Source organism: Bufo gargarizans, chromosome 4 (genome assembly GCF_014858855.1).
Source record: "Bufo gargarizans isolate SCDJY-AF-19 chromosome 4, ASM1485885v1, whole genome shotgun sequence".
NCBI classification, from domain to species: Eukaryota; Metazoa; Chordata; class Amphibia; order Anura; family Bufonidae; genus Bufo; species Bufo gargarizans.
In genome coordinates this window covers 30,715,498-30,787,586 of record NC_058083.1, presented here as the reverse complement: position 1 = coordinate 30,787,586, position 72,089 = coordinate 30,715,498, and the positions used below count along the sequence as shown (strand labels likewise).

The following is a 72,089-nucleotide window of genomic DNA, read 5'->3' as shown; positions in this document are numbered from 1 at the left end:
ATCCGAACAGCGCCGCCCCCTCCGCTACGTCACGTAATTTATTCACCCCACGATCCTTGCGTCCTCCTTTCATTCCCCAAAAATCTCGCGCAGCCGCAGTATCGCCGACTGCCTGCGCCTGTTCTATACTACGGCTCCTCAATAGTGTCACTGGGCATGCGCCGAGCCCAGTGACTTAATCAGAGCTCGGATGAAGCCAGTACGCTGGTGAAACATGTAGGAAGGGTTTGCTTACAGGTACCGTACCTTTTTTTAGGCAGGAAACCGCTATTCTATCTCTAGCACGGATAGAAGAATGTGTGTGTGTGTGGGCGACTCTAGTGTGCCCTCTCCCCCTTCTCTTTGCCCAGGCATAAGAACAGAGAAAGGGGAGACCCCAGCAGTGGAAGAAGTCTCTCTTCAGACATAGGCTCTGTGTATGTGTGATCTGAATGTACCTTCTCTCCCTCTCTCCTTCCCCTGTTTAGGGGTATAAGAAAGGAGTAAGGGGAGTTTTTAGGAGTGGATGAGGTCACGTAGGACTGCTGACAAAAGCGAGGAATCACAAAACCGAATGCTCCTCTGCTTCTTTGGAAGAATCTAATATCTATCCCACAGCCAGACCACACTGAGACCACTAGATCTGGGACGTATTGGGTAATCTGGATACCTAGAGATTCACCCTAAAACATTGGTGGATTAACCCTCCACCAGAATTTCATGTGCACTTTAAGCCAACACCTCAATCCAATATCCTATTAGATGATAGATGTGATCTTTACACTATAATAGAGGTATAGCAGTACCCCGATAGTTTTAATGGATCACACTTGTATTTACTTTCAGCATAAATAGTAAAAATTATGTTTTATCTCAGGGACAATTTTTTTGGGTGGGTTTTCAACCCTCTCATTCAGTTTTTGAAACAAAAATAAATTGTGAGTAAGTGTTAAATGGAGTAAAGTGAGTAGAAATCTATTATGTAATTTATTATTTTTTTCAGTGATTTTTCCTTACTCTGTACTAAATACTTGAAGCAGTGGCACCTTCTGGTGTGAATGCACTTCTATATTATCATGGGAGTTACATTTCTGTGCACTTTTTCTCAGCCTATCCCACAGGCGACCTTGATTAGGTGTACACCCATTCTAGATGACCCTGAGATGGAGAAGTAATGAGGAGCCCAATTGTTCTTCAACCTTCTCATGGACCCTGGACTTTTAAGAAGATCCTGTCTTGGTCTAGGGTCAACTCCACTATGGCTCATTATGCCAGTTTATACTCACTGGACAAGTAAATGTGCCAAGTGTGACACACTAAAGGGAGTTGTATGGGGAGGCAGGTATTTTCCTCCCAGTGTGTGCTACTGGACTGATTAGCGGCCAGGTGGGGTCAAACACCGGACTGAATTCATGTGCAGGTCCGGGTTTTGACAACACCTAGCTGCCATTAAAAGACAGCTAGGTTCAGCAGAAAGGATCTCTATATTAGGATCTGACGCTTGTGCTGGGCTTGAAGGTCTGAGACCAGTGTGAGGGGAAACAGGCCGCCTAAAGTCTGTTCATGGACTCTTTGAGGCAGAACTGCCAGCTGGGTGTAAACTATCACCAAAAGCAAAAGGTGACTTTTTGTGTTGAATGTGACTATTTGTTTATGAACTTTGCCAAGAGTGTGGATAAATACTGAACTGTTTGATGTAAGAACTGGTAGTGCATCCGCTTATCCTGACTACCAGAGCAAATCATCACAGTTGGTGGAGAATGCATGCAATCGCAGTGAGGCTGGCATAAAAGCCTAAATGTTTTTTTTTTCTGGGCACGTCCTGGATTAAACCAGCTAAATTTCAACCCATGTTACTCGGCAAAATGGAAGCTGTAATGAAGGCAAACTTGCAACAACGGGAGGCTAATAAACAGCAGCAAGAAACAAACCAGCTGCTGCTACAACACGTGATGGCTTTACAGACGGCAGGAGCATCTCCAAGCATTCAAGATGCCCAGAAAGCAGTTCGTACGGCGATCCCCCAGATATCTGGCGGTATTCAAGAAAGTAGCCATGAGGGAGAATCTACCCCGAGATCAGTGGGCTGAGGTCGTCGCTCCGTTCCTGGCATCCGAGTCCCAGCAGGTGTATTTTTACTTACCGGACGAGTAAGCGGGCGATTACCAGAAAGTCAAGGGTGAGATCCTGGCGAGGCTGAGGGTGAATGTGTTGGTCCGGGCCCAGAGGGTGCACCAGTGGGAGTTTAACCCTGACAGGAATATATTGGCAAAAGTCTCAGCTTTTAATATCTGCATTTATGACTAGCCAGTATAGTCAGTGGCATATCCGTTTGGTGCATTTCTTCTGTGATTTATGATTATATTTTCATCCGCACAATGCTCCATTTTGTGTAGGATGCCTTTGTGGTGCATGTGGACCGCGCCGACATCCTCCACCGTATGCAATTTTTTTTTTGCTGGGGATAGTCGTTTGCTGCGGTCCACATGCGGTGGGGCTGCTCCCCCAATGAAAAACACACCACAGTGTTAGGGGTTGAGCAGCTCCCCCAGATTTGCCACTATATTTCTGTGTTTTTGTCTTGTTTTATATGTAGTGTATGTGCCTTTACCTGGCATTCAAACACTCTCCTTTGCACCTGGTTGCCTCCATCACATGGTCTGATATGGGTGAGGCTCACAGTCTGGCTTTGTTCACATTGCACTAGTTGTCCTGCTATGCAGTTGTGTGGAAGCTTTGCTGTGAGCTGGATTTCATCACCTTCAGACCGTGTTCACACCATAGGTAGCGCAGTGGTAGGACCCCTTGCCATGCTGAGAACCGTGACGTGGTGCATGATTGGGCTCCGATATCTTCCTGACAGGAATATATTGGCAAAAGTCTCAGCTTTTAATATCTGCATTTATGACTAGCCAGTATAGTCAGTGGCATATCCGTTTGGTGCATTTTTTCTGTGGTCCATAATAACTTGCTCTATAAAAATATCACATGACCTAACCCCTCAGGTGAATACCGTAAAAAAAAAAAAAAACTTACATAAATAAAAAAATAGAATACATATTAGGTATCGCCGCATCTGTGACAACTTGATCTATAAAAATACCACATGATCTAACCTGTCAGATGAATGTTGTAAATAACAAAAAATAAAAACGGTGCCAAAACAGCTATTTCTTGTTACCTTGCCTCACAAACAGTGTAATATAGAGCAACAAAAAATCATACGTACCCTAAACTAGTACCAACAAAACTGCCACCCTATCCCGTAGTTTCTAAAATGGGGTCACTTTTTTGGAGTTTCTACTCTAGGGGTGCATCAGGGGGGCTTCAAATGGGACATGGTGTCAAAAAACCAGTCCAGCAAAATCTGCCTTCCAGAAACAGTATGGAATTATTTTCCTTCTGCGCCCTGCTGTGTGCCCGAACAGCGGTTTACGACCACATATGGGATGTTTCTGTAAACTACAGAATCAGAGCCATAAATATTGACTTTTGTTTGGCTGTTAACCCTTGCTCTGTAACTGGAAAAACATTATTAAAATGGAAAAATGTGCCAAAAAAGTGACATTTTGAAATTGTATCTCTATTTTCCATTAATTCTTGGGGAACACCTAAAGGGTTAACAAAGTTTTTAAAATCAGTTTTGAATACCTTGAGGGGTGTAGTTTCTAAAATGGGGTCACTTTTTTGGAGTTTCTACTCTAGGGCTGCATCAGGGGGGCTTCAAATGGGACACAACTGTTTTAAATACCTATTTTGGCCTCTCTGCTTCCATAAAACAACTCTTAGTGGAGTGAATGTCTGTTCAGCTTCTCTCTCTGGGGAATAATGATTCCAGCAGCTCCTGCTAGGGGAATTTCCCACACAAGCTGTGTGTGATGCTGACTGCAATTGGTCAAAACTCCTGCTGTGTGTGAGGCTGGTTGTGATTGGTCAAGACTCTTGCCCAGTAGCAACAGTTTAACTCTATGCTTTCTGTTGTTTATGCTGTGTCATTGAGCTTACCTTACATTATAGGCCTCATGCACACGACCGTTGTGTGCATCCGTGGCCGTTGTGCCGTTTTCCGTTTTTTTTCACGGACCCATTGACTTTCAATGGGTCCGTGGAAAAATCGGAAAATGCACCGTTTTGCAACCGGGACCGTGATCCGTGTATCCTGTCCGTCAAAAAAATAAGACCTGTCCTATTTTTTGGATGGACAACGGTTCACGGACCCATTCAAGTCAATGGGTCCGTGAAAGAACACGGATGCACACAAGATTGGCATCCGTGTCCGTGATCCGTGGTCGTAGGTTACTTTCATACAGACGGATCCGAAGATCCGTCTGCATAAAAGCTTTTTCATAGCTGAGTTTTCACTTCGTGAAAACTCAGATCCGACAGTATATTCTAACACAGAGGCGTTCCCATGGTGATGGGGACGCTTCTAGTTAGAATATACAACGAACTGTGTACATGACTGCCCCCTGCTGCCTGGCAGCACCCGATCTCTTACAGGGGGCCGTGAGGTGCTGCACCTGAAGGGGTTAATTGTGCTATCATAGCCCCCTGTAAGAGATCCGGGGCTGCCAGGCAGCAGGGGGCAGACCCCCCTCCCTCCCCAGTTTAAATGTCATTGGTGGCCAGTGCGCCCCCCCTCCCTCCCTCTATTGTAATGATAACATTGGTGGCACAGTGTGCGCCCCCCCTCCCTCCCTCTATTGTTTTAATACATTGGTGGCAGAGTGCGCCCCCCCCCCTTCCTCCCTCTATTCTTTTAATACATTGGTGGCAGTGTGCGGACCTACGGACCACGTTTTTGCGGACCGTGAAAAAAAAAACGGTCGTGTGCATGAGGCCTAAAATGAATCTTAAAGGCACATTATCTTTTTCTGCTTCTGTGGACACAAAATATAACTATTACATGACATCCAAACATGAAGTCACTGTAAATAACGCTGCTTTTGTCTTTAACACACAAACATAGCAACTGTATTAAGGTTATTAGCAGGTCTAGCTGTATAAACTGTGGCGATGTGAACTGTAAAATGCATGGAAATTTCCCGGAAGGGGGGTATATCTCTCCCAGGTTCCTCAACTGGCTGAGATGGGTGAAATCTAGAATGACGCTGGCTTCAGTAAATATAGTTGCTGGAGCTATTTTCTTTTTTCATTCCGGGATTTAACTTGGATTGGGATGGTAGGTTTTGGCAGTGGGACCTCCCAATCCACCCCCCAGTCTGGGGCAGGTTTTTGCCTAGCAGGAAAGTGATCGCAGGTGAAGCCTACCCTAATCAGGCTAGCATAAATCCACCCTCAGTGTGTCAGTCTAGTGGGGAGTGTCTGTGAACCTGGAGCAGAGGCTCTGTATGTGGTCTCAGTCTGGATGGCTGAGGGGTCACAAGGCTATGCGAAGCCTGATCTCTCCCCTGTGTGGTCTGACGCTTGATGAGCGGAACCTGCTAAGGCTTGGAGCCTGAGACCCTGACCCTAAGCGGTACTTAGAGGGGAGTCAGGGAAGCATATGTGTTTAGGTAGAGCCCAGACTGGCAAGGGTTTTTATTTTGGCTTTGTATGTTTTTCGTTAAGCCGTGTGCCACAATAAAGCACAGTTTGGCCCCTAAATCCTGGTGTCCATGAAGAAGTGTGTGGTTGCGACTCCAGTGAAAGATGAGCTACCCCTTACAAAACACACAAGCTATATTAGCAACCTAGGACAGGTCTTAGCTGGCTAGCTACAGTAATGAGTCCCACTGCTATGCTGGACCGTATTTTAGCTGATTTGTTCTGGAGGGAGTTGCCATACCCTCTTCAGCATTGGATTGACCAGGCGTCTCCTGTTAATGCCCGTGAGATAGTGGACCTGGTTGAACGATATGAGGCTACCAGGAAACTAAAGTGGGGCTCTTTCGAGAAGGGGGCAGTTAAACCCTAATAATCCCAACCCCAAACCCGGAGACTGGAGCTGAAAAAGCCTGCCCGGAAGGTACCCACTGTGGACCTGGCTCCGGTGATCTGTTGGTGGTGTCATGAGCCTGGTCGTGTAAGGGCCGACTGTCCCCATAGAGATGAGCCCATGGACACTAACTATAGCTACCGTCGGTCGCTATATGCCAGGTAGCTGTGTGAAACAGGTGTCAGGGAGTCTTTAGATAATAATCACCTGTGCCAGGTGGAAGTGGGAAACACTCCAGCTGTGGCTCTGCTGGACTTGGGGAGTCTTGTTACCCTGGTAAGGGCTACCCTGGTGCGACCCGCTGAGTTTACTGGCCGGAAAATCGAGTTAATGTGCATACATGGTGACTTAAAAGACTACCCTACCGCTCTGGTATCTTTAACCACGGTTGCCGGCAGGAGGAATCATGAAGTGGCCGCCGACAAAAATCTACACTATAAACTAATAATAGAAAGAGACATCCCGGACTTCCCGGAACTGTGGCCAGCTATGAGACTTACCGGTCCCCAGTCATGGATAACCCCAGGGGATTGGCCTTGCTCAAGTGGGAGGCCAGAACCCTAGGAATCCGAGGCCGAAGGGCCAGCAGTAGGGGTGACCGCCACATCGGTGGATGAGGGGGGAACAACCCCGTTGAATGTGATGGTTGGGGAGATGGAGGACCTGCCGCAGGGCCCTGAATTGGCAGACTTGAATATCTCCAGTCATAATTTCGGTACAGCACAACACAGGGACCCGACATTATCCCGAGCCTGGGAGAATGTGTTAATTATCGATGGAGAACCACAACAACCTGGGGCCGAGTCGATATTTCCGCGTTTTGTGGTTCTCCATGATTTGCTGTATCAGGTCAACCAACTACAGGGGGAGAATGTGGAACAGTTGGTGGTGCCCAAGGCTTATCGCAAACTGGTACTAGATCTAGCGCACCAATATGTTCTCGGGCGTCATCTGAGATTGCAGAAAACACAGGACTGTATACTACAGCTGTTTAACTGGCCCAGTGTGTTTAGAGAGGTGGAAGAGTTTTGTAAGTTTTGCCCGATCTGCCAGATAACTAGCCCCAGCCCCATTTACGTAGTCCCTTAGTACCTCTCCCGATCATCGAGGTCCCGTTTGAAAGAATCGCTATGGATCTCATAGGACCAGTACCAAAGTCCACTAGAGGGCACCAACACATTCTAGTCATCCTAGACTACGCTACCCGGTATCCGGAGGCGGTGCCACTGCGGCAAACATCAGCCAAACTCATAGCTAAAGAGTTAATGGAGATGTTTTCCCGCGTAGGACTACCCAAAGAGGTTTTGACGAACCAAGGTCATGTCCAAGGTCATGCACATAAAACCGTTACGGATGTCCATCGACCATCCACAAACGGACGGGCTGGTAGAAAGGTTTAACCTTTAAAAATATGTTAAAAAGAGTGGTGTCCAAAGGTGAAAGGGACTGGGACCTCCTCCGGCCCAATTTCATGATCGCAGTGCGAGAGGTGCCCCAGGCCTCTACTGAGTTCTCGGCCTTCGAACTGCTATATGGCAGACATCCTCGCGGGCTGTTGGATGTAGCCAAGGAGGCATGGGAACAACACCCAACTCCGTATAAAAGTGTTATTGAGTACGTGATCCAGATGTAAGAATGGATAGAGACCGTGTAGCCTCTGATTTGGGAACATATGGAGGCCGCTCAGCGGGCCCAAAGTCGAATCTATAACCGGCAGGCTCAAGTCCAGAGCTTTAACCCTAGTCATTGGGTCTTGGTTCTGGTACCAACAGTGGACAGTAAGTTCTTGGCTAGGTGGCAGGGGCCCTATGAGGTAATAGAGAAAATTAGAGATGTAAATTACAAGGTACACCAGCCAGGGCGGCGAAAGCCAAAGCAGGTCTACCATGTTAATCTACTGAAACCTTGGAAGGATAGGAAGACCTGCGCTGAGGACAGACCGCAGTCGGTTTGTCTAGGGGAAGAGGTTTTGGCCCCTCTGTCTGCTGCAGGGGAATCGGTTGCCACAATAAGAATTGCTGACAGCTTCTCCTCTAAACAGGCTCAGGAAGCCAGGGAGTTCATTAGTTGGAACACAGATGTGTTCTCGGAACTCCCTGGACGCACTTCCATAATCCAGCATGATATTGTGTCATGGAACCATGAACCAGACGTACAACAAGAGATAAGTGGAAATAAGAAGGCTTTATTGAAAATCAAGCTGTAAGCAAAAGTCCAAACGGATGGCTAAACCGAAGCAGGGTCTTGCGTAGACAGGGGTCAGGAACTAGAAGGGTAGTCAGACGAAGCCTGGATCAGGAACCAGCAGGGTAGTCAGACGAAGCCAGGATCAGGAACCAACAGGGTAGTCAGACGAAGCCAGGATCAGGAACCAACAGGGTAGTCAGACGAAGCCAGGATCAGGAACCAACGGGGTAGTCAGACGAGGCCAGGATCAGGAACCAGAAGCAGCAGCAGTCTTAGAAGCATGTGTACACAGGAGGACCAAGCAAGGAACTGAAGCCACAGACCTCCTATATGTATGAGCTAGGCATCCAGCTCCTCCCAGTGGGAAGGAGAAGCCGCAGGGTGGGAGGCTACAAGAAACCCAGAAACCAAGATGGCCGCCAGCACATGTCAAACGAAGGAGAACAGTAAGAAGGTAAGACCATGACAGTACCTCCCCCTCAAGGGCCCCTCCTCCGCGGAGTAAGGAACGGTTCCTGAGGGAAGCGTGCGTGGAAGGCTCGGAGCAAAGCAGGAGCATGGACATCTGCGGAGGGAACCCAGGAACGCTCCTCTGGACCATAACCACGCCAATGGACCAAAAACTGCAACCGGCCGCGGGCCAGGCGTGAGTCCAGGATATTGCTCACCTCATATTCCTCACGATTGCCCACTTGGACCGGACGGGGCCGAGGAACCGAGGAAGTGAAACGATTACACACCAATGGCTTCAACAGGGAGACATGAAACACGTTGGAGATCCGCATGCCAGGAGGAAGCGCAAGGGCATAGGCTACCGGGTTTACCCTGCGAAGCACTCGGAAGGGACCAACAAAGCGAGGCGCCAGCTTGGGAGTGGGCACTCGAAGGTTGAGGTTGCGGGTGGACAACCATACACGGTCTCCGACCTGGTAGGAAGGAGCGGGCGCTCGTCTGCGATCAGCCTGGAGTCTCTGGCGCTGCGCAGAGACCTCAAGGGACCTCTGGATCTGTACCCAAGAAGCACGTAGGACGGAAAGGTGATCCTCCACAGCCGGAATATCCTGGGGAGAGAATACCTCCGGTAACACGGCAGGTTGGAACCCATAATTGGCCATGAAGGAAGACGTCCCAGAGGAAGAGTTCACCGCCGTGTTCCTGGCAAACTCAGCCCAAGGCAGGAGGTCAACCCAATTGTCTTGGTGATCGGAGACATAGCAACGAAGGAATTGCTCCAAGGCCTGATTGGATCGTTCTGCGGCCCCATTGGACTGAGGGTGGTAGGCCGAGGAGAAAGAGAGATGAATCCCCAACTGGGAGCAAAAGGCGCGCCAGAACCTGGACACAAACTGACTCCCCCGATCCGACACAATCTCCTTGGGCAAACCGTGCAACCGGAAGACCTCCCTGGCGAAAATCGTGGCCAACTCTTGTGCAGAGGGTAACTTCTTGAGAGGAACACAGTGGCACATTTTGGAAAACCGATCCACAATCATGAGAATGACCGTATGGCCTCGGGATGCAGGGAGGTCCACAATGAAATCCATCCCCAGGTGTGACCATGGGCGCTCCCCGGTGGCTATGGGTTGCAAAAGGCCCAACGGAAGGTGCCGAGGGGACTTACTCTGGGCACAAACGGAGCATGCCGCTACATATGCGGCGATGTCGGAACGTAGAGAAGGCCACCAGAACAGACGTGAAACAGCCCAGGACAGCTGATTCTTTCCAGGATGCCCCGCGGCCTTGGAGTTATGGTAGGTTCGCAACAACCGAGTGCGCAACTCCTCAGGCACAAAACACCTGCCATTGGGTCTCCCAGAGGGAGCACCAGATTGAGCCGTCAAAATCTGCTCACCCAGGGGAGAGGTCAGGCTGGTGCGAATGGCGGCCAGGATCTGATTCGGAGGTATGACCGAAGTCGGAATCGACTCCTCCCCGGACAGCTCGGAGTACTGCCGTGATAAGGCATCCGCTCTGATGTTCTTGGAACCGGGTAGGTAGGAGACCACGTAATTAAAACGTGACAAGAACAGAGCCCATCTGGCCTGACGTGGTGTCAATCTCTTGGCCTCAGAAAGGTAGGTCAGATTCTTGTGGTCCGTCAGGAGGAGAACCGGAACCACCGAACCCTCGAGCAAGTGCCTCCATTCTTTAAGGGCCTGCACGATGGCCAATAACTCCCTGTCACCAATCTGATAGTTGCACTCCGCGGAAGACAGTTTCCGGGAGTAAAACCCACAGGGAAGCAGAGGACCCTCTGGTGTTCTACGCTGAGACAGAAGGGCGCCTACTCCCGTCTCAGAAGCGTCCACCTCGAGGACAAAGGGCAACCCAGGGTTGGGATGCGACAGAATCGGAGCCGACACAAAAGCGGACTTTAGAGCCTCAAAAGCTCGGATGGCCTCGAGCGGCCAGACCTGGAAACTACTGCCCTTCCTGGTCAGATCCGTGAGAGGCTTGGCTAGCATAGAAAAGTCCCTGATGAACTTCCGATAATAATTGGCGAAGCCCAAAAAGCGCTGCAGGGCACGGAGACCACTGGGCTGGGGCCACTGTAAGACAGCCGAAACCTTCTCAGGATCCATGGAGAACCCCTCAGCGGAAATGATGTAACCTAAGAAGGTTACCTGGGATCGGTGAAATTCGCATTTCTCAAGCTTACCGAACAGCCTGTTCTCTCGTAACCGTTGCAACACTCGTCTGACATCCATAATGTGGGCCTCCATGGATTCAGAATATACCAAGATGTCATCCAAATAGACCACCACACACTGCTGCAACAGGTCACGGAAAACATCGTTGATGAATTCCTGGAAGACTGCGGGCGCATTGCACAACCCAAAGGGCATAACCAAGGATTCATAATGACCGGTCCTGGTGTTAAACGCGGTCTTCCACTCATCGCCCGTCTTGATCCTTACCAGGTTATATGCCGCCCTCAGGTCGAGTTTGGTAAAGACCGTGGCCCCTTTGAGGCGATCGAACAGCTCGGAAATCAAGGGTATCGGGTAAGCGTTCTTGATCGTGATGCGATTGAGACCCCTGTAATCGATGCAAGGCCTCAACTCACCGCCCTACTTTTTCACAAAGAAAAATCCAGCCCCTGCAGGGGACGAGGATTTGCGAATGTGTCCGCGTGAAAGCGCCTCCCTCACGTACTCCTCCATGGCCTCATTCTCCGCTACCGACAGTGGATAGACTTTGCCACGAGGAGGAACGGCACCAGATTGTAACTCTATGGCACAATCGTATGGGCGGTGCGGAGGTAGGGCAACTGCGCGCACCTTATCGAATACATCCCGGTACTCTTCGTATTCAGGAGGCAACAGAGAGTCCGAGGAAGTACACAGCAACTTGACAGGCCCATGGATGCAACTAGCCCCACACTGCGGTGACCACGAGAGGATCTCGGCCGATCTCCAATCGAAAGTCGGATTATGCTTCTGGAGCCAGGGGTACCCCAAGACCACCGGGTAGTGTGGAGACGAAATCACCTGGAGACAGACCGACTCTCTGTGAACGGCACCAATGGCTATCCCCACTGGAAGGGTCTCATGAGTCACGTGTGGCGGCAGAAGGGGTCTGCCGTCTATCGCCTCAAGAGCCAGTGGGGAACCTCGAGGCTGCAGAGGAATGGAATTGGCGGCAGCGAACACACTATCAATGAACAAACCACCAGCACCAGAGTCCACCAACGCCTGGGTCGTCACCGAGCCCCCGACCCAGGAGAGGACAACAGTGATCAGTGGTTTGTCAACACGGGAAACCGGGGACGAGGAGACTCCACCCAAGATCTGCCCCCGACAGGATCTCAGGTGCGAGCGTTTCCCGGACGGTTCGGACATGCCAACCGAAAATGCCCACCGAGACCACAGTACATGCATCGGCCCTCGCGTCTCCGGAGTACCCTCTCCCCCTCGGACAGGCGAGCAAACCCCAGCTGCATGGGTTCACCCCCAGACAAGTCATCCCCAGGAGGCGTGGGAGGAGAGGGAGGCACGGGTGGGACAGCAAACGTAGGCGCCAATCTGTTAGAAGACCTCCGCAGGCTCTCCTTAAAGGAAGGCCTCTCCCTGAGTCTGGTGTCAATCAAAATCAGGAAAGAAATAAGAGACTCGAGCTCCACTGGTAGGTCCTTAGCTGCAACCTCATCCTTCAAGGCATCCGAGAGACCATGAGAGAAAGCAGCGACCAGAGCCTCATTATTCCAGCCCACCTCTGCTGCCAGGGTACGAAACTCAATGGCGTATTCAGCTACGGATCGTGAACCCTGTCTGATGGACATAAGGAGCTTCGCAGCAGAGGCAGCACGAGCCTGCACATCGAATACCTTCCGAAGTGAAGCAACAAAACCGGAAAACTCGGCAACCACCGGATTGTTGTTCTCCCATAAAGGGCTGGCCCAGGCCAAGGCCTTGTCCGAGAGCAGCGAGATCAAGAAGCCCACCTTTGATCTCTCAGTAGGAAAGGCATGTGGCAGCAACTCAAAATAAATGCCCACCTGGTTAAGGAAACCTCGGCACTGAGTTGGCTCTCCCCCAAAGCGCTGTGGAAGGGGGGCAGACCTGGTCATACCCCGAGACACCGCAGGCGCAGCAACAGGTGTCGGGGTAGACTCTTGCGCAACAACCGGAGCGGCAGTAGGAGCGGGCCCAGGAGCGACAACCGACCCATCGGCAACGGAAGCGAAATGAGCCGTGCGTTCAAGCAGGGTTTGCAACGCCACAGCGAACCGACCCAACAGGTGATCCTGCTGATCAAGTCTGGCAACCAGCGTAGGTAGCGAGGATGGCCCTGTACCGTCAAAATTCATGGCTTGGTCCTAATGTCATGGAACCATGAACCAGACGTACAACAAGAGATAAGTGGAAATAAGAAGGCTTTATTGAAAATCAAGCTGTGAGCAAAAGTCCAAACGGATGGCTAAACCGAAGCAGGGTCTTGCGTAGACAGGGGTCAGGAACTAGAAGGGTAGTCAGACAAAGCCTGGATCAGGAACCAGCAGGGTAGTCAGACGAAGCCAGGATCAGGAACCAACAGGGTAGTCAGACGAAGCCAGGATCAGGAACCAACAGGGTAGTCAGACGAAGCCAGGATCAGGAACCAACGGGGTAGTCAGACGAGGCCAGGATCAGGAACCAGAAGCAGCAGCAGTCTTAGAAGCATGTGTACACAGGAGGACCAAGCAAGGAACTGAAGCCACAGACCTCCTATATGTATGAGCTAGGCATCCAGCTCCTCCCAGTGGGAAGGAGAAGCCGCAGGGTGGGAGGCTACAAGAAACCCAGAAACCAAGATGGCCGCCAGCACATGTCAAACAAAGGAGAACAGTAAGAAGGTAAGACCATGACATATTGTCACCGAGCCCCAGGCAAAAGTCCACAAAAAGCCATCTAGGAGGAAGTGCAGCTAATGCTGAGGCTGGATGTCATTGATGAGTCTAAAAGTGAGTGGGCCAGCCCAATAGTTCTAATACCCAAGCCAGACGGGACATTACGGTTCTGTAATGATTTTCATAAATTAAATAAGATTTCTAAATTTGATGCGTATCCCATGTCCCGGGTAGATGAGCTTATCGAGCGGTTAGGACAGGCAAGGTATTTCTTGGTCTTGGACCTCATCAAAGGGTACTGGCAAGTGCCCTTAACAGAGGCTGCCAAATAAAAAACTGCCTTTATCACCCCTGAGGGGCTGTATCAGTAGAAGTTGTTACCCTTTGGCCTTCATGGCGCCCCTACGCCGATTAATGGAAATTGTACTTCGTCACCATCGTAGATACGCCTCGGCTTACCTGGATGATATTGTCATTCATAGTACCGACTGGGAGAGTCACCTGCCCAAGGTGCAGGCTGTAGTGGACTCCCTTCGGAAGGCTGGACTAACCGCTAACCCAAAAAAATGTGCGATAGGGTTAGAGGAGACTAAATACCTAGGATATGTCATTGGGCGCAGACTCGTCAAACCCCAATTGTACAAAATAGAGGCAATACGGAACTGGCCCCTACCTGTCACCACTAGGCAAGTAAAGTAATCCCTGGGAATGGTGGGCTATTACATGAGGTTTGTCCCCCACTTTGCTACTCTAGCCACACCTTTAACAGTACTCTTGAAGGGAAGAAAATCAGTGATGGTTCGCTGGGATGATCGGGCGGAAGAGGCTTTTTCCGCTTTAAAGTTGGCCCTGTGTGGGTCACCGGTTTTGTGCCGCCCAACTTCAAGAGGGAGAACTGCGCCTGGTCTCATTGCTCCAAGAGTAAAGCATATACCTACCAGAAGTGGTCAAATGGTCTCCATTGAAGTTCCTAACACAGCAAAAGCAATATAGAACATTGTGACTCAGTTGCTCAGTCCAGCCCACTTCCCTGATTATTGGATTTGAAGTGTCTGCCTTGTCTTTGGCTTATCCCTGAGTACGATTTTGCCTGATCCCTAAGTACTCCACACCAGTGTTTCTTGACCCCCATGAGTCAGCAATCACTTGAACAAAAACTACTACAAATGGTAGCAACCTGGTGGTTCACCTACAGCAGAGTCCAGATCCCTGTCAGTCGTCAGTCTGTGCACTAGTTTCATCATTAGGATGTCTTTCTCTCCATTTAAATTTTTTTGGTAGAAAAGAAAGATGGTAGATTTTCATGAACTGAACAAAATTACAGTCAGTAATCAGTATCCATTGCCTTTAATTCCTGATGTGTTCAATCAGCTGCTTGGTATTATTTTTTTTAAAACAGCCTATAATCTCATTTGCAATGTAGAAGGTGAGTAATGGAAAGCTGACTTTAACAGTCCAGATGGACATAATGAGTGACACTGCTGCGGTGTCGGAGAGCACCCCAATATTTTGTTAACAATATTTTCAGGAATTTTGTGGGGTGATTTTTTGCTGTATATCTGAGTGATATCTAGATGTTTTCTCCTGACCAATCTCTTAGGTTATGTACTTTCAGCAAAATATTTTTGGATGGAGCTACATAAAGTCCAATCCATCAAAGATTGAGTCCAACCACAAAACTTTAAAGGAGTAAACCTTATCTAATCTCCTACACAGCCTATTAGTGTACATGTCAAGTTTTTCTTAGGGCAGTATTACATTTAGCGATGTGGCTGACCAGTGTGGGGAGGGAACAGTTCCTTCCCAGCAAACGCCTGCCCACTAGCGGAGGAGACCGCTGCTATTACATGCAGTGATTTCCTCCACAGTATGAGGAGGAGCATTTATCATTATGTCATCATTCGTCCCCATACTGACTAGCTGTTTGCTGGCAGCAGATCATGATTAGACAGAACGACCTGCAGCCGGCAAACAATGATTTTTAAGTTTGCTTAAAAATCTGGATTACCCAATGAACAAGCATTTTCCCGTTCATCAGGTAATCGGTGGCTATAGTACACTGCCAGATAATCACTAATGGACGCTCGTTAGTGATGATCTGTCAGACAATCTGCCAGTGTAATACAGACCATAGTCTTCACTCCAATCTCCATGCTGCCGCTGTGCTCCATTGCTTACAACTCAAACTTCTAGGTTGTGGAAATACATGAGCTGCAGCCATAACACTTCTCAGTGCTGTGTGCTGCAAGATCACCCAGAAATGTAAGTGCCTATTACACCCTCATCTGGTCCAAAAACTCTTCCAGTTACACCCCCATCCCCTGTTGCCTCCACACAGATTCGATATGACAAGCAGTGGACTCCACCTAGCCTTTTTTTCGATTCAGAGCATCAACCAGACCAAAATCAAATGGATTTGAAATTGTGACCATTTGGGTGGGGATGCAGACAGAGGGCATCATGGGGGGCCGGTGATGTTAGAGGAAATAAAGTGTCCATGGCGGTGCAGTCACACCACTCTCCCGATCTCCAGAATAAGACAGAAAAAGTAGTACAAGTGCATTAGTAAGTTGAATGGCATGGCGGGGATCCTGCCATCGCTCATCCTCATATGGATTCCTGCTGCCCAGGAGCAATGATTGAGGTATCCGCAGATCATTGCACAGTATTTTGTTCATTCATCGGGTCATGAATTATTAGGAACAAGCCTTTGTACAAACATTTGTTCCTGTTAATCTGTCTAAAATCAGCCCATGTAAATCTAACATTACTATATATTCTGGTAGCTGAATTTGCGCTACATAATTATTATCAAGAATCAATTAAAACTTCATTCTTATTTTTGGTCCACATCTTTTAAAGACTTTGATTCTTCAAAGTTTGGATAGCCAAGAAAGACATTCCACTCAAGGTTCCTTATGCTAAATTAGGGTCAAAATATATTGGTGTATACAAGTGTATAGAAAAAAATTAATCTGTCTTTGACAACCTTCATCTTTCAGTATTGTCAATGTGTTCCATAAGCGTGTACTTAAGCCGAAATATGGCTGTGAGAATGCACCCTGAGATAGCTTACCTCCATTCATTAATATTGACAGATGATTCAATTTCATGAGTAGTCCTTTCTACTGCTTAGCAGATAACGAAAAACAGAATAATGTTCAGAAATTATTTTATTGATTTTATTGAGTTCTTAATATTAATAATATAATAGATAATTAATAAATAACAGTAATAACCTGCGTATTCTAAAGAATGATAATTACTTAGCTTTGCTTTTTTTTTTTTTATTTAACTACAAAAATTAGCTTAGATTTGATGTTCAGTTCTGGTTTCAGTAGAATAATGTAACATTTGGGAATGAAGATACAGCTCAGAAGTCCAGCACTGGAAGATGAGATGGCAAAAACTTCCACAGCCACCGTGTATTTCCCCTTGGTGCTGAGATAGGCCGGGATGAAGGAGATCCACACACTGCAGAACACCAGCATGCTGAAGGTGATGTACTGAGCCTCATTGAAGGTGTCTGGAAGTCTTCTGGCCAAGAATGCCACAATAAAACTCAACATAGCGAGGAATCCAATGTAGACAAAAACAATGTAGAAAGCAATGGAAGATCCTTCGTTGCACTGTAATATTATCTTATCAAAGGCAACCTGGGTATTATGCTCTGGAAACGGTGGTGAAATTATCAGCCACAAAACGCAGATAACAAACTCACCAAAAGAAGAAACTAACAACAGACTTGTTGCAAGGTTCTTCCAGAGCCATTTTCTTATGGTCCTGTCGGGTTTGGTGGCTCGAAAGGCTAAGACCACAGTGACTGTTTTGGCCAAAACTGAAGAAACAGCAACTGTAAAAATGTTCCCAAAAGCCACTTGTCGTAGGAGACAGGACAACTTTGATGGGCGTCCAATAAATAACAGAGGGCAGAGAAAGGATAACATAAGGGAGAGGAGAAGAATAAAGCTGAGGTTCCGGTTATTGGCTTTCACGATTGCTGTGTCTTTGTATTTGACAAATATTCCTAATATCACAGCTGTCAAGAAACAGAATAACAGAGAGATGACAATGAGAGATATCCCCAGTGCGTCTCCATGTGATAGGAACTCAGTTGCTCGTGGGATGCATGCAGTCCTTTCCTGGTTTGAAAATTTGTCTTTTGGACAGGTCATACATTTCTCCATATCTGAAAACCAATTAGTAAGTATGATATTAGTCAACTAGTCATATAAGAATCATCCATTTTTAGGTCAGCGGGTCAGTGTCCGCTTCTGTCCTGCTACTTACTATGACACTTAGTAAACTCTGCAAGCTACTGTCTCCATTGCTCCAGACTCTGTTCCCTGAGAGCGTGTTCGTTCTCACCTGTGGGCTCTTAAAGGGTCAGTGCATGCATCTGCAAATCCTTCCCTGGTATTTAAGGCAGCCTCCCCAAGGGTAGTGTGATTGGGCTTTGAGGTTGTCTAGTCTTTAGTCGCCAGCAAAGGTGTTCTCTATTTTCTGACTACCCATTTACCACACCTTGCCTGTCTACCGATTCTGCTCTTTGCAGTCTGCCCTGAGCTTGGACTTACTACCTGGACGATGCACGTACTCTGCCTGCCCTAACCTTGGACTGTGCTCAGACTACACGTTGCTTTATCTCTTGGTGCTTCTGCTATTATCTTGCATCATCCCTGCATTATCTCCAACCTGTGTTCCTGTGAGTTCTCCAGTGTTCCAGTACCTCTAGTTTTCAGTGTGAAGTTCTGTTTACATACTTCATCTGTATTGTCCGTGCTCCTACCCAGTAGCCAGCCTGTCTGCCTTGCCTGACTCTGGTAACCTCACTGCTTGTAAGCTTCTCCCTGTGTCTTCATGTTTTTCTTCAGTCTGGAGTCCAAGTTTCCGAAAACCTGTCTAAGTGCTTGTTCATGCATACCTGCGGTTTTGGTGCGTTTTACGCATCCTGAGCTCCCAAGCTACTGACCCCACCGGGACTATCCCAGGAGGTAAAGGCCTGGTTGTTTACCCGCAGGAAAAAGTCCCAATCCCTGTATTGGGGTTAAAAGGTGAATATCGAGAAAGCACCAGGATAACGCCTTTAGTGTAAGCCCTAAGTGAAACTGATTGACACAGTGGGTCTACATTTGCTGATCTGTGACACCCATAACATAAAACCACAGAAAGATGAACTGATGGCTAGACAATGGGATCAAAGCCTCTCCAAAATGACAGGTCTTCTGCAATGTTCCCAGTAAGCAATGGTTAGTACACACCAAAAGTGGTCAACAACGGGCAGGTAGTGTATTGATGATATGGTCATGGGTTACCAAGGCTTTTTATACAAATAAGGAAAAAGGCTAGCCCATCTGGTGCAGTCCTACATACAATCTATAGTACAACAAACTGTTGAAAACATCTGTGCTGGCTATGAAAAATATGTAAGGACACACGGGGCAGCATGCTGTGTAGACACAGACTGGTCATGGTACCCATGCTGACTCGGGTTCACTGATGAAAGTGCTTATGATGAGTACATGAGCATCAAAACTGCACCAGGGAGCAATGGAAAAAAGTAGTCTCATCTGATGTAATACATTCTTTTATATCATGTGAATGGCTAGCTACAGAAGTGGGCATCACTTACATGGGGAACACATGGTACAAAGATGCACTATGGAAAGAAGACAAGTCAGAGGAAGTAATCCCAGCAGAATATGTGTGGATGTGACATATGCCACCTACAGTATATAAACATTGTAAAGACCAAGTTTCCCACTTCAAGGCACCAGTGTCCCTAATCCTTCAGTAGGACAATGTCCCAACTACACTACAAAATTTGTCCAGAAATGAGGAATAGGACAAATAGCTCAAGCCTGGTTTTCACTTGGCCTCCAAATTTTCTAGAGCTCAATCTGATTGAACCTCTGTGGGTTGTGATTAAAAAAAAATTTAATTGAGGGAAAACTGGTCAGTTTTAGCACCGCTTTTCAACTGCACATCCATGGAAGTCAGCAGGTGGGCAGCTAAAAAGCAGTGGCAGCAAGAAGAAACTGGGAGCCTCTTGTCCAATTGGTAGGTCATGCTGATGGAGTCCTGACTCTTTTGCTTTGGCCCAGGCACTGCTTTACTTTATCGAGAGGACATGCAGATCGAGGGCATAGTGTACAGCAGCACCAACAATGTCCTAATGCTGAGCAGCATCAGGTCACAGTACAGCAACGGCAGGTGCTGAATGAGAGCTATAGGACGGTAATCATTAGGGTATGATTCGCATAAAAGTTCGTTTGAATACTGTACGGAGCGAGCGCTTCGTACAGTATTAGAATGTATTGGCTCAGATGAGCCAAAGTTATTACTTTGCGAAGTCTCGCGAGACTTCGGGTAATAACTTCATAAATTAATTTCTACTGTACAAAAACATTTCCCGAACTCTGGTTCGGTTCCAAGGTAACCACTTTTATGGGAATCGACTTCGCTTTGGATGTTTCATCCTGAGTCGATTCGCTCATCCCTAGTAAGCATATATACACTACTGGAAATGAAAAAAGAGCACCTGAGAGCTGAGATTGACAAAGTACAGTAAAAACTGCTAGTGGTGCTTGGTCAATTATTACACACTGTCACTGTGCGGTTCACTGTGACAGTTGTGGCAGTGCAGGCTGGCTGCAGGCTCTCCCACGTACTGGCTGCAGACAGTGTATGCCGGTTCCTTGGAGCTGCGTGCTGGTTGTGGTTTTGTGTGTGAACTGTGGCCAGTGTTTGTGTCTCCCCTCATCCATATCTCTGTGGTTCCTGCCACCGGTGACGTGAAAACTGGCTGCATGCGCTTTGTGTACTGGCTGTGGGTGTTCTCATGTATGCTGGTTCTGTGATGCGTGCTGGCTGCGGCCGAGTGTGTGAACTGACACTTGTGATTGCATGTTCTGTGCCTCTGGTTACTTCTGGTTCTGTTGGGGTTAACATTCCCTGGTCTGTGCCTGGGTGTGGTTTATCAGGTGTCCTCTTAAGCAGCTATTTGTACCTGTGAGCTGTGGGGCTTTTGGTCAGTCTATCTTGTGCCTTGCCGGGTGTAGCCCCTTGCTGCTGACACAGGGGGGTTTGCCATCTGCCCTTCTTTGTGGTGTCGCCTGGTAAAGCATTAATGTTGTTGGTGTTGATGTTTCCTTGTCCATGCCTTGTCTGATCTTCTGTTCTGTGTCTTGATGCACTCTGTTCCATGTTTAGTCTAGCATTGCTCTAACTGCGTCTGATAGCTTGGCAGTGTTAAACTGCTTCTGGTCCTGTCTGTTCTATGTCCAGCCTGGCATTGCTCAACTGCTTCTGATCCAGTCTGCTCCATATCTTGCATGCAGTGCCTTACTGCTTCTGTTCCTGTCCTGTGTATGTCCTGCCTTCATGAGAGAGCTCCTGGGTTCTCCGCAGGGAGGGTATCTAGTCTGTGTGCAGCTCTGCTTGTGACCGCCATGCTTCTGTTCCGCATGGGGCCCAGGCATCTGTTTGTTTGCTGGTTCCCATTTGTTGGCTGTTCCATGTCCTGTGTTTGCTTGGGTTCCGGTTCTGTTGTCTGTTCCACTGGTGCTTGCACCAGCATGGTTCTTTGCAGATAGGGGCCAAGTGTGCCCTCTGGGTTTTTCCTCTGGTCTGCTGGTGCACTCGGCTCTGTGGTAGTGCTACCACTATTGCCTAGCCTGCATTTGTTACTGTTATGTTCATTTATTACATGTGTAATAAAGTATTATTTTGGTCCCTGGTCTGTATACGCTGTGTTCTGTTTGCAAGACATTCCTCTTACACACAACCTACGTGGTGTCCCCTTTATTGTGGATTCTGCATCAGAGTATATGTTGAGGCAGGGTCACATTAATACTAGGTAGCATTGATTATACTTTGGAGATCTTTTCTAGTCTTATCAGCATCTAAAACCTTTTATATGACACCTCAATGACACGAAGACTACCTCCATAGTGAATCCTCTGGGTGGCAATGGATGGAGGTCAACATTTCTGGTTTGGAAACCGTGTGCAACAGTTGACCTACTGTAAGTATGATCCTTCTCCAAGCACAAATAAGAATGGTAAAGCTTTACCAGACTATCCTGTATGATAGTTGTAGGACAATTCTGTACCATGGTAGTAAAGTCGCCTCAATTGTCTTAGGGAAAGAAGCCAAAATTTCAAAACTTCTCCCACATGTTTGACTTTTTCAAATTGGCCTTTGGACAATGAATGATAAGCAGTAAAGAAATCCAGTTTGACCTAAAAAAAAAAAAAAAGTAGCAATTGCTAGAATATGGATGTAAACTGGACTCCCTGTCTGTGATGATATGCAAATAAAGATCACATGGGCAGAAGATATTCTTCATTAAAAGAGAGAACACTTGGATGTCAGAAGGGTGAATTAGAGGAGGAACAATAAGCATTTTATAGAAGTGGTCTACTAACCATATGATAGTACTGTTTAAGGAATTTGGCAAGTTAGTTATAAAAAGTCCATAGAGACGTGAAACCAAGGGGAATTTGGAACTGATAAAAGATGGAATAGTCCAGCAGGTTTTTTCTGTGTACCCTTGTTTAGTGCATAAATTAAGTAAGCTATTATAAAGTCTTTGATGTGATGAACCGAAGAGGCCACCAATAATGCTGAGAAACATAATCTAAGGTTTTGCATATTTCTGGTTATCCCTGGACAGAATTTGCTATTTATGGATAAAATTCCTTCCTGAATGAATGTTGCAAACTTGCACCAGACAGGCAAAATGTGACTGCATTGAATAGTATACTGACGTTTGCCAGCCATATAACAAGAGTCAAATCATCTCAACAGGGCATGGTACTGACATTCTTATCTACAGGGAAAAAATTAACATAAGAGACCAGTTGGGTGGTGTACCTGCACAGACTCACTCTATCCAATCAGTGCTGCCATTTTCAGACTGTGCAGGTACACATCTCCAACTGGTTATCATCCCTCTGTACCCTTACTGCAGACTGCTAGCAATTCATTCATAACTTCTAGTAGAAATAATAAAGGAACGGTACAACATAGAGCCATAAGAATAGATGCTTCAGAATTGTTATTACATAGAGAAGGTCCTCTTTAACACCAAGAACTGTACTCCTCAAGCCAAAGAGACCTTTATAGAATTAGAAAAGCCTTGTCCTCTGCCACAGCACTTTATCCTAACAATACTAAGTCATTCTTCCGGGAGGTTGAAGCTATTAAAACAGGCATGTGAAGAGAGGTGAAAGGTCCTCTTTAAGCTCCTTCTCAGAGTAATAATAGGTGCAACTACAGAAAAGAAGCGGGAAATAAACAGGCAATTGTTAGCAAATCAGAAGCATTAGATAGCCCATAGATCCTGAGGACGAGTCTAATCATGCACTGGAGACAGCTTCTCTGAGCTCATTTGCAGGTCCTAGTTTGAGATTACATTTCCTACAAATACTCAGTCAAGTCTTCTCAAAATGGCAATTCTCAAACTTAGCATTGCCATGATTTTCCCAGAGAAGCTTGTAAAACAAAATGGACAGCTACTTGGTGGGAATCTAAATCAAGAGATATGCCAGAATATCATCCAGGTATCCAAGTATGCCACCACACAAATATAAAGAACATCTTAGAATATGGTATTGATGTGATCCTGAAGGATGAATCTAGGATTACTAACTCTATTGTAAATTTTTAAGGTTGTCTTCCATTTATCGTCATCATGAATTTGGATTAAATTACATGCCCACTGAGGGCCAATTTGGTGAAGATCTTAACCATTTGAATCCTCTCTGAGGTCCAATTTGGTGTAAGTCTTAACAACTCGAATGTTATCAAAGATCTTGAAAATGAGAGGAAGTGGGTATTTAAAATTGATTTTATTTAACCTCCGGTCAGCAATACAATAATGCAGGGGCCCATCCTTTTTTCTCAACAAAGAATATGACTCTGAGGTTCCACTTGCTGTAAAGAGTCTTGGTCTCAGTTTTGGGGAGCGATAATAGGAAACATAAAGGAAGCAAAAATATTAGTTCATCCGGATGGCACACAGGTCTTATCCAGCAAGTTTATCTTAAATATAACCAGATCTTCTTTTCCAGAAGGAAGCTACAAGCACCTCATTACTTCATTTCAAATTGTTAGCCAAAGTGGTAATCTGAATGGTATACTGTCACAAAGTGGAGAAGGAGAACAAAGGGAATACTACAGATAATGCCCAAATTTTGATGGACTCAAGAAAGTGGACAAAACAGGATTGTTGCACTCTTGAAGCTGAAAAACCTAGGCCAGTTCTTTTCCGGACAGCAAAGACAAGATGAACACCACCTTTGCTTTGTCAGATGAAAACTGATGTGGCAAGACCTCAAAATGGATGGCACTTGGATTAATAAATCATCTGCAGAACTTTGGGTTGCCATCATAGCAAACAAGTAAAAGCAAGTGTGGCCAAGAACAACAGGAAGCTGTTATTGGTGAAAGCATTTTGGCAGAAGTAGAATGAGCTGCAGCAGCTGAAGCAGGAGGTGTACGCTCATCCAGATGAGGTGTGTTGTTCTGCAGAATCTGGAGTGGCTTATCATGGTGGCTCCACTAGACAGTTCTCAGGCAATGTCATAGACCTCAGGGTTGGGGGATCAGCAGAATCCATTCCAGTAGGTAAAAGTTATTTTCTATCCACAGAATATGGGATAAGTATCAGATCAGTGAGGGCCCTTCTGCTGGGACCCCCACGATCACGAGAACGGTGGCTCCGTACCCCCTGAAGGTCCCTGTGCAGCCGGCCATTTCAGGGGAGAAGCAGGAGGCCTGCAGGGGGTAAGGGCCCCCGTTCTTATGATCAGTGGGGGTCCTTGTGGATAGGGGATAACTTTTACCTACCGGAATACCCCTTTAAATAGCCATAGAATTCAGTGCTGAAAGAGTTAAAGAAAGTTTAGCTGCTGAACTGGATGTGGTCAGGCAACATGGAGTCAGTAAGCAGAGCTACTAGAGCTGAATTTGAATTATGCACTCATGTCATCAGCAATGGGTATGGCAGGTGAAGATCATGACACTCAGAGATTTGTGGACCCAGGCCTGGTGAAACTGGCCATTTTATTAACCTAAAGAAATCCACATGAAATGTAATTTGTGTGATTTTTTATTTTGTTTAAATATTATTGTAAAGTGAATTTGTTCCTGTTTTTTAGAGGAAATGATTGCTTCAGATGGGTGTCCTTGCTTTTTCATTCTACAGTAATAGACACATACCACTGCTATTGCAAATTACTAACCCGTGGCATTAGAGATCTGACCCTCCGGACAAGTGTCACAGCTGTAGCAGCATTTGTGTTGTCCTTTCATGGGAATTCGTTGATATCCGAGCAGGCAACTTTTACTGCATGTAGACTCGGGAGTCTGGAAAGATATATGATACATAAGAAGTGTAGGTAGTCACATAAGTCAGAAATTCAGATGTAGCAAAGACAAATATGTTCATGAGTAAAGTTTTATGCTGGAATTACAAATTCAGTTTTTGCTGCAAATTTGAAGCAAACACAGAAGTGAATGCCGAAGAAAGAAGTATCATCATTTCGATGTTAATTGTCCTTCTTTTGGGCTCAAAAACTGCCACAAAACCTGTATGTGTGATCCCAGTCTTAAAAATGTAAAGTGCAATCAATCCTGTGCAAGGAGAAAGAATAGGCAGTGCTATCTATACCTATATTAATTGCCAGGAGATCAATTCACATTACGACCTGTAACCGCAACATTTAAGGTGAAAAATGCGGAGACATGGAGGCAATGACAATTGTACTTCCATAAAGAGCAGGGAGAGATGGGGCAGTATTATCTGAGATTCTTCATTAGCAGAGGAGTCAGAGACAGAATCAATATTATCTGTATCTGAAAAAAGTATAGAAAGACTAGTGGTATTGCTTTCTGTACCAACATCGGAGGCTCCATGGAGTCAGTACTATATCTGTAAGCACATCATATTCAGAAAGATAAGGGCAGTATTATCTGCATCTGCAGGTGTAGCACACATCAAACAAAGATTCTGCATGGAGACAGTGCTATCAGTACCTACATCATTTACATGGAGACAGTGCTATCAGTACCCACAGTCCATCATTTACAAGGAGGCAGTGCTATCAGTACTCACATGATTTACAAGCACTATCTGTACCTACAGTACATCACTTACAAGGAGACAGCGCTATCAGTACTCACATGATTTATAAGAAGATACAAGGAGACAGTGCTATCAGTACTCACATGATTTACAAGAAAATAACAAGAAGATACAAGGAGGCAGTGCTATCAGTACCCACAGTCCATCATTTACAAGGAGGCAGTGCTATCAGTACTCACATGATTTACAAGCACTATCTGTACCTACAGTACATCACTTACAAGGAGACAGCGCTATCAGTACTCACGTGATTTACATTGTATGCATGGATTGTCACCGAGTGCATTGATTCTGCACCTCTAGCTCAGAATTGTTTATCTCAAGTGGTGCATGATATAAGATTAAGAGTGGGCTACTGTCATTAAAAATGTATCTCGTGTTTTATGTTGGAGAGTCTCCCTGCTCCATTGGTTCTGGGTTTACGGTGGTTAAGCAAGCACAATCCAACCATCGATTGGCAATGTAGACAGATTCTGGATTGGAGTGATTATTGCATCTACAATTGTCTGAATACATCTGTAAGATATTACCCTCTTTTATATCTGATTTTGCCAACGTGTTTTCTGAGAGTGGATGCCAGGATTTACCTCCACATCGGGAATATGATTGTCCTATCAATCTTATTCCCGGAGCTAAATTGCCTAAATCTAGGTTGTATGACCTTTCTGAACCTGAAAGACTGGCCATGAGAGAGTATATTACCGAGAGTTTGGCTAAAGGACACATAAGACCTTCCAAGTCTCCAGAGGTAGCAGGGTTCTTTTTTGTTAAAAAAAAAAAAAGGACAGAGGTCTTTGGCCATGTCTGGATTTCCGAGAACTCAATCAGATTACTGTCCGTGATCCCTACCCTCTTCCTTTCATTCATGATTTGTTTAACCAGGTTATTGGTGCCAAGGTGTTCTCCAAGTTGGACTTAAGGGGGGCATATAATGTGGTTTAGAGATGGCCTTGCGGTTCGCCCGGGGGTCATTTCACGGTGAACTTTACGAATTCGCAATTCGCCAAACATACTGAACATACAGTACAGACCAAAAGTTTGGACACACCTTCTCATTCAAAAAGTTTTCTTTATTTTCATGACTATGAAAATTGTAGACTCACACTGAAGGTATCAAAACTATGAATTAACACATGTGGAATTATATACATAACAAAAAAGTGTGAAACAACTGAAAATATGTCATATTCTAGGTTCTTCAAAGTAGCCACCTTTTGCTTTGATTACTGCTTTGCACACTCTTGGCATTCTTTTGATGAGCTTCAAGAGGTAGTCACCTGAAATGGTTTTCACTTCACAGGTGTGCCCTGTCAGGTTTAATAAGTGGGATTTATTGCCTTATAAATGGGGTTGGGACCATCAGTTGCGTTGTGGAGAAGTCAGATGGATACACAGCTGATAGTCCTACTGCGTCCACAAAATTGAGGTTTTCCATATACCTGCGTCCACGAAATTACTGCTTGAGGGTGATATACCAGCTTCAACTAACAACTGATTGAGGCCTGCCATATATCAGCTTCCACAAAATAGTGATAGAGGTTTTCCATATACCTGTGTCCACAAAATACAGATTGTGGGTTTTGATATACCTACTTCAACTAACAACTGATTGAGGCCTTCCATATATCAGCTTCCACAAAATAGTGGTAAAGTTTTTCCATATACCTGCATCCACAAAATTAGTGATGAGCGGTAGGGGTCATATTCGAATTCGCGATATTTTGCGAATATTTTGTAGAATATTCGCAAATTCGAATATTCGTTATATTGTACGATTTTTTTTACTCGAAAAATCGGCAAGGTAATGATTGTGTAATATGCTAATTTTCATAAATGCTAATTTTCATAATACAAATTTTTTATTGTGATTTTTTCAAGTTACAACTATTAGACAAAGAAGATTATAGCACTATATTAGCAAAATTGCTCTATATTCGTTTTTTTTCGAATATTCGCTATATTGCTATAACTTTGTAGCAATATAGCGAATATTCAAAAAAACAAACAAATATAGAGCAATTTTGCTAATATAGTGCTATAATCTTCTTTGTCTAATAGTTGTAATTTTTTTCTCATCTGAAGTTCAGATTGGAAAAAAATTACAACTATAAAAAAAAAGATTATAGCACTATATTAGCTAAATTTCTCTATATTCGTTTTTTTTTCTTCGAATATTCGCTATATTGCTATAACTTAGTTTTTTCGAATATTCGTAATATTCTAAAACAAGAATATATAGCAATATAGCGAATATTCGAAAAAAGCGAATATAGGCAATTTAGCTAATATAGTGCTATAATCTTCTTTTTTTTATAGTTGTAATTTTTTTCCAATATGAACTTCAGATGAGAAAAATATTACAACTATTAGACAAAGAAGATTATAGCACTATATTAGCTAAATTGCCTATATTCGCTTTTTTCGAATATTCGCTATATTGCTATATATTCTTGTTTTAGAATATTACGAATATTCGAAAAAACGAAGTTATAGCAATATAGCGAATATTCGAAGAAAAAAAAAACGAATATAGAGAAATTTAGCTAATATAGTGCTATAATCTTTTTTTTTATAGTTGTAATTTTTTTCCAATCTGAACTTCAGATGAGAAAAAAATTACAACTATTAGACAAAGAAGATTATACCACTATATTAGCTAAATTGCTCTATATTCTTTTTTTCGAATATTCGCTATATTGCTATATATTCTTGTTTTAGAATATTACGAATATTCGAAAAAACGAAGTTATAGCAATATAGAGAATATTCGAAAAAAAAATCGAATATAGAGCAATTTAGCTATTATAGTGCTATAATCTTCTTTGTCTAATAGTTGTACGTTGATTCGCAATAATAAAAATTGTATTTTGAAAATTCGCATTACGAAAATTCGCAAACAACACTACTCCTAAGGTCAAATATACTGCAGCCTTCTCATTGGCCCACAAGCTAGAAGCAGGGAGGGATCATGTGTACTGATTTAAAAAAAAAATCGAATATTCGAAATTACGAATATATATCACTATAGTCAAAATATTCGCAAATTTTCGAAGTACCTATATTCGCGATAAAAATTTGAATATTCGTGATCAACGCTACACAACATTACTGCTTGAGGGTGATATACCAGCTTCAAGAAACAAGAGGCCTGCCATATATCAGCTTCCACAAAATAGTGATAGAGGTTTTCCATATACCTGTGTCCACAAAATTACTGCTTGAGGGTGATATACCAGCTTCAACTAACAATTGATTGAGGCCTGCCATATATCAACTTCCACAAATACTGCTCTTCTTTAGGGACTTTGGTACAGGGTCATTTTGAAAATGACAGGCAGAGGAAGAGGCAGGCCATTCCGCAGAAGTGGTAGGGGTCGGGCAGGTCCACTAGGCCGGAGCCTAAGTGGGAAGTTGGAGAAGGTGCGTGCAATTATGTCAAAGGATGCACCATAGTTGGTTAAGTGACTCACTTAGCCTTCCGCTTCTGCACCCTCCTCATCCTCTCTAACTGCACCCTCCTCATCCTTTCTATCTGCACCCTCCTCACTCTCTGCTGTGTGCACCACCAAAGGCACCACCATAGCCCCTCCATTGGAATCAGAGGAATTATTTTCCCATCCATTCCCAGACCTTACCGATGCACAGCCATTCTTGGCATCGGATAAGGAAGAGGAGTTAGCAACAGCCGCCACCCAGCGGTCTGATGACAGTACCCAGATCAGCCCAAGGAGGGTGGTCCCCACTGTTGCTGCCTACTCCGAGATCTCTAATGTCAGCGGTGGTGAAGGTGATGATGATGACGTGTCGATGGATGTCACGTGGGTGCACACAAGAGAGGAAGAGGAGGGGAGTTCAGAGGGAGAGACGGAGCAGCAGATAGGGAGGAGAAGGAGGAGAAGCAAGCAGAATTTGCAGTGCACAGGAGGCAAAAAGCAAACTGCAAATGTATCTGGAGCGAGCCATCCACCATGCACGGTCACATCTTGCGCTCCCAGGACTCTGGCACATTTCTTTGCAGTGTGGGCTTTTTTTAATGTGTCAGCTGCTGACAATAGTGTTGCCATCTGCAGCCTGTGCTGTCAACGCATAAGTCGCGGTAAGCCCAACACTCACCTCTGGAAGACTGCCTTAAGAAGGCACATGGCCTCCCATCATGGAGCCCAGTGGGAGCAACACGGTCAAAACCCACAAAGCCACACTCCCGGCGCTCCACGTCCTGTCTCTTCTCCTCTCTCCTCCCATGTGTTCTCCACTCCACCTTCCACCTTGCTGTCGTTTCGGTCATCTGGCACAAGGCAGGCTTCCGTGGCCCAAATGTTCGAACACAAAAAATGATGACGCCGGATAATCCTCTTGCCCAACGACTGACCACTGGCTTGTCGGAACTGCTAGCCCGCCAACTACTGCCGTATAAATTTGTGGACTCGGACGCCTTTAGAAAATTTGTGGCCATTGGCAATGGAAGGTCCCCGAGAGGAAATATTTCTCCCAGAAGGGCATCCCTGAACTATATGGCCACATTCAGCGGCAAGTTAATATATCTCTGGCACACAGTGTCAGTGCAAAGATACATCTGACCACAGACACGTGATCTAGCAAACATGGGCAGGGAAGGTACATAACTTTTACTGCCCACTGGGTGAACCTTCTGATGGCCATCAACCATGTAACCCGTGGCACCCGTGTGGATTTGGTGTTACCGCCACGGATTGCATGCAGGCCTGCCTCTTCTTCTCCTCCTCCTACTCCATCTGTCGTCTCCTCCTTGGCTGACTTCTCCTTTGCCACTGCTACAGCCTCTTCCTCTGCACCCCCCAAGCTCCCCAGAACCTATTTGACATGCCAGGTGAGACATTGCCATGCTGTGGTGCGGCTGTTGTGCCTGGAAGCCAAGAGCCACACTGGTCCTGCACTGATTTCAGCTCTGCGGTCACAGGCCGATCAGTAGCTAACCCTGCTCAATTTCACAGTTGGTAAAGTGGTGTGCGACAATGGTGCCAATCTGCTAAGCGCGCTTAAACAGGGAAAAACGACACACGTGCCGTTCTTGGCTCAAGTCCTGAACTTAGTCGTGCAGCGATTCGTTGCCAAATATCCCGGGGTCCAGGACGTCTTGCGGAAGACCAGGAAAATCTCTGGCCATTTTAGAAGATCTTACACAGCCATGGCTCGCCTTGCTGACGTTCAGCGGTGACAACACTTGCCCGTCAGACGTCTGATTAGTGACTGCCTGATGCGCTGGAACTCCACCTTGTATAAACTTGATAGGCTGCTCCAGCAGAAACGTGCCGTTAACGACTACCTGTACGAACTCTGCGGCTGCTCATGCGCGACGCATGCAGACTTCTGCGCCCATTTGATGAGATCACCAAACTGGTCAGTCGCAGCCAGGGCGCCATCAGTGACATCGTACTTTACACCTTCTTTCTGGAGCGTACATTGCTTTGTGTCATTGATCAAGCCCTCGAGGAGCAGGAGCTGGAAAATGAGAAAGTCGCAATGCTGAATGAATTCCCAGTGGTGGCTAATCCATCTGAGACAAGTCAGCAGGAGTCTGAAGAGGAGTCAGAGGAGGATGGTGGCTGGGGAGGGAGGAGGAGGAGGAGCAAGAAGAGCAGGATTTAAACTTTTTGAGGATCCCTGGTGTTGTCCGTGGTTGGGGGGAGGAGACCGAGGACGACATTCTCCTGGGTGATGAGCAGGAACCAGGGCGCTGCACTGCTTCCAATTTAAAACAAATGGGGGCCTTCATGCTCCAGTGTTTAAAGAGGGACCCCTGTATAAAAAGCATAAAGGTCAAGGACCTGTACTGGGTGGCAACGTACTTAGACCCCGGGTACAAACACAAAATAGCAGACATGTTACCAGCATCACAAAGGGCTGTCAGAATGCAGCATTTCCAGGCCTTGATGCGAGAGATGCTGCATTCTGCTGTTGCGGGCCCTGGCAGAGGAATTTCCACCCACAGCGAAACAGGTGCGGGTACCAATCCTACCACGCCTGCAAAAAGAGGGCGGTTTGAAGATGTGTTGGTCACTTCGGATATGAGATCATTCTTGCAGCCAACCCATCAACAGCTGCCCTCCGGACCCAGCCTCAGGGAACGCCTAGACACATTGGGTTAACGGCCGATGTGGACACTCTGAGAAGTGAGGAACCCCTTAAATACTGGGTGTGCATGCTTGACCTGTGGCCAGAGCTGGCACAATTTGCCATGGAACTCTTGGTTTGCCCCTCGTCGAATGTCCTGTCCGAAAGGACGTTCAGCGCAGCAGGGGGGATCGTGACCGTTAAGCACACTCTCCTAGCTCACGACAGTGTGGACTACCTCAACACCTGTGATGACCACGTGTAATTGAATTTCCTCATGCCTTCCTATACATATCCACCACCCAGAACAAAGAATGGTCCTTGCCTTATGTATATACAGCAGCATAAATGCCTATTGGCTAATTTTTGGGGCCTGTACTGGCCAACAGTTCCATTGTTATCCTCTGACCACCTAATGTCCCTCCAGCCACAGAATCCAAAGTACTTTGCTTTCAGGTGAATGCCTATTGGCTAATTTTTGGGGCCTGTACTGGCCAAAAGTTAAATTATATCTAGCCACAAAATTACACCCCTGTCTCACTCCCCTGCCTCTCATTATTTTGGCGTATGAACCACATTCACTGTAAGGACCTTCTAATGTCACAGGGTCATGTGATTGTGCCCCACACCTCGTACTGTGCCCCTCACCCAGTACTGTGCCCCCTTATACCCTGCATTGTGTCCCCTTACCACACCCTGTGCAGTGTCCCTAGTCATTGCCTGTTCTGTGCCATCTTATACCCTTTTATCCAGTCACAGTATGGCGGTGTTATCCGGTCACTGTACAGAGGTGTTATCCGGTCAATGTATGACGGTGGTATTCAATAACTTCATGGCCATAACTGTATCCCTTTCCTTGCCCACGCCACCTTTTTTAGACCTGGCATGAGTGGGAAAAAGATGCAGATTGCGGTGCTAAGGACCTTTGCGCCACAATCTGTGTCAGAAATATACCTAATATAGACGTATTTCTATATAGTAAATGACTACCTAATTGTAATACTATTCTGGGGTAGAGCTAATATCTTTATAGTATAAAGATTCTAGTGTAATATACTGTGCCCTGTATTTCCCAGTAGAAAAATTATCCTTGGGAAACACAGTCCTTATCCCTGACCACCAGGACCAGGTAGCACTCTGTCAGTACATGGCGGCCTCCCCTCTCCACCACACTGCTCCGCTGTGTACTGGTGCTTATTTTGACACTAGGGATGGGTTCACATCCTATTTTTGCCATCCATTTAATGCATACCAAAAATGTATGTGTTAACAGATGTCGTACAGTGGCGTCCATTCACCATACAGTTCCAAAAATAATATTTTAACGTATGCATTTTTTTACATTTGAAACATCCCGGCCGATGTTCATCAATCACTAATCTGGTTAGGATCAAGGAAGGGGATGAATGGAAGATGGCTTTTAATACTCTTGAGGGGCACTTTGAGAACCAGGTCATGCCTTTCGGGTTGACCAATGCTCCTACAGTTTTCCAGCATTTAGTGAATGACATTTTTCATCACCTTCTAATTTATTCTCCAGACATGGAAACACATCAGGATCACGTTAGACAGGTGTTACAGATCCTAAAGGACAATAAATTGTATGCAAAATTAGTGAATTGTGTTTTTGATGAACACGAGGTGCAGTTTTGGGCTACCTGCTGTCATCTTCAGGTTTTGAATGGATCCAGAGAAAGTCTGCGAAAATCTGAAGGCTCTTATGCGTTTTTTTGGGTTCACCAACTATTACCGAAAATGTATTCAGAATTATTCGGCAACAGTCATTGCAAGCCTTTTCTGCTATTAAGGAATGCTTCTCTTCTTCCCCTATATTGGTGCAGCCAGATGTATCACAAACTTTCATTATGGAAGTGGACGCGTCCGAGGTGGGGGTAGGAGCAGTTTTATTGCAGGGCCCATCACCTGGTAAATGGCGTCCATGTGCTTTTTTCTCTAAAAAACTCCTCCACAGAGAGAAATTATGATGTAGGTAACAGAGTTACTGGACATTAAGTTGGGTTTTGAGGAGTGGCTTCATTGGTTGGAAGGGGCGATTCATCCGATCACGGTGTTAACAGATCACAAAAACCTGGCTTACCTGGAGTTGGCTAAACGACTGAATAGTGATGAGTGGCATAGGCAATATTCGTTTTCGAGATATTTCACAAATTGTTCGCTTAATATTTGCAATAAATTAGCAAATTCTAGAATTTGTGATCTCCAGTCATTATTTTCACGACTGCGCAAATCGGCACTAATGATGCACATATTTTTTGTGCAATACATGCAACTTCACAGTTTATCAGGTCTGAGTAGATATTACTGATTGGTGCACTAAGTATTGTTGTGACATCACAGCACTATGTCTGTAGCATGTATGTATGGACAGCAGAGAAACAGTAATTCCTATCACACTACCTAACACCCTGCACTGGAACCTATCAGCTACACTATATCACTATCTAACATACACTATCTCCCACTATCTGTATTATATATATGAGCTAACTATCTTTCAAATGTCATTGAATAAGGAATATGATCCAGATGAAAGCACAGAGCACAGTTTTGTCACTGCTCTCTCTCTCTCTCTCAGAACTGCAAAAAAATGCAGAAAATGGCTGCTGGGGAGGTTTTTATATAGTTGCTAGGGATGTTGCTAAGCTCTGACAAAGATATTGCAGCCTTCTCATGGGCCCACAAGCAAGAAGGGAGGTTACTGATAAAAACAAAATCTAAAATATTCGCGATTAAGAATATATAGCACTATATTCGCGATAAAAATTTGGAATAGAATATTCACGGTCAACACTACGACTGAACTTGAGACAAGCCAGATGGTCTTTGTTTTTAATCAGATTCAATTTCATTGTCACCTATCGTCCTGAGATTAAGAATGTCATGGCAGATGCCTTGTCATGTAGTTTTCCTGGAGGTTGTGATTTTGAAAATCCGAGTCCGATACTGTCGGAAGGGGTGGTGATATCCGCTCTTTACCCTGACCTAGAGGTGAAGGTGTTAGAGGCCCAGGGAGACGCACCGGATTCTTGTCCCTCTAGGAAACTGTCTGTGCCATAGTAATTGCGTCACAAGGTGTTTGAGGAACATCAATGTACGGTTCTCACGGGACACCCTGGGAGTAGATCCGCTGCCCACCTCATCTCTTGTAGATTCTGGTGGCCGGGTTGCATAAGTGTGTTGAAGACTATGTGTCAGCCTGTAGTACATCTGCACGTGCTAAGTTGACACATACTCGGCCTTCCGGATCTCTACTTCCGTTGCCCATCTGGTCCAGACCATGGACTCACTTATCCATGGATTTTATCACTGATCTACACAATTCTTCAGGAAAGACAGTTATTCTAGTGGTAGTTTATCGCTTTAGTAAAATGGTGCACTTTATAGAATTGCCGGGCCTACCTAATGCTAAAACACTTGCACAAGTGTTTGTTGACAACATTGTGAAACTCCATGGCATTCCCTCTGACGTGGTCTCGGATCGTGAGACTCAGTTTGTTTCCAGATTGTGGAAGGCGTTCTGTACTCGACTGGGGGTACAACTATCCTTTTTTTAAGCTTTTCATCCTCAGTCGAACGGACAGACAGAATGCACTAATCAGTGTCTGGAGTCTTACTTGATATGTTTTGTCTCTGAGAACCCGGAGGAGTGGTCTTCGTTTTTTGTATTTGGCAGAGTTTGCCATAAACAATCTGTGGTGAAACCAACCTCGCCACGGTGTTTTGAAGGGGGCTGTTTGAAGGCCTCTTGCCTCAGGATTATGGGCCATAGTAACTTTAAAGGAGAAGACAGACCGGCCGCACAGCTTAAATCTGTCTGTAGAATTGTATTTTATGTTATTATGCGTTCGGTTAAATTGTATGTTATGTGAGGGCACCCAGATAGCTAATATTATTGTATTTGTGTATTCTGAGTGCCATTCACCTAATGATATGCACTCAGACTTGAGCTATCTGGGGATATGTTAAATGTCTGTGTTTGCTGTGGGGGTGTGCCATTGTGTGTTTAAATGGTGATGTCTGTCCTGTTGTCTCCACATGTGTATTGGTGATCTCCCTTTGTCCTGAGAGATAATTGGATTGCCTTCGGTTGTCTCTGGGACAGAGAGGAGGAAACCATGATGCATTGTGGGGATGTGTTGTATCTGTTCTGTATTTGCAAAACTGTAATAAAAACCAGGCTGGGTGTGCCAGCACATGAGACCACTGCTTGACCCTGAACACGGAGCGTTGTCTCGTCATTGGGGGGATTCCCTGTATGCTGTTGGAGACTGATTGCCAGGAGTGTAAGCCGATTGTATGCTTTTCCTGTTCGTCTGCCGGCAGCTATTCGCGAGGTTCCAGTTTGGAGTGCTATTTTGTATCCAGTTCGGGAGGTTGGTGTTCTGCAGTAGCTGTGCCTGTCTCTCAGAAAGGGGCATATCGCCTAAACGGATTTTAACCCCTTGTCTGCTGAAACGGTCCGTTACACAATCGTAGACAGGAGTCCACTGGTAAGTCAACGTTTTTTGGGGCATATGGGTTTCACCGACAGTTTGGCACATTTTCAGGTCTGATACTTCTGGTATCCCTGAGGAGGAACGTTTTTTGTCATCATTGTCATCCATATAGTGGAAAATTCTAAATAACTTGATGAATATGGGCAACAAGTATAAATGTGTGGCTGACAGTAAACGTATGAATGGTCCGGACCTAAGAGTGGGTGAATCTGTGTGGCTGTCCACAAGAAACATTAAGTTGAAGGTACCTTCTTGGAAGTTGGGTCCAAGATTTATTGGTCCATATAAGATCACTGCAATTATTAATCCTGCAGCTTTTCATCTTGAACTCCCTCAGGCCCTGAAAATTCATATTGTGTTTCATAAATCTTTGTTGAAGAGATATGTTGAATCTTTGGAGCAGTCTTACTTGCCACCTGCTCCTGTCATGGTGGACCGTAGTTTGGAATTTCAGATCGCCAAGATAATTGACTCTCGGATTCTCTGTAGATCTCTTCAGTATCTTGTTCACTTGAATGGTTCTGGAACAGAGGAGAGGATGTGGGTACCGGCATCTGACATGAATGTCAGTCATTTGGTGAAAGCTTTTCACAGGTCTCACCCGGATAAGATTGGTCCTGGGTGCCCGGAGCTTCTCTGCCTGTGGATTGCTGGTATAAAGCTAATTCTGATTCTGATTCTGATTCTGGTGTGTGGATCTCGGCGGAGTTCCTGGTGCTTTGATAGCCCCTTTGACGTTAAGTCTTTCCTTTCCCTATTGTATTAGGCCTGAAGGAGACTCTTGTTCATCCCTCCTTTTGGAGGAATAGGTAGTCCCTGCCATTAGTACCATGGTCCTATAGGGCTAGATAGGACTCTAGTTCTTCCTGCTTATGAGCACACCTACATCTGGAGTCTGTTCATACTGGTAGTCAGTCAGGATTTTGGTTAGGGTTTTACTAGGAGGTGTCCATTTTCCTTCCCTACTTCTCAGGCCTGATTCCCTATTCCCCCCTTCCCTCTTATGTTCGGTGTGTTGTTTCCAATAATTGTAACAACTCCAGAAGTATGCAAGACAGCAGAACCAGACATTACCTACAGCAGTCCATTTTCCCAAGTCCTAATTGATAGCCCTTGGTACTCAAATAAACCCAGGACTTTAGTAGAGCAGAAAAAGGTAACAAATGTGCAGTTGAAAGTAAAGCTACCGTATATGAAGTACATATCAGACAACAAATGCAGAATAATAAACTCACTGATAGATGACAGCAAACTGAATGAAGATGGTAACGGATGAGGGAGAAGAGTCTGGCAATGGCAAACAGGTGGAGAATAATGAATGTAGGTAAACCTAGCAGAACCTGACCCTAAACTGCTGTCCAAGGAAACAGAGGGGAAATCACCAAACTCAGCCAACCTGAAGCTTAATCGAGAAGAAATGTATCATATCATAATACCAGCCTTATTGCAGACGACCAGATGAAGGCACGAGGGGAGAGGATGAAAGTAGTAGTAGTGTGTGGGTGGTGATGTTACTCATGGTAGTGGCTGTCCTGCTCCAGCACTTCCTTGGGCCATGTGCAGTGGAGAGGGATGCACCTGATGGCAATATTCCTCTGGGCACACCCTGGTCGGGTCTCCTGTCTGTTGGAAGGTGGAGTGCCTTTGATGTTGGTGGTAGTGAGGTGTAATGCAGGAAATGGTAGGCAGGGAAGGAGGTAGGCAGTGCAGTTCAATAGATAAGTCTTTACTGAAGAACCAGTTTTTCCACAATCATCCACAAGAAATGGAGGCACAGTTCTTAAACTGTTGTAAACATTCCTCTGGCTGACTTATGGAGTTGATTCCAGGAGCTCCCTGAGGCAACACTTTATGTCCCAATTAAGCCAAGGGATGCAATTCTCACAAAAAAGTATGTCTACAGTGTCCACTACAAGGTCTAGACCTTAAGAAAGAGACACAGTGGGGGAGATTTATTAAATTGGCAAAAAGTAGAACTGGCTTAGTTGCCCATAGCAACCAATCAGATTCCACCTTTCATTTTTCACAGCTCCTTTAGAAAATGAAAGGTGACATTTGATTGGTTGGTATGGGCAACTAAGCCAGTTCTACTTTACACCAGTTTGATAAATCCCCCCCAATCTGTCTCACTAATATGGCTGGGAGCCAGAGTCCATTAAAACCCAGCCAAGGGCTGTGGCATCCAGGACCATAAACATACATAACCTCCACAGCCTGCTTCTGTGCACAAACTCTCTTCTCTTGACGGCCTAACCTTCTTAGGGTTGCTGACTTTGACTCACTTCTGCAGCTGACTCACATTACAAGAAAGAGCCAAGCCCAGAAGTTAGGATCAATTCTGAAGAGTTAGCTCTGTAATGTCCACTGTGAGGCTGTAGGAATAGAAAGCTTAGTTTGTGAGTCAGTGTTGGAGATGCTGTGCTAGATGTTGTAATCCGGTTCTGAGTTTCACTGGAGACAATCCCTGTGATGGACTAGTGAGACAGCTTCAGAGGAGTGTGGATTCTCTGCTGGCCTAAGGCATGGCCTAGTCAGTGATGGATCTACCACTTTAGCAGTCATAGAAGATGTTGCAGGGTCAGAGGGGCCAGGCCATCAGGCCTCGTCAGGGGCGTAAATAAAGGCTCATGGGCCCTGGTGCAAGAGTTTATCTTGGGCCCCCCATCCCTCATTGCTTTGTGGCCAGGGGCAGGGAAGTACATTGCCTTCCTGCTGCCTGAGGCAAAAAATTAAACTGCACCCCCCTCCATGCCAAATTTTTGACCTAACACCTTCCCTCCAGCCAGAGGTGTAACTTGACCAGCATGCACCTTCTATAAAACAGGTGTCTTCTCATGTGGTACAAGGGTCTTTGGGGCCCCTCAGGCTCCTGGGCCCTACCTCTGCACCCCCTATAGCTACGCCCCTGAGTCTCGTCATCCAATACACGCAAACACGCACAGTAAGTACAACTGTTTGAATACTGGCAGGTGAGGCTCGGGCTGTCATGGATGGCATACAGAGCAGCAGGACCCAGGCCAAATACTCGGGCCTCATTCCTTGGCCATGGTCTCTTCAGCAGGCATGATCCAGTGAAATCATGACAACTGCTGGTCTGAGTAGGAGAATGTTCAGGCCGAGTATCATTGCCCGATCTGTCTCTGGCCTGTGCAATCCCCTACTCAGCCCAGCACACACGATGATGTCACTACATTGCACCTGCTGGAGACAGCAGGCTGTGCTCCGTTCATAAAGGGAATGGAGCTAGGTGAGTATTACTTTGTATATTTTATTAACACTAAGGGAGCAGCACTATTGTAAGTAGGGGACTGAGGGGAAGCACTACTGCGAGGGGGGCACTAAGGGGTAGCACTACTGTATGGGGATGTTATTACGGGAGCAGCACTACTGTAAGGGGGGCACCAAGTGGGTAAAACTACTGTGTAGGTGCACAAAGGGGAATTCTACTATGTTTAGGCACTAAGGGGGCATAACTACTATGTGGGGGCACTAAGGGGGCATTCAACTGTGAAGGGGGTGTTAAGGGGGCATGACTACTGTGCGAAGGCCCTAATGAGGAATGACTAAAATAAAGGGGTCACTAAGGGTGAATAGCTATGGGGGCATAACTACTGTGTGGGGGCACAAAAAAGGGAATGACCACTGTGTGGAGACACCAAGGAGACATTTTACTGTGAATGGGGCACTAAGGGGGCCTGAATACTGTGTTGGGGAACTAAGTGGTCCTGACTACTGTGAAGGGGGTAGAAACTGAGCATTCTACTGTCGGGTGGCACTAAGGGGGAATAACTGTTGTGCTGGACCCTAAGGTGACATATAGTGCCAGTGTGGAATATTGTAAACTAACTCCTCCTCCTGTCAAGGACAGGACTAGTTGTGGGAATTATTTATTTATTATTTATTTTATGCGCTTATATAGCGCTGCTATATTCCGCAGCGTTTTACAGACATGGGCATATGCTATTGAGCCCAGCCTTTTTTCATTGCTCTGGTGGCAGCAGGGCAGCTGGAGATGTTCGCTTCCATTGCTTTGAGCGCTGCTGATAGTTTATCTCCTTTGTTGGGTGGTATGTGTATATAGTGTATATATGGTGTATTTATGTATGTGTACAATGTATATGGTGTATTTATGTGTATCTGCGTTGCATATATATGGTGTATGTATATGTAAATATGTGTCGTGATGCCGAATGTCTGCCGTTAAGTAGGGAACCTGTTGTTAAAAATTTGAAGACCACCCTGGGCTGGTGGTACCATTCTGGAATAAGTTGGGTTTATAGACTTGACAGTGGATGTTCACTGAGCTTGGATCCTCCTGATTATTGTTGCATTCATCTGGACAGTTAGAGATAGCAGACTGCAGGAGATTTATATATAACAACCTCATGTAAACAGACAGGATTATTCCTCTCTTATCTGAAGGATACGTCAGGTTAGTAGAATACTATGTAGTACCTGGAAAAATTTAGGATTCCATCGTATGGCGCTGTTATTTATTTGTAATTGGAAACCATTCGTTTCTCGGTAATATCCAACTGTGTTTGTCTGCGTCGATTTATTCTCAAATATTATAAAGTTTAAAACATCAAACTTTGGAAGAAAGTGTCCATCTCTATTGAAATAGATCTCCTCTTTCCCGGGGGTCAACACGTGAATCCTCTTCAGATAATAATTGAGCTGGTCATTTGCAAGAAAATAACATTTTATCAGTTATTCCATAAAAATCATTTGTGTTTTGCATTGCTGTTATGCTAGAGATGATGAGCTAGTAGACTTTGCGGCCCATGTCCTCCACCACTCAGCTACCCAGGGCAGGTACTGGCACCGGGTTACTCACCCTGCTGCCGGTGCTCCAGTTTTCTGGACCCACTGGTCCCTCACAGCTTCCTTCTGGCGAGTCCAGCTTTTGGAGTCTGCTGGTTCCTCTTGCTCCTGCTGGCAAGGCTTCTCCCCCCTCTGCCCTTAGGAAACGCATGCATGCTTTTGCCGGCTCTAATATTTTAGTGTGCTAGTCCCTTCAAAGGTGTTTTGCTCCATTTGTCTGTCTATGTACAGAGCTCTGGCCGATTCTTGACTCTGATCCTCCACTGTCTGACCTGACCTGTACCTGTTTACCATATTGACCCTTTTCTGCCTGTCCTGACCTCAGACTAGGTGCCTGATACCTCAGTGCTTCTGCCAACCACATTGGGACTATTCTAACAGATGCAACCTAGTGGCCCTCTTGCAGCAAAGACTGGATCCCCTATTTAAAGGCAGATTATCAGAGGACTGAACAGGATAATGTCTTAGGTTTAGCCCAAAGTTAAACAGGTTGGTGGACACAGTGATTCCACATCCTCTGATTGTTACAGATTTATTATGGTCTTCAAGACATATGATATCAGAAATCTGTATTTGCTCAGACTATGGTTCTGCTGACGGTAGTGTGCAGCATCCCAATGCTCTAGTGGTACACTGCAAAATCAAAAACAATTTTTTCTGTATTACATTTACAGTATTTTGTATGCACATAGTATTAATGCGCTATATTGTCCGCTACTGCCTGGTGGGACTGGTGGGACTGGTGTCACCCTCCCTATATAGAGAGGAGTGAGAACATTCTAGTCAGTCAATTCAGAAAAAAAAAAGTGAGGGCTGAGAGTTTAGCCTGTCCTGGAGCAGGTACCAACAATGGCATAATTTCACCGCCGCTTCTAAATATAAGACAGCTTTCTAGCCTAAACCTGGGAACAAAGAAAGATTAGAGTGGTGATCTTAATTAAAACGTAACTTTTAATTAGTTCAATAGAAAAAGAGTCCCTAAATATAACACATATTAACAATCTAATGCACAACGACACATAACATTCTTGGTACACGGCGGCACCTGAAGCGTAACCGGTTGTCCTACCGTAACCCAGGTGTCTTCCAGTCTTTACAGATGTTCAGTAGATGTAATCTTGCTGAAAATACAAAAAATGGCAGGAACCAGGCGGGAATGATGGTGGGCTCTAAGACCCTATATAACCCTAGGATAGGGGTGCTGACGTGACCCTGGCGTCCTAACCACGGAGCACCCGTCCTGAGAAGAACGACCCCGTCCGGAAACTTGCCCTTACGCTAGTGCAGCTGATCCCTAAATACATGTTTCATGTAACAATCATCAGGGGAATATTGTGCAATCGAGCACGGCATAAATCACATAGAGTGTTGATCTAGATGATTCAATAATCAACAATGAGGGTATTCAATGTGAAAGCAAAAGACACTTAAATCAATACAAATGGTAGCCCGTGGTATAGGCTCCACTGGGTATCAGGGCTAAATGCATGCCTAAAGATATAAGGCAGTATAAGGTGCAGGGAGGTCTCTTGATATGCGGCTCCCCGGACCAGCGCGCCGCGATACGTCCTGAGGCTCTTAAATTAGTATAGCCTACCTAAGGATGCTCGCCCACGCAATGTTGAACGCAGGACACAACTAATCCAATGGCCATGGTTGAACGCATTGCCATACAACCGGGACTGTTTATGGCAACTATCAACACATCAGCGCTATCATAGATGTAGGACAGCGCTACTAATATAAGGCATTTTTGTGGTAATCAAATAAGAAGAGGTCTACTAATTTAAGAGGCCCACACACAGGGCTATGATTCAACAGAGGTATATGAAAAATATCCCACCTCAATAGATTTGGGTGAGCCGACATATCAGGCATTACAGATAGAAATTTTACCCCAAAAATTTGGACCATAAGATGAATATCATGGTTAGGAAGGTCCGGTATATGAACTTAGGCCTAGTTATTTATAGTCCTATAACATTGTTAAATAAAACAGCTGTAACATAGCTGTTCATTTAGGCCTAAGAGGGCTACGGTACGCAGAGTATGGATCCAATGGGCTTCATGTTGAAGAAGTACATGGTCCCAGTCTCCCCCCCCCTCCCCCGTGCTGGAGGGGGGGAGACCTCGATGACCGTGGCCTTAATGCTTTGGGGATCCTCATGGTGATGCTCCTGTGTATGGCGAGATACAGCTGTATCTCTCTTATTGGAGATATCCCCCAGGTGTTCCCCAATCCGTCTGTGTAATTCTCTCTTCGTTTTCCCTATGTATTCCATAGGGCACTCGCATGTTATTTTTTAGATGACGCCTTGAGTCCTGCAATTCACAAAATCCTTAATTAAAAAGGTTCTTTGAAGATTAACACTGGTAAATGTTTTACCTGTCTGTATAGTACTGCAGGCAACACAGCCACTACATCTAAAACAACCCAGGGGCCTTCGATCTAACCAGGAACAGCCCCTGGGCGATGGATTGCAGTGGCTATGTACCAGCAGGTCCCTGAGGCTGTTTCCCTTCCTGAGTGTTATCTGTGGGTAGTCGTGAATCCTGTCTTTGATATCTGGATCCATTAGTAATATCGACCAATGTTTCTGCAAGACATTTCTAACTTAATTGGCTGCCTCATCAAAGGTATCAATTAATTTAATTTTCTGCTCAGTTTTAGGCTTAATTCTGGGTACCAATAATTCAGTACGTGTTGATGAGAGCACTGCTTGATAAGCTGGTCTCAATACTGAGTCGGGATACCCCCTGGAGAGAAACCTTCTCCTGAGGATTGCGGCCGGTTCCACAAACTCAGGTTTATCAGAACAGTTGCGTCTCAGGCGCAAATATTGGTCACGTGGAATTCCTCTCTTCAGAGGTAGGGGGTGACTACTGTTCCAATGTAACACCAAGTTTGTAGATGTAGGTTTCCGATAGATACTGGTAGTTAGTTCATCTGAACCCTTTCTTGAGATCAGGATATCCAGGAAGGGAAGAGTGTTCTTGTTTGTCTCATACGTAAAATGTAGTCCCAGGTCATTGCAAGTGAGCTTCTCAGCAAGGGTTGAAAAGGCCAATATGGTCGCTTTCCATATGATGATGTCATCAATGTACCGGGCCCAAAAATGCCTTTGCAGTGCCCCTGAGCTGGTGGTACCACTTGCCATCAAAAAGAAAAAAGTTATGAGTAAGGATGTATCTCAGAAGTTTCAGGAAAAAATGATTATGTTCACTAAATTGCTTTCCCCTCATGCTCAAGTAATAGCTGATTGCTTGGAGACCTGCTTCATGCGGGATAGACGAGTAAAGCGACTCCACGTCTATACTTATCGAGGATAGACTGTTGGTCCAATGTTATACCATTTATCCTTTTTAGAAGATCCATGCTATCGCGTATGTATGAGGGCAGGGATGTCACGAATGGTAATAGTATGCAGTCAATGTATTTGCCCAAGTTCTGACAAATACTCCCTACTCCTGAAACTATCGGTCATCCTTTTAGGGATTTATACCCTTATGAATTTTAGGGAGCCCGTAAAAGGTAGCAACCACTGTGAATTTTGGATATAAAAAATCAAATTCCGTTTCTGAGATAATCTTATTGCATTTTGCCTTTAACAGAATGTTGCGCAATTCTGCCAAGTAAGGAATCGTTGGATTTGTGGTAAGTATACAGTAGTTCTGTTTATCACTCAGAAGTTGTCTGCACATTTAGCAATAGTCCTCTGTATTATAGAAACATAGAATGTGTCGGCAGATAAGAACCATTTGGCCCATCTAGTCTGCCCAATATACTGAATACTATGAATAGTCCCTGGTCCTATCTTATATGAAGGATGGCCTTATGCCTATCCCATGCATGCTTAACCTCCTTCACTGTATTTGCAGCTACCACTTCTGCAGGAAGGCTATTCCATGCATCCACTACTCTCTCAGTAAAGTAATACTTCCTGATATTACTTTTAAACCTTTGGCCCTCTAATTTAAAACGTTGTCCTTTTGTAGCAGTTTTTCTTCTTTTAAATATTCTCTCCTCTTTTACCTTGTTGATTCCCTTTATGTATTTAAAAGTTTCTCTCATATCCCCTCTGTCTCGTCTTTCTTCCAAGCTATACATGTTAAGGTCCTTTAATCTTTCCTGGTAAGTTTTATCCGGCAATCCATGTACCAGTTTAGTAGCTCTTCTCTGAACTCTCTCCAAAGGATCAATATCCTTCTGGAGATATGGTCTCCAGTACTGAGCACAATACTCCAAATGAAGTCTCACTAGTGCTCTCTAGAGGAGAATGAGCGCCTCCCACTTTCATGATAACAGTTCCTCCCCCCTCCCCCCCCCCCTTATCAGAGGGTTTAATTGTAACTGATTGATCATTTTTAAGAGGAGATTGCTTCACGTTCCTTACTGGAGAGATTGCTCGACGTCCTTGAGGATGCTAGTTCCCCAACTCCGAGTTGACCAGTTAGAGAAACACATTCAAATATGAGATACCCTCAGGTGGTGCCATGTTTTTACTTCTTTCTTTCAAGGAGGTAAAGTGTTCTATTCCCTCATTCCGATTATCCATTTCGGACAGGCTATTTAGTAGTCTCACATCATCTAGCATATCGGGGGGAATTCCGAGGTCCTGACACTGGCGCTTGTCTGAGTTTTTAAAGAACTTATGCCATCTGAGTTTGCGAACAGATAGATTCAAATCCTTTACCCAGGAAAAGTCATTGAAGCGCTGTGTCGGGACAAAGGAAAATCCCTTACTGAATACTGTAATTTCGGTGGGGGACAAAGACCAGCTGGATATGTTAATTATTTCGGGGCCTGTTGGTCTCGCTGTCGCGAGCGGTTTCTGAGGGGATAAGAAATTCCCTGATCTAAAAAATTATTAGAGGGAGGGCCTGCAGATTGTCCTCTCGCTCTGCCGCCCCGTCCCCTGCCTCTCTTATATATGGGTTTCTGTCTTTATTTTTATTTGGCTGTTCCCGTTCACTGTCAGAGATATCTGTTTCAGTAGTGGAGAGATCTGAGGGCAGCTCTCTTATCGGTGGCTTTTCTCTGAGAACTCAGTAGTTCTTGTTCTCTTTGAATTCTGCCAGATCCCGATTGAATTGCCAATGTTTTCTATTGCGTAGAAATTACTGGAATTTCTCCACAGAGGTTGAAGTAATTTCTCCTTGTTGATAAATTCTGGGTCTTGTGAGAAAGATTTAACAGTCTCTATTTGCGTTTTCAGTTTCTTGCTTAGATTTATCCAGATGCGTCTTTTCCTCCTCCAGTAATAAGGTCATAAACTGAAGGAAGCTGGACATGTTCAGCTAGTTGTTCTCACTTACTATTGAAGCCTGTGCTTCTTTGTTTAGGTACAGGAACAAGGGAAATCCTTAGACCTCTGGGGACAATTCCATGCTTTATATAATTATCAAGACTTTGTACCTCCCACCAGCTAGAAAGGTGTTCACAGTACAGTTTATTCAACTCCTTGAAAGCTGAACTAAATGATGGCGTAAACTTCTTTTGTGTATATGTTTTATATGAAAACACTTAGCCTCTGCAAGCCATGTCTCCGTGTTTAGGCCACCTGCCAGAAAACCCACCATGCCAAAAAGGAAATATGTAAAGTAGAAAAAAACATTTTTGTATGATAATCTATGGCTAGATCACCTATAACTACAGAGTACAAAGAAAGATTTCAGTGGTGATCTTAACCACTTCAGCCCCGCTAGCTAAAACCCCCTTCATGACCAGAGCACTTTTTACACTTCGGCACTACACTCCTTTCACCGTTTATCGCTCGGTCATGCAACTTACCACCCAAATGAATTTTACCTCCTTTTCTTCTCACTAATAGAGCTTTCATTTGGTGGTATTTTATTGCTGCTGACATTTTTACTTTTTTTGTTATTAATCAAAATGTAACGATTTTTTTGCAAAAAAATGACATTTTTCACTTTCAGCTGCAAAAAAAACGACATCCATATATACATTTTTCGCTAAATTTATAGTTCTACATGTCTTTGATAAAAAAAAATGTTTGGGCAAAAAAAAAATGGTTTGGGTAAAAGTTATAGCGTTTACAAACTATGGTACAAAAATGTGAATTTCCGCTTTTTGAAGCAGCTCTGACTTTCTGAGCACCTGTCATGTTTCCTGAGGTTCTACAATGCCCAAACAGTAGAAAAACCCCACAAATAACCCCATTTCGGAAAGTAGACACCCTAAGGTATTCACTGATGGGCATAGTGAGTTCATAGAACTTTTAATTTTTTTCACAAGTTAGCGGAAAATGATGATTTTTATTTTATTTTATTTTTTTCTTACAAAGTCTCATATTCCACTAACTTGCGACAAAAAATAAAAAATTCTAGGAACTCGCTGTGCCCCTCACAGAATACCTTGGGGTGTCTTCTTTCCAAAATGGGGTCACTTGTGGGGTAGTTATACTGCCCTGGCAATTTAGTGGCCCAAATGTGTGAGAAGAACTTTCCAATCAAAATGTGTAAAAAATGGCCGGCAAAATCCGAAAGGTGCACTTTGGAATATGTGCCCCTTTGCCCACCTTGGCTGCAAAAAAGTGTCACACATGTGGTATCGCCGTACTCAGGAGAAGTTGGGGAATGTGTTTTGGGGTGTCATTTTACATATAACCATGCTGGGTGAGAGAAATATCTTGGCAAAAGACAACTTTTCCCATTTTTTTATACAAAGTTGGCATTTGACCAAGATATTTCTCTCACCCAGCATGGGTATATGTAAAATGACACCCCAAAACACATTGCCCAACTTCTCCTGAGTACGGCGATACCAGATGTGTCACACTTTTTTGCAGCCTAGATGCGCAAAGGGGCACATATTCCTTTTAGGAGGGCATTTTTAGACATTTGGATCCCAGACTTCTACTCACGCTTTAGGGCCCCTAAAAAGCCAGGGCAGTATAAATACCCCACATGTGACCCCACTTTGGAAAGAAGACACCCCGAGGTATTCAATGAGGGGCCTGGCGAGTTCATAGAATTATTATTTTTTTGCATAAGTTAGCGGAAATTGTTTTTTTTTTTTTTTTCTTTCTCACAAAGTCTCACTTTCCGCTAACTTAGGACAAAAATTTCAATCTTTCATGGACTCAATATGCCCCTCACGGAATACCTTGGGGTGTCTTCTTTCCGAAATGGGGTCACATGTGGGGTATTTATACTGCCCTGGCTTTTTAGGGGCCCTAAAGCGTGAGAAGAAGTCTGGAATATAAATGTCTAAAAATGTTACGCATTTGGATTCCGTGAGGGGTATGGTGAGTTCATGTAGATTTTATTTTTTGACACAAGTTAGTGGAATATGAGACTTAGTAGGAAAAAACAAACAAAAAAAATATATATTTCCGCTAACTTGGGCCAAAAAAATGTCTGAATGGAGCCTTACAGGGGGGTGATCAATGACAGGTGGGTGATCAATGACAGGGGGGTGATCACCCATATAGACTTCCTGATCTCCCCCCTGTCATTGATCACCCCCCTGTAAGGCTCCATTCAGACGTCCGTATGATTTTTACGGATCCATGGATACATGGATCGGATCCGCAAAACACATACGGACGTCTGAATGGAGCCTTACAGGGGGGTGATCAATGACAGGGGGGTGATCAATGACAGGGGGGTGATCACCCATATAGACTTCCTGATCTCCCCCCTGTCATTGATCACCCCCCTGTAAGGCTCCATTCAGACGTCCGTATGATTTTTACGGATCCATGGATACATGGATCGGATCCGCAAAACACATACGGACGTCTGAATGGAGCCTTACAGGGGGGTGATCAATGACAGGGGGGTGATCAATGACAGGGGGTGATCAGGGAATCTATATGGGTGATCACCCGCCTGTCATTGATCACCCCCCTGTAAGGCTCCATTCAGACGTCCGTATGTGTTTTGCGGATCCGATCCATGTATCCGTAAAAATCATACGGACGTCTGAACGGAGCCTGACAGGGGGGTGATCAATGACAGGGGGGGTGATCAGGGAGTTTATATGGGGTGATCAGGAGTTTATAAAGGGTTAATAAGTGACGGGGGGGGTGTAGTGTAGTGTGGTGTTTGGTGCGACTTTACTGACCTACCTGTGTCCTCTGGTGGTCGATCCTAACAAAAGGGACCACCAGAGGACCAGGTAGCAGGTATATTAGACGCTGTTATCAAAACAGCGTCTAATATACCTGTTAGGGGTTAAAAAAAATCACATCTCCAGCCTGCCAGCGAGCGATCGCCGCTGGCAGGCTGGAGATCCACTCGCTTACCTTCTGTTCCTGTGAGCGCGCGCGCCTGCGTGCGCGCGTTCACGCGTTCACAGGAAATCTCGGGTATCGCGAGATGACGCGCCGATGCGTCCAGGAGGAACAAATCAACCACCTCCCGGACGCATCGGCGCGTTAGGCGGTCGGGAGGTGGTTAATGAAAACATAACTTTTAATTAGTTCAATAGAAAGAGTCCCTAAATATAACACATATTAACAATCTAGTGCACAATGACACATAAAATTCTTGGTACACGGCGGCACCTGAAGCGTAACCGGTTGTCCTACAAAATGGCTGGAACCAGGCGGGAATGATGGTGGGCTCGAAGACCCTATATAACCCTAGGATAGGGGTGCTGCATATCAAGAGACCTCCCTGCACCTTATACTGCCTAATATCTTTATGGCATGCGTTTAGCCCTGATACCCAGCGGAGCCTATACCACGGGCTACCATTTGTATTGATTTAAGTGTCTTTTGCTTTCACATTGAATTCCCTCAGTGTTGATTATTAAATCATCAAGATCAACACTCTATGTGATTTATGCCCTGCTGGATGGCACAATATTCCCCTGATGATTGTTACATGAAACATGCATGTAGGGATCAGCTGCACTAGGGCACAACAGGGCCAAGTAGCATAAGGGCAAGGTTCCGGACGGGGTCGGTCTTCTCAGGACGGGTGCTCCGTGGTTAGGACGTCAGGGTCACGTCAGCACCCCTATCCTAGGGTTATATAGGGTCTTAGAGCCCACCATCATTCCCGCCTGGTTCCTGCCATTTTGTATTTTCAGCAAGATTACATCTACAGGGTGGGCCATTTATATGGATACACCTTAATAAAATGGGAATGGTTGGTGATATTAACTTCCTGTTTGTGGCACATTAGTATATGTGAGGGGGAAACTTTTCAAGATGGGTGGTGACCATGGTGGCCATTTTGAAGTCGGCCATTTTGAATCCAACTTTAGTTTTTTCCATAGGAAGAGGGTCATGTGACACATCAAACTTATTGGGAATTTCACAAGAAAAACAATGGTTTGCTTGGTTTTAACGTAACTTTATTCTTTCATGAGTTATTTACACGTTTCTGACCACTTATAAAATGTGTTCAATGTGCTGCCCATTGTGTTGGATTGTCAATGCAACCCTCTTCTCCCACTCTTCACACACTGATAGCAGCACCTGAAACTACGGATACTGGAAGCCTGTGCTAACATTTCTCCTGCGGTGTTGCTATCAGTGTGTGAAGAGTGGGAGAAGAGGGTTGCATTGACAATCCAACACAATGATCATTATACAAAAAAAAAAATTCTACTTTATATGTTTCCTTTGTGGCATGGCGGGTTTTCTGGCAGGTGGCCTAAACACGGAGACATGGCTTGCAGAGTCTAAGGAAGTGTTTTCAGATAAAAGATATACACAAAAGAAGTTTACACTTCATTTAGTTCAGCTTTCAAGGAGTTAAAATTAGCTGTATCGTGAACACCTTTCTAGCTGGTGGGAGGTACAAGTCTTGATAATTATATAAAGCATGGAATTGTCCCCAGAGGTCTAAGGATTTCCCTTGTTCCTGTACCTAAACAAAGAAGCACAGGCTTCAATAGTAAGTGAGAACAACTAGCTATGTCCAGCTTCCTTCAGTTTATGACCTTATTACTGGAGGAGGAAAAGACGCATCTGGACAATCTAAGCGAGAAACTGAAAAACACAAATAGAGACTGGCGGCATCTGGCAGAATTCAAAGAGAACAAGGCCTACTGTGTACTCAGAGAAAAGCCACCAATAAGATAGCTTCCCTCAGATCTCTCCACTACTGAAACAGATTTCTCTGACAGTGAATGAGAACAGCCAAATAGAAATAAAGCTAGAAACCCATATATAGGAGAGGCAGGGGACGGGGCGGCAGAGCGAGAGGACAATCTGCAGGCCCTCCCTCTAATAATTTTTTAGATCAGGGAATTTCACATCCCTTGAGAAACCGCTCGCAACAGCGGGACCAACAGGCCCCGAAATAATGAACCTATCCAACAGGTCATTGTCCCCCACCGAAATGACAGTACTCAGTAAGGTCAAAAAATATTTGTGGAATCGCACTCACCAGATCTTGAGGTCGTCCGGTATGCAGCAGCCTACCTGGAGTCCAAGATTCATCAGGGCTCCTACGTAAAGTCCCAGGAAAGAAGATGGAGGCAGCATGTCCGGTAAAAAACCCTTTTAATAGGAACCGCCAAGTGAACAAACGTGCAACAGGTTGTGACGTTTCGGCTGATCCACAGCCTTTATCAAACACAATGTGTAATCTAAAAGTACCTGTTTAAATACATTAAAACACACCCACTCACACAGGAGTGGCCAATAACATAGTGAATGAGGTGTTGATGTCATCAGAGGTGCGTCCTCCAGTGCTCCTACAAAGTGTCTCGGTATACACCCACCATAGGTATAAGATCCATTATCCCACATACCTTCAGGGCACACGTGTTCCTCGGCGTTCCTGGGCCACTGGCGCGCATGCCAGGGAAGGAGGACTTACGTCACTACCTGTCTGACCAGAGATCACATGATCGCAAGCGACTCCGCCCTAGCGATCAGCGCGTCATAGCAGTCAGGCCCCGTCATGTGCGCCGTTGTCAGGGACGCCAAAGAGCCGGTCCGCCTACCTCCACGTGATGAGAGTGCCCGCCTCACATCCCCACGTCATCAGCGTCAGCGGTCGGAGCCTGAATCAACCGGCATTGTGGGCCCGGTACATTGATGACATCATCATATAGAATGCGACCATATTGGCCTTTTCAACCCTTGCGGAGAAGCTCACTTGCAATGACCTGGGACTACGTTTTACATATGAGACAAACAAGAATACTCTTCCCTTCCTGGATATCCTGATCTCAAGAAAGGGTTCAGATGAACTAACTACCAGTATCTATCGGAAACCTACATCTACAAACTCGGTGTTACATTGGAACAGTAGTCACCCCCTACCTCTGAAGAAGGGAATACAGCGTGGCCAATATTTGCGCCTGAGACGCAACTGTTCTGATAAACCTGAGTTTGTGGAACAGGCCGCAATCCTCAGGAGAAGGTTTCTCTCCAGGGGGTATACCGACTTATTATTAAGACCAGCTTATCAAGCAGCGCTCTCATCAACACGTACTGAATTATTGGTACCCAGAATTAAGCCTAAAACTGAGCAGAAAATTCGAATAATTGGTACCTTTGATGAGGCAGCCAATCAAGTTAGAAATGTCTTACAGAAACACTGGTCGATATTACTAATGGATCCAGATATCAAAGACAGGAAGGGAAACAGCCTCAGGGACCTGCTCCAAATTTTGTAGGCAAAATTTCTATCTGTAATGCCTGATATGTCGGCTCACCCAAACTTTTGAGGTGAAATATTTTTCATATACCACTGTTGAATCATGGCTCTGTGTGTAGGATTCTCTTCTTATTTGAGTGCCACAAAATGCCTTATATTAGTAGCGCTGTCCTACATCTATGATAGCGCTGATGTGTTGATGGTTGCCATAAACAGTCTAGGTTGCATGGCAACGCGTTCAACCATGACCATTGGATTAGTTGTGTCCTGGGCTGGTGACACAATCCGCGGCCGTTTGCAATGACGTATGCTGAACCGGCTACGTCAGACTGCATTGTATAGTCCTACAAGCGCTGTCGATCTTCAGCGTGTACTGCGCATGCGCGGGTGCGTGGACCGCCCCCTTCATGTCACCGCGCTGCGCTTCAAGCCTCGTTCTGAGGTGAAGGTATGTTTAAAATCGCGCGGGCGAGCGTCCTTAGGTAGGCTAAATCACAGCCTCAGGACGTATCGCGGCGCGCTGGTCCGGGGAGCCGCATATCAAGAGACCTCCCTGCACCTTATACTGCCTTATATCTTTTGGCATGCATTTAGCCCTGATACCCAGTGGAGCCTATACCACGAACTACCATCTGTATTGAATTAAGTGTCATTTGCTTTCATATTGAATACCCTCAGTGTTGATTATTGAATCATCTAGATCAACACTCTATGTGATTTATGCCCTGCTCGATGGCACAATATTCCCCTGATGATTGTTACATGAAACATGTATGTAGGGATCAGCTGCACTAGGGCACAACAGGGCCAAGTAGCGTAAGGGCAAGGTTCCGGACGGGGTCGTTCTTCTCAGGACGGGTGCTCCGTGGTTAGGACGCCAGGGTCACGTCAGCACCCCTATCCTAGGGTTATATAGGGTCTTAGAGCCCACCATCATTCCTGCCTGGTTCCTGCCATTTAGTATTTTCAGCAAGATTACATCTACTGAACATCTGTAAGGACTGGAAGACACCTGGGTTACAGTAGGACAACAGGTTACGCTTCAGGTGCCGCCGTGTACCAAGAATTTTATGTGTCATTGTGCACTAGATTGTTAATATGTGTTATATTTAGGGACTCTTTTTCTATTGAACTAATTAAAAGTTATGTTTTAATTAAGATCACCACTCCATAGATTATCATACAGTTTTTTTTTCTACTTTATATATTAGCCTAAACCTGGTTTATACAATGGTAAATGAGATGGGCCTGCCAGCCCATACCCTTCCCCGCCCATGCCACGCCCACTTTTATTATACATGGCGTGAGTGGGGAGAAGTCACAGATTGTGGCACAAAGGACCTTTGCACCGCAATCTGCTTTAGAAATACGCCTAATATAGTTGTATTTCTGCTTAATAAATGACCCCCTTCATTTTTCTGATATGTGATTTCTAAAACTGCAAGTGGAAAAGTGTGGTATGATTTATTATGCAGATTCCCCATTAAAATCAATAAGAAGTTCTGCATGCATTTTTCGTGTGGAATCCACCTAAGGTGGTCATACACTACAAAATCCACCTGCCTATGTTTTTTCTACTTAACCACTTCAGCCCCGCTGGCTGAAACACCCTTCATGACCAGGCCACTTTTTACACTTCTGCACTACACTACTTTCACCGTTTATCGCTCGGTCATGCAACTTACCACCCAAATGAATTTTACCTCCTTTTCTTCTCACTAATAGAGCTTTCATTTGGTGGTATTTCATTGCTGCTGACATTTTAACTTTTTTTGTTATTAATCGAAATGTAACGATTTTTTTGCAAAAAGATGACATTTTTCACTTTTCAGTTGTAAAATTTTTCAACAAAAAAAAACGACATACATATATACATTTTTCTCTAAATTTATTGTTCTACATGTCTTGGGTAAAAAAAAATGGTTTGGGTAAAAGTTATAGCGTTTACAAACTATGGTACAAAAATGTGAATTTCCGCTTTTTGAAGCAGCTCTGACTTTCTGAGCACCTGTCATGTTTCCTGAGGTTCTACAATGGCCAGACAGAACAAACACCCCACAAATGACCCCATTTCGGAAAGTAGACACCCTAAGGAATTCACTGATGGGCATAGTGAGTTCATAGAACTTTTTATTTTTTGTAACAAGTTAGCGGAAAATGATGATTTATTTATTTATTTATTTTTTCTTACAAAGTCTCATATTCCACTAACTTGTGACAAAAAATAAAAACTTCCATAAACTCACTATGCCCATCCTGAAATACCTTGGGGTGTCTTCTTTCCAAAATGGGGTCACTTGTGGGGTAGTTATACTGCCCTGGCATTTTAGGGGCCCAAATGCGTGCAAAGTAGTTTGAAATCAAAATCTGTAAAAAATGGCCGGTGAAATCCGAAAGGTGCTCTTTGGAATGTGGGCCCCTTTGCCCACCTAGGCTGCAAAAAAGTGTCACACATGTGGTATCGCCGTACTCAGGAGAAGTTGGGGAATGTGTTTTGGGGTGTCATTTTACATATACCCATGCTGGGTGAGATAAATATCTTGGTCAAATGCCAACTTTATATAAAAAAAATGGGAAAAGTTGTCTTATACCAAGATATTTCTCTCACCCAGCATGGGTATATGTAAAATGACACCCCAAAACACATTTCCCAACTTCTCCTGAGTATGGCGATGCCAGATGTGTGACACTTTTTTGCAGCCTAGGTGGGCAAAGGGGCACACATTCCAAAGAGCACCTTTAGGATTTCACCGGCCATTTTTTACAGATTTTGATTTCAAACTACTTCGCACACATTAGGGCCCCTAAATTGCCAGGGCAGTATAACTACCCCACAAGTGACCCCATTTTGGAAAGAAGACACCCCAAGGTATTCTGTGAGGGGCATGGCGAGTCTCTAGAATTTTTTTTTTTTTTTGTCACAAGTTAGTGGAATATGAGACTTTGTAAGAAAAAATTGTGACAAAAAAATAATAATTCTAGGAACTCGCCATGCCCCTCACAGAATACCTTGGGGTGTCTTCTTTCCAAAATGGGGTCACTTGTGGCGTATTTATACTGCCCTGGCATTCTAGGGGCCCAATGTGTGGTAAGTAGTTTGAAATCAAAATCTGTAAAAAAATGGCCGGTGAAATTCTAAAGGTGCTCTTTGGAATGTGTGCCCCTTTGCCCACCTAGGCTGCAAAAAAGTGTCACACATGTGGTATCGCCGTACTCAGGAGAAGTTGGGCAATGTGTTTTGGGGTGTCATTTTACATATACCCATGCTGGGTGAGATAAATATCTCGGCAAAAGACAACTTTTCCCATTTATTTATACAAAGTTGGCATTTGACTAAGATATTTATCTCACCCAGCATGGGTATATTTAAAATGACACCCCAAAACACATTCCCCAACTTCTCCTGAGTACGAAGATACCACATGTGTGACACTTTTTTGCAGCATAGGTGGGCAAAGGGGCTCAAATTCCTTTTATGAGGGCATTTTTAGACATTTGGATCCCAGACTTCTTCTCACGCTTTCGGGCCCCTAAAATGCCAGGGCAGTATAAATACCCCACATGTGACCCCATTTTGGAAAGAAGACACCCCAAGGTATTCAATGAGGGGCATGGCGAGTTCATAAAATTTTATTTTTTTTGGCACAAGTTAGCGGAAATTGATTTTTTTTGTTTTTTCTAACAAAGTCTCCCTTTCTGCTAACTTGGGACAAAAATTTAAATCTTTCATGGACTCAATATGCCCCTCACGGAATACCTTGGGGCGTCTTCTTTCCGAAATGGGGTCACATGTGGGGTATTTATACTGCCCTGGCATTTTAGGGGCCCTAAAGCGTGAGAAGAAGTCTGGAATAAAAATGTCTAAAAAATGTTACGCACTTGGATTCCGTGAGGGGTATGGTGAGTTCATGTGAGATTTAATTTTTTGACACAAGTTAGTGGAATATGAGACTTTGTAAGAAAAAAAAAACTATTTCCGCTAACTTGGGCCAAAAAAATGTCTGAATGGAGCCTTATAGGGGGGTGATCAATGACAGGGGGGTGATCAGGGAGTCTATATGGGGTGATCACCACCCTGTCATTGATCACCCCTGTAAGGCTCCATTCAGACGTCCGTATGTGTTTTGCGGATCCGATCCATGGATGCGTGGATCCGTAAAACACATACGGGCGTCTGAATGGAGCCTTACAGGAGGGTGATCAATGACAGGGGGGTGATCAATGACAGGGGGGTGATCAGGGAGTCTATATGGGGTGATCACCCCCTGTCATTGATCACCCCCCTGTAAGGCTCCATTCAGACAACTGTATGTGTTTTGCGGATCTGATTTATGTATCCGTGGAACCGTAAAAAACATACGGACGTCTGAATGGAGCCTTACAGGGGGGTGATCAATGACAGGGAAGTGATCAATGACAGGGGGGTGATCAATGACAGGGGCTGATCAGGGAGTCTATATGGGTGATCACCCCCCTGTCATTGATCACCCCCCTGTAAGGCTCCATTCAGACGTCCGTATGTGTTTTGCGGATCCGATCCATGTATCCGTGGATCTGTAAAAATCATACGGACGTCTGAATGGAGCTGTCACGGAAGGTGTACAGGAAACAAGACAATGCAAAATGAATATATGACTCACTGCATCCAAAACTAAGGAACAAAAGGGAGACCCCTGCATAAGACCTGGCACTCTCCCTGACTGCTCAGCCTATGCGAACACCCCAATGGTGGATGATCGCATATCCTCGTACCTCGACTATATACCACCTGAACACCCTACAATAGTGAGGGGACACGACCACCGGCTCCCTACATTAGACACGGAGGGAGTCAGGGTCACCTGGGATCCAGCAAACAGAAAATCACAAATAAATGTACAGCACTTAACTTGTAGAAGACTGGAAAATAGGATCAGCATGCACACACACTCCAGGAAGTTGTATAAGCTGCACACTAATGCATTATGGGGAGGAATTTAAAGGGATGCAATCAGTCCAACTACATGACAGCTGAGAGAGGCTAACGAGATGAGGAACTGAAAACCAAAACAAAGAAAACTCAAGGAGGAGGTTCTGAAAGGCTTCTGTCAGAGCTTCTCAGCTGTCTGGTTGTGACAGTACCCCTCCCTCTATGAGTGGACTCCAGACACTCAGAGCCCACCTTCTCAGAATGGGACCTATGGAAAGCCCTGATGAGACGAGTGGCCTTAATGTCCGTCACTGGGACCCACATCCTCTCCTCAGGACCATAACCCTCCCAATGAATGAGGTACTGGAGAGAACCGCGGACAAGACGAGAATCCACAATCCTAGAGACCTGAAATTCAAGATTCCCATCAACCATAATCGGAGGAGGAGGCAAAGGCGAGGGTACAATGGGTTGAACATAAGGTTTCAATAAAGACTTATGAAAAACATTATGGATCTTCCAAGTCTGAGGAAGATCAAGATGGTAGGCAACAGGATTGATGACAGACAGGATTTTGTAAGGCCCAATAAACCTAGGACCCAACTTCCAGGAGGGAACCTTCAATTTGATATTCTTGGTAGACAACCACACCAGATCACCAACATTCAGGTCCAGGCCAGGCACACGTCTCTTATCTGCCACACGCTTATATCTCTCACTCATGCTCTTTAGATTATCCTGAATCTTTTGCCAAATAGATGACAAAGACGAGGAGAATCTGTCCTCATCAGGTAAACCAGAAGACCCCTCTCCCGAGAATGTCCCAAACTGCGGATGAAACCCATATGCACCAAAAAATGGTGACTTATCAGAGGACTCCTGACGACGGTTATTTAAAGCAAACTCAGCAAGAGACAAAAAAGAACACCAATCCTCCTGATTCTCCGCCACAAAACAGCGCAGATATGTCTCCAGATTCTGATTGACGCGCTCTGTCTGGCCATTCGACTGCGGGTGGAAAGCAGAAGAGAATGACAACCGAACCCCCAAGCGAGAACAGAAAGCCTTCCAGAATCTGGAAACAAACTGCGTGCCCCTATCAGAGACTATGTCTGAAGGAATACCATGCAATTTGACAATGTGATCAACAAATGCCTGTGCCAGTGTCTTAGCATTGGGCAAACCAGGAAAAGGGATGAAATGCACCATTTTGCTAAAACGGTGCACCAACACCAGAATCACAGTCTTCCCCGAGTAACGAGGCAGGTCCGTTATGAAGTCCATGGTCAGATGTGTCCAAGGACGGGAAGGAATGGGTAAGGGAAGGAGAGGACCTGATGGCCGTGAATGAGGGACTTTGGCACGAGCGCAAGTCTCACAGGCTGCCACAAAACCCTCAACCGACTTACGAAGCGCAGGCCACCAGAATCTCCGAGCGATGAGATCCACTGTGGCTCTTGCCCCCGGGTGCCCAGCAAAGACCGTATCATGGTGTACCTTAAAAATCTTGTGTCTTAAAGCGAGAGGCACAAACAACCTCCCAAGAGGACAAAGATCAGGAGCCTCTGACTGGGCTGCCTGCACCTCTGCCTCCAATTCAGGAAAAAGAGCAGAGAACACCACACCTTCAGCCTAAATGGGATCGGGGTCTTCAAAATTGCCACCTCCCGGAAAACAACGTGACAGGGCATCTGCCTTCACATTCTTAACCCCAGGGCGGAACGTGACAACAAAATTAAACCTTGAAAAGAACAAAGACCATCTGGCCTGTCTCGGGTTCAGACGCTTGGCTGACTCCAAGTAGGCCAGATTTTTATGGTCAGTAAACACGGTAATAGGGTGTCTGGCTCCCTCTAGCCAATGGCGCCATTCCTCAAAAGCCAACTTGATGGCCAACAATTCCCTATCTCCCACATCGTCATTTCTCTCTGCGGAGCAGAGTTTCTTCGAGAAAAAGGCACACGGTCGCCATTTGGCAAGAGAGGAACCCTGATGGGAGCGGAAGCAAAACTCTCCTTGATATTAGAAAAGGCCTTACGCGCCTCTACCGACCAGGAAGAAAAATCTACCCCCTTTCTGGTCATATCAGTGAGTGGTTTAACAATAGAGGAATAATTCAAAATAAACTTCCTGTAATAATTAGCAAAGCCCAAAAAACGCATCAGCGCCTTCTGATTCTCAGGAAGCTCCCACTCAAGCACAGCGCAGACCTTCTCGGGGTCCATGCGAAAACCAGAAGCGGAGAGAAGAAACCCCAGAAATTGAATTTCTGCAACCGCAAACACACATTTTTCCAGTTTCGCGTATAATTTATTCTCCCGCAGGATGAGCAAGACCTGACGTAAGTGTTCCTTATGAGTTTTGAAATCAGGAGAAAAAATCAAAATGTCATCCAAATACACTAATACAAATTTTCCCATTAAATGATAAAAAATGCTGTTCACGAAATGCTGAAAAATGGCTGGGGCATTCATCAAACCAAAAGGCATAACCAAATTCTCAAAATGGCCCTCAGGGGTATTGAAGGCCGTCTTCCATTCGTCTCCTTCTCTGACCCTGACCAGGTTGTATGCCCCTCTTAGATCTAATTTGGAAAAGACTTTAGCCCCAACAATCTGGTTAAACAGGTCTGGGATCAGAGGAAGTGGATAAGGGTCACGAATAGTGATACTGTTCAGCTCCCTGAAATCCAGACAAGGTCTTAAAGAACCATCTTTTTTCTTAACAAAGAAAAAAACTGCCGCAACAGGTGACTTCGAGGGTCGTATGTGTCCTTTTCTCAGACTCTCCGAGATATAAGCATACATAGCGACCCTTTCAGGTTAGGAAAGATTGTATAAACGAGATTTAGGCAGCTTGGTGCCTGGGATGAGATTAATAGGGCAATCGTACTCCCTGTGCGGGGGCAAATCCTGAACTCCACTCTCAGAGAAGACATCCGAAAATTCAGAGAGAAAAGGTGGTACAGTCTTAGTAGAAACCTCAGAAACAGATGTCGTGAGCCAATTCTCTCTGCAAAAGTCACTCCAACCATTTATTTGCCTCGCTTGCCAATCAATGGTGGGGTTATGTTTAGTGAGCCAGGGTAGCCCCAACACAAGAGGAGTAGGTAATCCGCTAAGGACGAAACATGACACATCCTCAACATGAGCATCACTCACAATTAAACGAATATTGTGAACTATGCCCTTTAATGATTTCTGAGAAAGTGGAGCGGAATCAATAGCAAAAACAGGAATATCCTTTCCCAAAGTGCACACCTGGAAACCATGAGTTATCGCAAAATGATTATCAATGAGATTGACAGCTGCTCCACTATCCACAAAAATCTCACAAAAAATGTTCTTGCTCTCTAGCGCCACCCTGGCAGGCAGGACAAAACGGGAACTACAAGCAAACGGAAAACCTTCAATTTCCGCCTCAACCCTGCCAATAGTAACAGATGGAACATTTTTAAAAGATTTTTTCCTTTTTGTTTCTTTATTACTCCCAGAAAACTGCCTGAATCTCCTAGAGGGATAAACATTTGCCAAATGATTTATACCTCCACAACAAAAACAAACCCTCCCATGCGGGCTGAATCTTCTATTGACAGAGGCAATCAAGCCCAGCTGCATGGGCTCCTGCTCAGAAGGGGCTGACAGCGACTGAGACCCCTGCGCACAGAATAAGACCGCTGCACTGTCCTGGGACTGAGTATGACAGGAAGGAGAGATCTCTCCTCTCTCTCTAAGACGCCTGTCAATACGAACGGCCTGAGACATAGCAGAGTCCAAGGAGATAGGCCTCTCATGAAAGGCAAATGCATCTTTCAATCCCTCTGAAAGACCATGGCAAAATTGACTTCGGAGTGGAGCATCATTCCAACCAGTATCAGCTGCCCATCTCCGAAATTCTGAGCAGTATATCTCTGCGGATTGTTTACCCTGGCATAACAGACATTGTGGCCGCGGCCACGGTCAGAGGTGTGACAGGAGGGAGTCCTAACGGTGGCTGGTGTGTGCCTGGAGCCACGGGACGTGGGCCTGCCTAAAAGAGGGCCAACCCTAGGGAGAGTAGAAGAAAAGGGAGGGAACAAGGGGGGGGGACAACGGAGGAGCGAACGCGGCATCGAGGTCAGGGAGCAGGGGGTTTAAGAAGGGGACCTGGCCCCTCCCACAATTACAGGCTGCATGCAGCCTTAACTATTTGTGGCCGCGGCCACGGTCAGAGGTGTGACAGGAGGGGGTCCTAACGGTGGCTGGTGTGTGCCTGGAGCCACGGGACGTGGGCCTGCCTAAAAGAGGGCCAAAAGACACAGGGTAGGGAAGGTGCTGTTTAATGCGCTCAACACAGATTACAAAACCAAGGAACGGAATACCTGGCGGGTTTCAGTCAGCGGATCCGGAATGTACCGGGAAAAACAGGCAGATCTCCACCTACCCATGTGGCGAAGGACGTGCGGAGGTGTCCCGTGCTTGGAGGCTGCGGAGGCCGCCCCAATGCGGAAGGAGTGACCTGATATGGTTTTGGGGTCCACCCCTAACCCAGCGACCAGTGACCGGATGTAAGACACAAACTGTGGCGTGGATAGGGGTTTCCCTTGGCACGGGAGCAACGGAGCCTCGGGGTTTGGAGAAGGCGTGGAATTGATGAGACCCTGGAGTACAACCACAGGGCACCAGGCGTTACCGGATTTGAAGAAGCGGATCCGAGAGGGAGGACCAGTTTGCGACGTCTTGGTGGATGGAAGACTTAACACCAGATGGTCCTGGTTCCAGGACAGCTGTTTTCTCTTCAGGAAGGTCGACTTCTGGGAAGAGACGGAGAATTCACCTGGGCGCAGGAATCCGTAGAAGCTCAGGTACATCGCGGCCTTGATGACAAGGCTAACGGAAGGGCCAAAAGGGTTACCATCTAGGGATGCGGATAGTTGCCTGAAAAGTTCGCCTGAGACCGGTCGACGGGAAGGACCTGATTCCTTGCTGCTCTTTTCGATACCCCTGAGAGTGGCCTTGACGGCTTGGGAAGTGAAAGCTGTGCGAACTTCAGGATTCCGTAGAACCAAGAAATGTTGAGCCCCGGCCAGATACAAACGGATGGTGCTGGGTGCCAGTTTGAGATTGACATGGCAATGGGCCATGAAAGCCATGATATATGACACGAAGGTGGTATCTTGCTGCGGATGATCTTTTGAAAACTTTTGGTACAGGTTCCAACCCGTGTTGTAATTCCGGGCCGTGTTGACCGAGAGGGATTGGTGCATGAGTACCCTGGCGGTAGCCAGCAGGGACCTCAATCCAACATCAGGTCGTGGAAACCGGGAATCCGGGCCCTGGTCTGGTCTGCATCGGGACATACCTGAAAGAAGGTTTGAAAGTTGAACCTGGACAAAGCATCGGCCGCCGTGTTGCTGACACCTGGAATATGGGCACAAGTAAAATGGAAATTATTGACCATGGCCAGCCAGACTAGTTTTCGCAGCAAGGACATGACCCTGGCGGATTTGGCTCGGCCTTTGGAGACGATGTCCACCAAGTCCTGACTGTCGGTGACAAACATTACGCTGGTATTGGCCCAGAGATGCCCCCAAACCGATGCGGCTGCCACGATGGGGTAACATTCCAGGAACGGGGATGACCTGAGGGACTGAGGATCAGCACTGACCTGAGGCGGCCATGGCCCAGCCAACCATCGGGATTCGCAGATGGCCGCGAAACCCCGCGACGCCGCGGCATCAGAGAACACCCTGGTGGACGACTGGGACCACGGGGACACAAACAGGCTGACCCCGTTCCAGGTGGAGAGAAAGCTGTCCCACATGCGCAAGTCAGCCATGGCAGCTCTGTCCAGGTGGATGATGCTGCTGGGTTCGGAGGCCGCCGGAAGAAGAGAGAGCAGGCGGGAGATGAAGGCCCTGCCCTGGGGCATCACCCTTAAGGCAAAGTTCAGCCGGCCCAGGATGGACTGGAGCTCGACCTTTGTTACCTGGGACGAGGTGATGGCCCCTGCCACGACTTCCCGGATCTGGGACAGCTTCGCCTCTGGCAGCCTGGCCTCCATCCGGTCGGAGTCCAGGACGATGCCCAGGAAGGTGATGGACGTGACAGGCCCCGCAGTTTTCCCCTGCGAGATGGGAATGCAAAGGCCGGAAAACAGGTCCAGGAGGGAGCGCAGCCCGGCTGGCTGACATAGCGGAGGTTCAATGAGGAGGAAATCGTCCAGGTAGTGGATGACCACCGGGGTGCTGCCGTGGCGAAGCAGGATCCAATGTAAGGCCTGCGCCAACCGGTCAAACAGCCACGGGCTGCTTTTGGAGCCAAAGGTCAACCGGTTGGCGAAGTAGAACCTGCCCTCCCACTGGATACCATAAAACTGCCATAGGTGCGGGGCAATAGGCAGCAGTTTGAAAGCGTCCGCTATGTCAGCTTTGGACAGCCAGGCGCCCCTCCCAGCGCTGAGGATGAGGGCGATGGCCTTGTCAATGGAGGCATAAGACATTGAAAACTCCTCAGAAGGAATCAGCGAGTTGATGCTGGGGATGACAGAACCATGGGGGGCGGAGAGGTCATAAATTAAACGTTTTTTATTTGAGTCCTTTTTGGACACAATGCCTATGGGGCTGATCCGCCAGCGAGAGAAGGGAATTTGGCTGAAAGGGCCCAGGAGGAACCCCTTCTCTACCTCCGAGTTCAGGAGTTCCTGAACCGAGGCAGGATCTGCTCTAGCCGACTGCAGATTGTCGCACTCCCAGTTGGAATGGGGGAGCGCCACCAACCCTGTGTCGAAACCAAAGCAGAGGCCCGCGATCAGGAAATCCGCAAAACCCGGCACCGGATGCTCCCGTAAAAGGAGGGCCAGGAGGCGCTTGGATGCCTTCTTGGGACAAGTGGACCTGGGGTGAGCCCTGAAGCAAATGGAGCAGATGTGCAGGGCCCTGCACCCTCTGAACAGACATGACCCGTAGTTGAAGTTATTGCATACTTGACTGTTGCCAAGATATACGATGGGTCTGCCCAGTTTATCGGTGGTGGAGGGGCTGCGGGAAGCCCCGGAGGGGCCTGGGATGGCCCTGTCAGGCTGGGTCGTGACCGTTTGGGGACACCACTCGGTGGCATGGAATATTGACTGGCATGTTGAGCACGCGGGGGCCCGGAGACCGGCGAAGTGCCGGCAGAACAATTCCATGTCCAAGGTGGCCCAGCTGACAGTAAACTGAAACTGGGTCAGTGCGGCGGCGGCTTTGGCTGAGAAGGAGCGATGATAATCGTAGAAAGCCGTGCCGCCGTACTTGTGCCCCAGATCGGTGACCCTGTATAGGTATGTGTCCAGCTCCTCCCGGCGAGCTGGGTACGCGGAGCAGATCACATCCCTATACAGGCTGAAGGCCAAGACAAACTCAGGCACCGTGAGTTTGCGGTTGAGGCGGCCATCTTTAGCCCGGAGGACCACCGAGATCTCCCCGCAGTCGAAGGTCTTGTTGTCCGCCGCATCGTGGGACGCGATCAGGATGGACGCGAGGTTCACGTCCTTGCCCGCCAGAATGTCCTTCCTGATGTCGTCCGGCACGAAGTGTGCCGGAGCCACCACGGGAGCGGCAGGGGTCGTACCTGGAGCTGGTAGCTGGTACAGCGGGGGATCGCTGAGAGGGACCACCGCCTGAGATGGAGCCGGTGCCCTGGCCTCCAAGTCCACCACCCTGGACCTGATGTCGGCCACGGACGAGACCAGAGAATCCATTGAGGCCTGCAATTGCACCAAGGCTTGCTGGATGGACGGGGTCGGATCTTCTCTCTCAGGAGGACCGGATTCCGTCATCAATAACCTGTACAGCTCCGCCTTTCTGGCTGAGGCTGGGTGCCTGATGCCCCTTCTGCTTAATTCTGCCACCAGCCTCGGTACGGTCCATCTTCGGAGGGACTCGGGCCCACCTTGGCCAGAGACCGAAGTACCCGGGAGGGACAACGCGTCGTCCACATCTGAGACTTGAGACATGGTTTCGCCGCCGGACGAGACTTAAGCGAGACCTGGAATTAGAGACAACAATATGGCCGCTGGAACGGATAAGGGGCCCGAGTACCGTGGCTGCTGCGGACGAGGGTGAACGTATGGATGACGTACCTGAAAGCTTGGGATTCGAGACCCTTGCCTTACCGTCCAAGGAACCACGAGAACGACCCGGCTGGCCCTGAGGACTGGAAAAGTTAGGAGCGACGTGAGGAAGTAGCGGAGTGGACACGAAAGCAAAGCATATGCGGACGGACCCGCCACTGTGCCAGCTCAAGGCTGGACACAGTGGGGTGAGAAAGAACACTGAAGGAACGGAGGAATGACGGGTGAGCCCGGAGACGGAGTTGATGACAGCGGAAAGGAGGCGGCCTGAAGGTACCGGGGTTGGTGGTGAGGAGTGACCTGGATGTTCCGGGACGGGAGCGCAAGCAGGGTTGCCTGGGAGCTGCCAGGAACGTGGACCCGGAGGATACCTGACGTCTTGGTTGCGACCGTCATGGGGGTTGTGAGCAGTAGGCAGAAGCAACCAAGACGAGACCCCGACGGTGTTGGCAACGGGGGACGGAGGGGACCCTTGGGCCCCGGGGCACCTGGCCAAAGAAGATCCCTGAACGTTTCAGGGTGGAAGGACAGAGAAGACACCTGGGCTGTCGGAACCTGGACACAGAAGACACCTGAACGCCTCAGGCTAAAGGACAGAGATGACACCTGAACGCTTCAGGCTGGGGTGGACAGAGAAGACACCTGAACGCCTCAGGCTAATGGACAGAGAAGACACCTGCACGCTTCAGGCTAAGGTGGCCGGAGAAGCCACCCGAACGCCTCAGGCTAAGGAGGACAGGGAAGACGCCTGAACGCTACAGGCTAAGGCGGACAGAGAAGACACCTGAACGCTTCAGGCCAAGGTGGACAGAGAAGACACCTGAACGCTTCAGGCTAAGGTGGACAGGGAAGACACCTGACGCTTCAGGCTAAGGTGGACAGGGAAGACACCTGACGCTTCAGGGTAAGGTGGACAGAGAAGACACCTGACGCTTCAGGCTAAGGTGGACAGAGAAGACACCTGAACGCTTCAGGCTAAGGTGGACAGAGAGGACACCTGAACGCTTCAGGCTAAGGTGGACAGAGAAGACGCCTGAACGCTTCAGGCTAAGGTGGACAGAGAAGACACCTGAACGCTTCAGGCTGAGGTGGACAGAGAAGACACCTGAACGCTTCAGGCTAAGGAGGACAGAGAAGACACCTGAACGTTTCAGGCTATGGTGGACGGTACCGCCGTAATAACTTACCGGAACCTTTGAACTAACGAACTCCCGCGAGTGGTTGGTAGCAACCTTCTGCAACCTGTTGAAAGATAAACACTTCCTTTTTTTTTTTTTTTTTTTTTTGGTGACGCAATACCCCCGCCTAATACCTAAACCTGCTGTCAGAATGCTGCGACAAGACACGTCGGGAACCACGCACGCTACTGGTACCTAAAAAGAAAAGAAGATGTGAGGATGGGGGCGGCGATGACCGGGGGTCCCGTGAGACCCGGCCGTAAGGTCGTGGGGTGCAGGGAAGGAGCGAGGCCGGCTGGGGCGTGGAAGGCCTGGGAGGCCAAGGCCGGACCTGGGAGGCGTGGCGGTGGGTGTGTGCCGCTTGCCTGGCCGGTGCGGGGGGCATGGATGGGTGGACGGTGGAGCCGAGGCACGTGGAGAGTGCCTCCATCGAGTACCCCGAGCGTCCGTGCACGGCAGCATGGCCGGTCGCAGGCTTGCAGGGACCAGCCGAGGACCGCTGGCTATGCTGGCCACCGCGCGCGCGGGCAAGTGCCATGATGGAGACTCGGCCAGCGCCGTGCACGGACGGTGCTGGGAACCAATGTTTGGGGATGTTGGACATGGGGAACGAATGGCCCATGCAACTGGCACGTGTGCGGATGTGATGAGGGGAATGAGATGGCATGCACGGGGTGGCCTGCGGGTGAGAAGTGAACTGGCCCCCAACATGCCACCCCGACGGCATGTGGCATGGCGCCTGCTCGCAGGACGCCCTCGTCCGAATGGCATGGCGGGTGATGCCATGGACCAGGACAATGAGGTGAGTGGTGGGAGTGTAGTATGACGATGTACATGACAGCATGGGAGTGGAAGGTGTTCCTACAGTGGAACTTGAGTGAGCGGTGGTGCCGCAAGGGGATGAAGGCCTGGTGCAGGCTGCACGCTGTCTCTGGGGCGGCGTGGGTGGCTGGCGTGCCACCCGCTGTGTACGGGAGTCATGGTAGTCATGGCAGCGGTCGGGGCTCCTCCTCCCCGCCGCCGGCGCAGGGAACGGCGCCGGCCGCCGTGCTCGGGACCCGACCGCGGCAGGCCCGACCTCTCGCGAGGATGCGGTAGGACGGGAGCCCGCGGGAACGGGGCGGTGTGCGTGGCTGGGCACCGATGACCCGAGACGGCGAGCCTGAGGAGGGGGGGAGCGGATGACCGGGGAGACGCGGTGCGAGGCGGCCGGCATACTTACCAGAGAGTGACACCTACCGGCAGTGACGAAACCAACGGAGGAGCGAACGCGGCATCGAGGTCAGGGAGCAGGGGGTTTAAGAAGGGGACCTGGCCCCTCCCACAATTACAGGCTGCATGCAGCCTTAACTATTAGTCTAGACTCAGCCAAAGCAACACGATCCGGATCATCATATATCTGACCCAGGGCTAAAAATAATTCATCCACTGAACGGAGGGGCCGTGCCCCCACCGGCAGCGAAAAGGCCCACGACTGAGCGTTACCCCTGAGCAGCGATATAATGATCCCCACCCTCCGTTCCTCATCACCAGAGGAATGGGGAAGAAGGCGAAAATGGAGTTTGCAAGCCTCTCTGAAACGCACAAAATTCTCACTACCCCCGGAGAACGTATCCGGGAGCGAGATCTTAGGCTCAGAACAAACTCCATGAACGCAAGCTGAGCCGGTCACTAGAAACTGAGAAAGAGTCTTACGGAGATCAGCTACCTCCAATGAAAGACCCTGGAAGCGTTCAGTCAAAAGTGAAACCGGATCCATGCTTGAGACGGTTTTGGCGGCTTATAATGTCACGGACGGCGTACAGGAAACAAGACAAAGCAACATGCATATATGACTCACTGGATCCAAAGCTAAGGAACCAAAAGGGAGACCCCTGCACAAGACCTAGCACTTTCCCTGGCTGCTCAGCCTATGCAAAGATCCCAAAGGTGGATGGTTGCATATCCACATACCTCGACTATATAACCCCTGAACACCCTACAATAGTGAGGGGACACGACCACCGGCTCCCTACACCAGACACGGAGGGAGTCAGGGTCACCTGGGATCCAGCAAACAGAAAATAACAGATAAATGTACAGCACTTAACTTTGTAGCAGACTGGGAAACAGGATCAGCATGTACACACACTCCAGGAAGAAGTATAAGCCGCCCAGTAAAGCATTATGGGGAGGAATTTAAAGGGAAGCAATCAGTCCAACTACATGACAGCTGAGAGAGGCTAACGAGATGAGGAACTGAATACCACAACAAAGAAAACTCAAGGAGGAGGTTCTGAAAGGCCTCTGTCAGAGCTTCTCAGCTGTCTGGTTGTGACAAGTGGATTATGCATGGTTCACATTATAAACAGTTTCATAATGTACCATTCCCCTCCTTCGTGGTGTTTGTAGACTTTGTTACTCAACAGGTGAGGATTAGAAATGATTCCAGTTTTGACTTTACGTTGTCATGTTCCACTATCCCTGGTGTCAAACCTCATAAAACACCAGTGGCAGTTCACAAAACTAACGTTGCCTCCACAGGTTCTCCTTACAGGCCGTTTAAGTCTTCTCAAAAAGAGAACAAACTCAAAGATGTTACCAAAGAATGCCCCCTGCACAAGAATTCTCATCCTCTACTAAAATGCAGAGCCTTCAGGGAGAAGTCTTTAGAGGACCACAAAGAATTCCTCAAATAAAACAACATCTGCTTCGGGTGCTGTGCTACAACATCACATTTCACCGGGAACTGTAAGGTCAGTGTAACATGCACAGAATGCAGTAGCACAGAACACAACACGGCTTTACACCCTGGACCACCCTCTCAGGTATCATCCCAAGCAGAGGAGCATGATGGAAAGCAGATAGACACCGACATAGATACCCAAGCAGTCACTTCTCACTGTACACAGATCTGTAAAGGATTTGAAGGAGGGAAGTCCTGCTCCAAAATATGAGTTTATCCGGTCGGCCACCGATATAAAGCAATCAAGGTATATACAATCTTAGATGATCAAAGCAACTGGTCTTTAGCTAAACCCACCTTCTTCGACACCTTCAACATCATAGGGCCCGGTTCTCCCTACTCCTTAAGTTCATGTGCCGGTACCGTTGAGACAGCATTGAGGAAAGCAACTGTGTACAAGGTAGTGTCCATGGATAGTCAGACCTGCTTGCCCCTGCCAACCATACTGGAGTGCAATCACATTCCTGACAACCGGTCTGAGATACCTACACCAGAGGTAGCATCATATCACCCCCAACTGAGGCATATAGCTCACCTGATACCAGAACGGGACCCAGAAGCCCTAATCATCTTACTCCTTAGAAGAGACATACTACGAGTTCATAAGGCTAGAGGACAGATTAACAGTCCCCAAAATGCTTCATACTCCCAGAGACTTGACCTAGGATAGGTCATCATAAGAGACGTCTGTCTAGGAGCAGCTCACAAGCCAATCTCAGTCAACAGTAGGCTCACCAACACACTTGAAAATGGATGTCCTTCCCTATTCCAGCCATGTCACAGCAGTTTCCTGATAAAAGAATTACCACACAGCACTCCTGTGCCTTGTCCTTTCACAGATACCTCCTGTAAAGACCACACCTGTGATGGTGGGCTAGATCACTTAGGGTACACAGTCTTCAACAGGACAAGAGAAGACAACAGGGTCGCAATGTCCATAGAAGACAGGCTGTTCTTGGATATCATGAATAACGGAATAGTAAAAGACAAATCAAAAAGCTGGGTCGCACCTTTACCGTTTAAACCCCAGAGACAACGCTTACCTAACAACAAAGAACTTGTCTACAATCAATTTTTCTCCCTCAAACACAAACTTCAGAGGACACCAGAGATGAAATAACTTTTATTTACAGTACAGACCAAAAGTTTGGACACACCTTCTCATTCAAAGAGTTTTCTTTATTTTCATGACTATGAAAATTGTAGATTCACACTGAAGGCATCAAAACTATGAATTAAAATATGTGAAATGATATACATAACAAAAAAGTGTGAAACAACTGAAAATATGTCATATTCTAGGTTCTTCAAAGTAGCCATCTTTTGCTTTGATTACTGCTTTGCACACTCTTGGCATTCTCTTGATGAACTTCAAGAGGTAGTCACCTGAAATGGTTTTCACTTCACAGGTGTGCCCTGTCAGGTTTAATAAGTGGGATTTCTTGCCTTATAAATGGGGTTGGGACCATCAGTTGCGTTGAGGAGAAGTCAGGTGGATACACAGCTGATAGTCCTACTGAATAGACTGTTAGCTATTTTTTTCTTGCCATAATACAAATTCTAAGTAAAGAAAAACGAGTGGCCATCATTACTTTAAGAAATGAAGGTCAGTCAGTCAGCCGAAAAATTGGGAAAACTTTGAAAGTAAAGGCTATTTGACCATGAAGGAGAGTGATGGGGTGCTGCGCCAGATGACCTGGCCTCTACAGTCACCGGACCTGAACCCAATCGAGATGGTTTGGGGTGAGCTGGACCGCAGAGTGAAGGCAAAAGGGCCAACTAGTGATAAGCATCTCTGGGAACTCCTTCAAGACTGTTGGAAGACCATTTCAGGTGACTACCTCTTGAAGCTCATCAAGAGAATGCCAAGAGTGTGTAAAGCAGTAATCAAAGCAAAAGGTGGCTACGTTGAAGAACCTAGAATATGACATATTTTCTGTTGTTTCACACTTGTTTGTTATGTATATAATTCCACATGTGTTAATTCATAGTTTTGATGCCTTCATAGTCATGAAAATAAAGAAAACTCTTTGAATGAGAAGGTGTGTCCAAACTTTTGCTCTGTACTGTACCTTCATGCAAAAAATATTCCAGAACAACCATGCAGAAATGGCACCCACGCTCCAAGACTCCGAAGAGTGTTGGTACTTACCCATATTCTGCGTGTATCATCCTAAAAAACAGGGCAGAAAATAGTAGTAATCGACTCTAGTGCCAGGTGCGAAGGTGTCTCGCTAAATTATGTCTTACTGTCTGACTTCTTGAGGTACTTATACACTTCCACAGAGATTCTGTAGCATTTATGGCCGACATACAATAGATGTTCCACTGCTTCCTTGTCAAGGAAGAACACAGGAACTACTTGAGGTTTTTCTGATACTGCAACAACGACCCCAATTAAGACATTGTAGAGTACCGAATGAGAGTGCACATCTTCGGAAACAGTGCTTTCCCTGCAGTTGCTATCTATGGTCTCAGACATTCACCCCGAGAGGGTGAAGCAAAGTATGGGTCAGATGTCAGATACTTTGTGTAAAACGATTTGTACATGGACGACTTTTTGAAATCCACACCCACGAACG

The 72,089-nt window shown here is 46.4% G+C and overlaps 1 protein-coding gene across 1 annotated transcript; it reads right to left on the bottom strand.

Annotated features, from left to right (window-relative positions):
* Positions 1–16,720: 16,720 nt before the first annotated feature.
* LOC122935153 (vomeronasal type-2 receptor 26-like) lies at positions 16,721–62,362 on the bottom strand. Its single transcript, XM_044290918.1, has 4 exons — positions 61,936–62,362; positions 24,914–24,927; positions 24,683–24,806; positions 16,721–17,622 (listed from the first exon to the last, which is right to left on the bottom strand). Exons 1-4 carry the CDS (start codon positions 62,360–62,362, stop codon positions 16,721–16,723), a joined length of 1,467 nt encoding a protein of 488 aa, XP_044146853.1.
* Between the last annotated feature and the right edge of the window lie 9,727 nt (positions 62,363–72,089).

Bases quoted from the DNA above. Each gene is read 5' to 3' on its own strand.
- LOC122935153 (XM_044290918.1), bottom strand. From the start codon at position 62,362: ATGTACCTGAGCTTCTACGGATTCCTGCGCCCAGGTGAATTCTCCGTC. The intron at 17,623-24,682 runs GTTAGTAATTTG...ATTGGTTTTCAG, and splicing joins TCAGATCTCTAATGCCACGG to ATATGGAGAAATGTATGACC.